Source organism: Lactuca serriola, chromosome 4, assembly GCF_051521515.1.
Source record: "Lactuca serriola cultivar US96UC23 chromosome 4, Lser_US96UC23_V15, whole genome shotgun sequence".
In the NCBI taxonomy this organism is placed as follows: Eukaryota; Viridiplantae; Streptophyta; class Magnoliopsida; order Asterales; family Asteraceae; genus Lactuca; species Lactuca serriola.
In genome coordinates, this window is record NC_136411.1 from 84,844,147 (window position 1) to 84,916,235 (window position 72,089).

The 72,089-nt window shown below is 37.5% G+C and overlaps 4 protein-coding genes across 6 annotated transcripts; 2 read left to right on the forward strand and 2 right to left on the reverse strand.

Annotated features, from left to right (window-relative positions):
* Window positions 1-9,727: 9,727 nt before the first annotated feature.
* Window positions 9,728-11,548, forward strand: LOC145102047 (stem-specific protein TSJT1-like). Its single transcript, XM_079039376.1, has 4 exons — window positions 9,728-10,040; window positions 10,374-10,614; window positions 10,697-10,817; window positions 11,143-11,548. The coding sequence occupies exons 1-4, from the start codon at window positions 9,841-9,843 to the stop codon at window positions 11,331-11,333; spliced, it is 753 nt and encodes a 250-aa protein (XP_078895502.1). The 5' UTR covers window positions 9,728-9,840; the 3' UTR covers window positions 11,334-11,548.
* Window positions 11,549-12,625: 1,077 nt separating this feature from the next.
* Window positions 12,626-20,067, reverse strand: SFR6 (sensitive to freezing 6). Its single transcript, XM_079039377.1, has 16 exons — window positions 19,557-20,067; window positions 18,277-18,345; window positions 17,977-18,065; window positions 17,649-17,761; window positions 17,282-17,383; window positions 16,523-17,201; window positions 15,826-16,444; window positions 15,664-15,743; window positions 15,455-15,537; window positions 15,123-15,359; window positions 14,853-15,033; window positions 14,054-14,604; window positions 13,745-13,921; window positions 13,263-13,655; window positions 13,016-13,201; window positions 12,626-12,823 (listed from the first exon to the last, which is right to left on the reverse strand). The coding sequence occupies exons 1-15, from the start codon at window positions 19,871-19,873 to the stop codon at window positions 13,052-13,054; spliced, it is 3,840 nt and encodes a 1,279-aa protein (XP_078895503.1). The 5' UTR covers window positions 19,874-20,067; the 3' UTR covers window positions 12,626-12,823; window positions 13,016-13,051.
* A 29,454-nt stretch (window positions 20,068-49,521) lies between these two features.
* LOC145102050 (uncharacterized) lies at window positions 49,522-50,867 on the forward strand. 2 transcript variants are annotated; one of them, XM_079039381.1, is made up of 2 exons: window positions 49,522-49,964; window positions 50,573-50,867. In XM_079039381.1, the coding sequence occupies exon 1, from the start codon at window positions 49,552-49,554 to the stop codon at window positions 49,939-49,941; it is 390 nt and encodes a 129-aa protein (XP_078895507.1). In that variant the 5' UTR covers window positions 49,522-49,551; the 3' UTR covers window positions 49,942-49,964; window positions 50,573-50,867. The 2 variants fall into 2 exon arrangements, with proteins under 2 accessions (XP_078895507.1, XP_078895508.1); XM_079039382.1 differs by having other exon boundaries at window positions 50,632-50,867.
* LOC145102049 (Eukaryotic aspartyl protease family protein) lies at window positions 50,688-53,989 on the reverse strand. Of its 2 annotated transcripts, none has more exons than XM_079039378.1 (8): window positions 53,744-53,989; window positions 52,925-53,042; window positions 52,530-52,750; window positions 52,185-52,409; window positions 51,923-52,061; window positions 51,332-51,532; window positions 51,160-51,232; window positions 50,688-51,005 (listed from the first exon to the last, which is right to left on the reverse strand). In XM_079039378.1, exons 1-8 carry the CDS (start codon window positions 53,911-53,913, stop codon window positions 50,896-50,898), a joined length of 1,257 nt encoding a protein of 418 aa, XP_078895504.1. In that variant the 5' UTR covers window positions 53,914-53,989; the 3' UTR covers window positions 50,688-50,895. The 2 variants fall into 2 exon arrangements, with proteins under 2 accessions (XP_078895504.1, XP_078895505.1); XM_079039379.1 differs by having other exon boundaries at window positions 52,912-53,042; window positions 53,744-53,881.
* Window positions 53,990-72,089: the final 18,100 nt, after the last annotated feature.

A 72,089-nucleotide genomic window follows, 5' to 3' on the forward strand; every position in this document is an offset into this window, starting at 1 on the left:
TAAGCATAAATACAACTTACATTTATTTACACTAATGATTTACATCTTTTTTAATCTCTCAGTGAAATATGTCTTCGCATTGATACTTGTGATACAAAGAAAACTGAGTGGGTCAGGCTTGGGAGCCTGGTGAGCATATAGGGTTTTCATCCCACAATGTTATATCATATAAATATATATATATATATATATATATATAGAACATCCAAAATTATATAATTTCACCATATAAAAGCAACTCTTATCCCACCCCATCGATCCTCACAACGCCACAATCTAAACTCTCGTATCTAAACTTTTCCTCTTTATCTGATCCCTACTCACGGATCTAAACTAATCTCTCCACCAGATCCATACTCTCGGACATAAAACTAACCTCTTGGTCTAATCCATACTCCCGGATCTTAACTAATCTCTTGGTCTGATCCATACTCCCGGATCTAAAACTATGCCCAATCCATACTCCCGGACTAGGGTCAATTAACTATGTCTTAATCCATACTCCCGGATTAATAACAAGTTTACCTATTGGTCTGATCCATACTCCCGGATCTAAAATTGTGCCCAATCCATACTCCCGGACTAGGGACAATTTACTATACCTAAATCCTGTTCTGATCCATACTCCCGGATCTCAACTGTGCCCAATCCATACTCCCGGACTAGGGACAATTTACTATGTCTTAATCCATACTCCCGGATTAATAACAAGTTTATCTCTTTTCCTATTCCATATTCTCGGATCTAAATCCAATCTCTTGATCTAATCCATACTCACAGATCTAAAACTAACCTCTTGATCTGATCCATACTCAAGGATCTCATCTACTCATGTCCTACCCAACATATTCATAGATACAAAATATATATACAGTTTAACTCATTAAAACCTATATAGTTCATCCATTCCATACTCATCTCAAATAAAAAAACAATATATAAACTCATAGCACGTATTTCATAACAAATACTTAATATTTATGTGTTAGAAGAAAGTGACCACACACTCACCCAAAACATATACTTAATACATTCAAACAATACTTGTATTATAATCATGTTTATGAAAGGGACTATACTCTCACACATATAAACAACTTTATATTATACACATAGCATGTATTTCGTATAAAATACTTCATAATTATGCGTTAGAAGAAAGTAACCACACACTCACATATAAACAACAATATATATACACATAGCACGTATTTTATAAAATACTTCATATCTATGTGTAAGATGAAAGTGACTATACACTCACACCAAACATATACTTAATACATTCAAACAATACTTGTATTATAATCGTGTTTATGAAAGGGACTATACACTCACACATATAAACAACTTTATATTATACACATAGCATGTATTTTGTATAAAATACTTCATAATTACGCATTAGAAGAAAGTAACCACACACTCACATATAAACAACAATATATATACACATAGCACGTATTTTATAAAATAATTCATATCTATGTGTAAGATGAAAGTGACTATACACTCACACCAAACATATACTTAATACATTCAAACAATACTTGTATTATAATCGTGTTTATGAAAGGGACTATACACTCACTTGATCAAAAGATGATCGGACAGCACTACGACTCTTCAAGTAGATATTCTTCGGTGAAACTGGGATCACTTCACACATCGGGTTTCTCGCGGGCAGAGCTTCGGCTCGGAAACTTTTTTCTTCTCGGGATCTTCGGGTTTCGGAACTTGCTTCGGGTCTCGGGGTTGATACCGGGGCTTCGGGGGGGGGGGGGGGGAGGGTAAAATAGGGCTTAGAGGGTGTATCGGGAGTGGGAGAGAAGGGATGGAGCAACCATAGTTGGCTGGCCCTTCAAATCTATTTATAGGGCAAATTTGGCCCTTGCCACGTCGTGGCACCCTTTTTCCACGTTGTGGGCTTGGTCGTCACTGCATACGTCATCGCAAGTTGCATCTGGAGGTCTCCCGGAGGTGTCAGGAGACTTGCCACATCGTGGTCTCTGACAGTTTTGGGGTTTCGCGCCCCGAACTTCAGAAATTCATAACTTTCGCATACGAACTCCGTTTTCGACGTTCTTTATATCGACGCGAAGGTGAGATTATGCTCTACAACTCTTGTTTAGACTCCATTGGCTAATTCTGACTTTATTTTTAATATATTATAATTATATTACTTATATATTATTATTAGTAGGCCGGGACAGGAACACTCCGTTATAAACTCATAACTCCTTCATCTGAACTCCGTTTTCGTCTGTCTTTTTATTGTTGGACTATTATCGATGAGATCTTCAATTCTCATTTAGATGGTTTTGGATAAATATCGCTCTAACGTAAATTCACTATTTACGTCACGTTGTGTCGTGTCGGTTCTATCGCGAAACTTCGACAGGTCATAACTTCTTCGTTATAACTCGGATTTCGACGTTCTCTATATATTCGGAAACCTCGTAACATATACTATAACTTAGTTAAGATTAATCTTTCTAAATAATATTCCATCAAAAAGTCATTTTTGATGCTTATCGTCTCTAAATTGACTAGCCCTAATCTACGGGCGTTACATTTACATCTACTAGTTGTGTCTCATGTATTCCCACAAAGGAAGCTTTGTTCTGAGTCTTAAGCCTCTTCACCCACCTGACCTTGTGTTCCTCTCCTATTCCTCACACATTGAGACTTATGCAAATAATCAAGGGACTGTGATCTCTCCGCTTTCGCCCATCACTTCGTGTAGAATCGGGTCATTTGGGTTAATTTCGAAACCCAATTCATTTCCAATTGCATTAATTTTTATAATTACCAGCGAGGTGGAGGAGCTTTCACCACTTGCAATATGATTCTAACGTTGTTTAGATAATACTCTATTAACATAGATTGAAACATCATCGTCATCCCCAATCACTATCGTTTGAAGAGGCAGGAAGGTGGGTCTTGTCTCCTTTTCAAAGAGATCTATCATCCGGTTTATGAATTAAGGGGGTTTTCTATACTCATCCCTTTCTAATCTTCTTATTTTTCCAAGTGAATTGCCTGTTTCATAGGATTGGCCCAGGTAAATATCTGATGTGATGGGGGATGGGAAAGGCCCAAAACATTCTCATGGGAGTAGCCCGTTATATATATATATATATATATATATATATATATATATATATATATATATATATATATATATCCCATTAGGGTTTGAGATTGGAGATACATTTGCACACGTGCCAATGTTGGTGTGGGGTCCATCGCCATGTAGTTCTAGAATCGGGGGAATGTTATTACCGTTATCACTTATTGGTTCCAGATTTCTAGGAAACGTTTCGCATTCTGGCATCGGGGGTTCCACCTCATGTGTCTGTTCCCCCGGTGAGCTTTGCACTTGTAACACCCAAACATTTCAAACAAATTTAAACTTTTAAAAACATTTTAATCCGATAAGTCATTACATAGTTGGTTTTCAAAATACAGTTATCAGATTATCCCAGTATCAAATCATAAAAGTCATAACAACGAGAGGAGCGGTACGATCATGCCTTCGCCTTCCCGTGATCACCAGAGGTACCTGAAACAACAACTGAAATTGTAAGCCTGAAAGCTTAGTGATCTATCCCCTAAAATACCAACCACATAACCATGTCATATAAACTTATAACCAAACAACAAGCATAATGAGACTTCCGCCTGACTGGACCGCGTCGCAGGCCTTCAGTCTATCTGGACCGCTCTCCGAGCCTTCAGCACGTCTGGACCGCCTCGCGGGGCCTTCAGCCTATCCAGACCGCTCGTCGGGCCTTCGGTCTGACTATCATACCCTCTTGGGTTTTGTAGTCTATCCGGACCGCCCTGGGTATGTTAGCCTTCAGCACAAAGCAAGACCGCCTCAACCCAACACCCAAATCAAACAACATGTGCATATACATTCATAGGCTATCGTAATAACAGACAAACCGATCTAACATATCAAATAGCATAGCAACGTCCTAAAACAGGACACCAACCTACCCATATCATATCATAGCATAATCCTGTAACTAGGATATCGACCGAACCCGATCACTAAGCATACACATATCACCATCCTAACTAACAAGATGCGAAACAATGCACATATTATGTAATAATCCAAATACAAATCCCTAAGGGTCGGCCTTGGTGCCTTAGACCCTGTTGATATAGTGAGGATAACTCACCTTGCAACTGACGTCTAAAACTAGAAAGCTCAACTCCCGGGTCACCAACACGAACTCCACCACCTATAGTTACCATGAAACCCTTTTCCATAAATCTCCAAATTACCAGAATACCCTTAGAAGTCAACCGGTCAACCCTTGGTCCAAGTCAAAGTCCACAGTCAAATTCAACAGTCCATGTTGACTCGACTCGTCGAGTCCTTCCTGAACTCAAGAAGTCGTGAAATCCTTGATTGGCTCGTCGAGTTCCCCTTTAACTCGCCGAGTTCATACGTTTCCAAGGATAGGGAGAAACCCTAGCCAACTCGCCGAGTTCAAGGCAATCTTCAACGGACTCGCCGAGTTGTTCATCAACTCGTCGAGTTCATGACCATCTTCAACGGGCTCGTCGAGTTGTTCATCAACTCGTCGAGTTCATGACCATCTTCAATGGGTTCGTCGAGTTGTTCATCCAACTCACCGAGTCCTTGCAGACCTTTATCCATGCAGACGCTTTTTAAGCCATGGCAAGGTTCCAGATTACATATCCAAGCTTCTAAGGCATGTTTATCACATAAAGTTGCAAACTTTACGCACATGCAAGGCTCTAAAGGCCCTAAATGACCAATCTAAGCTTCCAATGGAGCTTTACACCTTGGGAGATTCTCATCCTTGCACAAGCTGGAAACTTTATGGACTAAGAAGCCCAAGGGAGCTCAGTTCTGAAGTTACAACTTTAGATCTTAGCTTGCACACAAGAATAGCTTCCAATCATACCATGAAAACCCTAGGATTTGTCCAAAGAGGGGATCTAGAATGAAATGAGGTCAGGGTAACGATTTATACCTTCCAGAAGATGCCCAATAAGGTAGATTTCAGATCCCACAAGCTCCTTGCTTCTGAATACTTGCTCTCCAAGCTCCTTTCTCCACAAAATCTTCTTCCAAGCCCAAAATACCCAAATGGAACACACACTCGATTAGGGTTTGAGAAGGACAAGAAACAGTAAAGGGGAGGTTGGGGGAGGCCAATGATCCTTTAAATAGGGTGCAAAACCCCGAGATTTAGGGTTTCATCTGCCAGCTCCTACTCGTCGAGTCCCTTCTTGGACTCGGCAAGTAGGTCATTAAAATACGTGGACCAACCCGTTACTACTCGACGAGTAGGGAAATCAACTCGTCGAGTAGCCCTTGAAATCAAGAAACTCACACATTAAATCAATACCTGAGAAACAGGGCGTTACAACACTCTTGCCGTCAATGCGTCCTCCTCTCTCCATTAACCGAAAGTTTTTATCGGAGAGCTCTCTCTATCTCCCGTTTCTACCCTCGCCCTATCCCATTGTGATTCTGGCGATATCTCCTTTTCTTCCTTATCATTTGAATCTTCCTCCATTTATGTGTCTGGAATCCCTTCCTCGTCGTCATCTCCATCATCATTTTCATCCTCACTTTCGTCTTAATCATCCCTATCATGTGACTCCTAATAATCTTTCGACGGGTCGAACTGGAACGAAAACCAGTCTTCATCAAATTCAATAACTCCCACCTTAAATACCCTTCCTTCAATGGCAACATGTACGTCATCGTTTATTCTGACTCTCCTTGATGTGAGGACCCCAATCTTAGCACAAGATAGATCCACCCGGTGTGGTATATCATCATATGGTGCTATAGTCCACCCGGTGTGGTTGACATGGTCATGTTGACAGTTAATATGAGTTTCTCATTTTTATTAGTACTTTTTTTTACCAAAACCAGTACCATCAAGTTTAAACCCAGAACTTAATATATCATCCATAGTTAGCATTACAAATAAAAGTTATGCGTGAAAAATAATATATTAGTATATTTTATTAGGTATGTATTTTGGTGGTTGACATGTTGATAGTATAAATAAATTTCTCCTTTTTATTAGTATTTTTTTTACCAAAACCGGTACCATCAGGTTTAAACCCGAAACTTGACATAATATTGTATCTGTAGTTAGCATTGCAAATAAAACTTATGCGTAAAAAATAATATATTAACATGTTTTATTAGGTACTTGTTTTGGTGGTTGACTTGATCATGTTGATAGTATAAATAAATTTCTCATTTTTATTAGTATTTCTTTTACCAAAATCGGTGTCATTAGGTTTAAACTCAAAACTTGACATAATATATTAGAGTAAATTACACGAATGGTCCCTATGGTTTAGGGTAATTTACGTGTTTGGTCCCTAACTTATTTTTTTAACTCGGACGGTCCCTACTGTTTGTTTTTGTTACGCGTTTGGTCCCTGTGTTATTTAAAAAGATTATTTTGTCCTTAATTTTTTAATTTATTTAATAAAACACACCCCAACCCCACCCCGCACAACTTACCTTACCCACCCCACCATTTTTCCCTCTTTAAATAATAGTTTTTTAGGTAATACAGGGACAAAATGTGTAACAAAAAGAAACAATAGGGACCAAACGCGTAACAAAAACAAACAGCAATGACCTTCCGAGTTAAAAAAATACATTAGGGACCAAGCACACAAATTACCCCAAACCATAGGGACCATTCGTGTGATTTACTCAATATATTATCCATAATTAGCATTGCAAATAAAAATTATGCATAAAAAATAACATATTAGTATGTTTATTAGGTGTTTGTTTTGATGGTTGATATGATTATTTTGATAGTAAAGATAAAATTTTCATTTTTATTAGCATTTTCTTTACAAAAAACGACACTAGGTTTAAACCTGAAACTTGACATAATACATTAGTTAGCATTGCAAATAAAAGTTATGCATTAAAAATAACATATTAATATTAAGTAATCGTGTTATGGTAGAAATTTTTTTACCCTTAGAAGATGAAAGCGAGTAGTAGTAAGAGACCCTTCAAGAACCATATCAGCTCCGCCCCTAAAATCATGTTTATTGGAGGAATCCTTAGACCGGTCGTGTGTTTTTTTCTTTGCAAAAATACATGTATAAGCAAAAAAAAATGCAAACAAAGTCATGATTTCAATAGCCAGATGATACAAAGTCACAAGCAAATATATGAAATATGACAATCAATCTTACTCCCGTGTTACAGTAACTATGGATACCCAAATTCTTGTAACTTTTTAATAATAGTACCATAATTTTCAATTCTTTATATATAGAATCCAGTATGTCGAACTTGATACACATTTTGAATTTTTCGTTCCTAATATCTTAACCATCTAGTTTCTTTCTTAGGGAGGAGGGAGTCCTTCCCTCCAAACCCACCGAACCCACTGTCACATCATTTTTTCTCTTTTATTTTTCTTCATCTTTCCCAACCCACAACACACGGAAATTTTATCTTTTTGAACCCACTCAATTAAAAAGATACAAAACAATTAAGATACAAGTTTTTTTTACTTATACAAACCATTTCTAAAATTTTGTTTGACGATTCTCAAACGCCACACAAAAATATTAAAAAGGTACAAAATAAGAAACTAAAAAAGATATTGTACTAATGGTAGCATGTTGTCATGTTAGTCAAGATACAACTTATAAAAACATTTAGAGAAAAAAAAATGTCATAGGAACTTGAACTTTGTTTTGATAGGTTTACTGACCACCTCGTTAGTTTTCAAACTTGATTAAGTTCACTATATTTGGACTAAATTGATTTTTCCGCAAACATAAATTTTGAACTTTTTTTTAGAAAGTTCTATAAATGTTTTCTTTAAGTATTTTTCAACTAGACCCTTAGATCTTTATTAATATTTCATAACATAATTATATTATGCGCAGAGGAATAAGTTATAAGAATAGTCGATATTCTATATCAGAAATTGTAGGTGCAGTCAAGGTTTTTTTTTTTTTTTTTTGTGTGTGTGCGCGCGTCAATCTGATTCCTAAGTTAGTTTTTGTTTCCCCAATAACTAGATTTTGATGTTAAATTAAACCATTGTAAAAAATTGTTTGTCATTTACTTTTATTCCTTCACTGAATTTAGTCATTATATTGGCCACAAACAATCACCTCCTCTTAAGTGTCGGAATATAAAGCGACTGACGGCCAAAGGAATAGTTACAGAGTTGTACATTAGACGCACAGGTATCAGATTATACTAAACAAGTCACTTCTTTTTTTTACTTAATTTGTTTAGGCTAAGTTTTTTTCGAAAAAAAAACTAAAAATACTATTATTCATGATTTTTCGTTCTTTTAAAAAGAAACTCATATTGATATACAAAAAATAAAATTTAAAAATAAAAAAAAAATTAAAAAAAAAAAAAAAAACTACTTCGATTCATCCTTTCTTTTATTTTTTTTAAAGTTAGACTTATTTTTTTATTGATAAATATATCAAAATTCATATTTTTTGGTACTTTTAAATAAAAATTTGTATCAATATATAAATAAACAAAAAAAAATCAAAATTTATGTTTGGATTTTCATGTGAATCTTTTGATTGTATCGATTTTTTTATAAAAAATTCACATGTGCATGATTATTGTACCTGATTTTTCCAATAATTCTTGATCATTTATATGTGAATTTAAATAATTCACTTATAATTATCAATAAGTTTATTTGTGTTTGATCAAAATGTTGAAATCTATAAAATTCACATGGCCATTGTGTACAAAACTAGGTAAAATATATGGATTTCTTAGTCAACATTCAAACTTTGATTATAGATATCAATTAAAGATATCTATGTGAACGCTCGTTAAAATCGACGTATCAAATTTACATATGAATTTGAACAAAAATTTCACATTCACATGTGATTCTAACTAAATTAAATGTAAATATATAAAAGTTGACTTGATTTGTTTTGACGATTTTATCATTTTGATCGTACACAAATAAATTTACTACTAATTATTGGTGAAATTAGTCAAATTTACATCTGAATTTTATAGAAAGATTCGATACATATGTTAATTTTTTAGATAAATAATTATTGACATGTGAATTTTTTAGAAAAAATCGATACAGATTAGTAGATTCACATGAAAATTTGAGCTAAAATTTTGAAGAAAAAAATTATTTTTTTACATCAATATGAATATATATTCAAAATGTACAAAAAATATATATACAAAAATTTTGATATATTTATTAAATTTTTTGATTAAAAATAAACTTTGACATTTAAAACAAAGAAACGAAGTGAATTTTTGTTTAAAAAAAGTTCGTTTTTATATATCAATATTGATCCTAACGAAAGATGGCAAAAAAATATGAACCGTATATTTGTTTTTTTTCAATAAAAAATTTTGCCTAAAAATAATTAAATGAAAAAATGAAGTAGGTTTTTTTGGTATAATTGCGTCCAATGTACAAGTCTACAACTATTTCATTCACCGTTGATCGTTTTGATTTCCGACACTCACGATCGGTTCATTGGTAACTTGTTAATAATGGTTTTATATATATATATATATATATATATATATATATATATATATATATATATATATATATATATATATATATATATATATATATATATATATATATATATATGTCCCTCTCCATCAAATATTGTATCCATAAATAACCAAAAACACAAACAAACATCTTGAGACCGTCCAATGTTCCTATTTTCGTGTGTGGTGTTTGCTTATTAAACTCACATTCTATTGATTTGAATTGGTTGAGAATTGACAATCAAAGAAAGAAAGAAAGAAAGAGAAAGATGCTGGGAGTATTCAAGAATGGATTGGTGAGCCCACCAAAAGAGCTAAAGAGCCCAGCCTCATCACCAACAAAGGCCGATCAACCCCCGCTGAAAGCCTTCCAGTCTTCTCATCCTAACAGTGCTTCCACCATTTCTTTTGGTGAAGATGCTTCCTTGGCCTTTGCTCATTCTTCCCATTCCCTTATGGCCACCCAAAGGTAACATGCATGCATAAATACATACATTTTATATATATATATATATATATATATATATATATATATATATATATATATATATATATATATATATATATATATATATAATATAGAGAGAGAGAGGGTTTTTGAGAGATCCTGTTTAATACATTCTTTTTTTTATGTAAAATTTGGTTTTGCTTAGCTGTAACGGTGAACAAAATCCATGGTTCACATTTTGTTCCAATCAAATACATCTTTACCCTTTTACACAAAACAGAAAAAAAAAATTATTTCTTTCTTTTTCTAACACTTCGTGTATGTTTAAACTATTGTGAGATGTTTGTTTTGTAGGTTGTTTTGTAGCGTGGATGACATCTACTGTGTGTTTTTGGGGAGCTTAAACAATTTGAATGCCCTTAACAAGCAATATGGGCTGAACAAGACTGCAAACGAGGCCATGTTTGTGATCCAGGCCTACAAGACCCTTCGTGACCGTGGGCCATACCCGGCACATTCGGTCCTTAAGGACCTTGAAGGCAGTTTTGGTTTTGTGGTGTTTGACTTCAAGGCTAAAACCGTCTTTATTTCACTTGTAAGTTTCTTTGAAAAGAAGATAAAAAAAATATGTGCAAGTGTGGATGGTCTTTTTCACCTTGTATGTGAATTTTGAACAGGGTAATGATGGAAGAGTGATGCTCTTCTGGGGGTTAGCTTCTGATGGCTCTGTTGTAGTTTCTGATAATTTGGAGGTTATAAAGTCTAGCTGCTCCAAGTCTTTTGCTCCCTTCCCAACAGGTATGTATCATAGGGATAATTCTGTCTTTTCCTTAGGTGCATTCATGGGTTGTATATTGATTAAACCCACAATTAAAATCTTATTACAAAGTGTATATGGTCATCAGTTTTTCTTATTTTTTCAAAAGTAAAGTTTTTAGAATCCGAAAACATACTTTTACAATAATTTGTATGGTAGAAGTATTTGAAAATTTTTCAACACAACCATTTATTTGTAAGTAAGAACGCAACATAGATGTTTTTTACTTTTTAGTGTTCTTTTGAGGGAGGAAAGAAAGGAGAAAATGGTGATTTCTAACTACCGATTAAAATGAATGGAATGTAGGTTGTTTGTATCATACTGGAGGAGAGTTGAAGAGCTTTGAGCATCCAAAGAACAAAATGAAAGCAATCTCAAGGGTTGATAGTGAGGGTGCAATGTGTGGAGCCACCTTCAAAGTTGATATCTATGCAAAGACCAAAAGCATGCCAAGGGTTGGAAGTCATGCAAATTGGGCTTGGAGCCAAGAGGCTTGAATCTGTTTTGACTTTTCTAAAGTCAACGAGTAAAAGTCAAAATCATGCTCATTGAATTCAAGTACATTTGAGATGCCATATTTTTATAATACTTCTAATATTACCAAGATTTTGTCAAGTCTATGTGTTTTTGTTTTCTTGTAATTTTTATTTCCTTTGATGGGTACCTTCCGTTCGAGTTACTTCTTGGAATCTAATTTTGCCTTTGGAGGATCCTTGTACTATTCATTGACTTCAAATTTATGCGATGCACTCAAACACGATAAACTCAAGCGTCTAAATATCAAATGCCATGGTTACCCCAATAGGTTTTTAAGTTTCATACTTTCATTATTGAATGAAGAATGTGTTCTAAAAGGGATCATTTACCAGCCATTATTTTAATTTCTTTAGCACTAAAACCACTACAAATTGGAAAAAAAAATGTAAAATCAAGTACTATGATTTGTTATAACTCATTAATAGATCATTTATGTTTACATGAACTTCTTCAAAAAAAAAAAAAAAAAAAAAAAAAGCAAAGTGAGGTGGATATTATGTTGAGAAAAAAGTTTTATACTTATTAGACCGATTCAATATGAAGATTATCTTACCTTGGGTTTCATTGAGAAGTCAGGACCCAACGGTTGAGAAACATAAAGACTCACAAGTGGTGATGCGAGGAGGTCCAAGCTAAGCTTAAAATCAAACAAAGATATTGGATACAAAAGATAGGGAGAATAGAATAAATAAGGTATATTAAAGAAAGTAGAGAAATAAGGTTATATTAAGGATGACAACGGTTGAGTTGTAGTGTATTTTACCTCCATTTTCATATATTATTTAACGAGGAAAGTCTGATGGTGACATATACATATAGAAAGATGGGAAGGATTTGAAGGTTGTTAGCACTTAGCACGCTTAGAAAGTTGGAATGATAGGCTTCACTTTTAACATGGTCACATGACATGTGATTGCTTGCTTTTGGTTTTGGATGACGTGTACGTATGTCTAGTACTAAAGTTTTAAGAGCTGCTATTTTCCAGATGTTGTGACAGACAGCTTAATTGTGTTTTTCTTATCCCGGGCGTAACTTTTTCAATACGGATGCGTCGTCATGTGACCATTTATATTAAAACTTGTTGCTACGAGTTGAAGGAATGAAATCCATTCATGTTAAATGTTAATATCATATGATTTTGATTTATTCTCATTTATTCCATACATGTTATTAACTGACTTTTTAAAAATACAAATAACCAGATACAAACGTAAATTAAAACCATTACCTAAATACTAGTAAATAGCACAAATCAAAAAAGCGTGTTGGTATTAATATTATATGACTTAACCTCAAAATGATATTCATTTTTACAAGTATTTCAAAATTAAGTTCACATTTTACAGCTATTTTTAGTTTCATATGCTATCTATGGCTTCATACCACGTGGGAAAAAAAAACAATGAATCCTGATTGCGCCACCTTATCAAATTGAATAGATATATTCTATCTGCAACGGTTGAATAAGAGGGAGATCAGCAGCAGTCAGCAGATATATTGTTTGGTTCTCCGTAGGGTTAAATGTAAAGAAAACTTGCAATGATTTGTTTATTACATACAGCATTTCTAGTTTCTACCTATAATCATAACATAAATTAATATTTAATGTCCAATTATTTATGGGTTAAAGCAAGAAGCTAACCTAGAAGAGCATAGATATAATAAGGTGGTGATATGACTATACAACACGAACCCATGTCCCTCCACACATAGGACAGCCATGAACCCATCGGCTAATCCACCATGTCTCCCTCTCACTTTGAGTAGATGTATTGGTGTTGCCAGCTTGCGAGTTAAAAGCTGAAGTTTGCCTCAAACATCGTATACACTGCATAAAATAATGTAATTAAAAACATTAAATTTGTAAAAATAAAGATGATATAGCATACCTTGTACCAAACGCCTTCGAGACCGGTTTTCCAAACAGCAGTTACTACATCTCTTCGAGAGCCCATGATTCCAAGATAGGCACCCAAACCAACGGAAGTGTTTAACCCAAAAGCTGCATCTCTTTCAGACATTCTTCGTTTCCTTGGCCATATACGTTGGGCTTCATGAACATGAACATGAGTGGCAGTGGTTTCATTTGATGAATCCGAGGAGGAAGTGGAAGTGGTGATGCTCATTCGTGAAGAGGAATCATCGACAACACCAAAATCATCAGGATCGGACCATGTCCCACCGTATGTGTTTCGTCTGTGCCACTCTTCAGCTGGAGGATGGAGTTCTAATTCTCTCAGCAATAACCCAGCAGCATCTGCACCTCTAGGCCGAGGCATATTCTGTCAAGTGGGAAAAAGATTTTAAAAAAAATAATAATAAGAGTTAAAGGAATGGAATGAGATGTATGTAAATATAATAGAAAACCTACCTGCATATGTGGGCCGAGTGATGCTTCGACGACCTCTGGCAAGACGGTGTAGTTTCCGTCTATGTAATGGAGGCGGACCTGGATGTTGGCGCTGCCTACCTGGGAAACAGGCAGTGGGTGTGCCAGACCTGATGTTCGTTTACACAGATCCATTAGTATCAAGAACAGCACCTTTACCTGCATGCACCACATCAGATATCAAAACTATAGGTCTAGTGTCCTGCCCAAAGCGGACAAAAATGAAACTACATTGCTACTTGTTGATTTTCGAAAAGGACAAAAAGAAGAGAGATCAAGTAATGGTCTTACCTCATCAAATGTGTAACCTTGACCAGCATTGCCCGAACCATATCTTGACCTATTCGCAGGACCTTCTTCAGGGCCTTTTGCTCCAGACCCAACCTGCTGCCCAGCCCGGGCAATGGCAACGGGCAACTCTTCTGTCCTGCCCAAAGCGGATGTAGCTTTTGTAGGAACAGAACTGACTTCTTCAACCTTTCCAGGCTGAGGTTTATGAACGGCTGCTGATGAATCTGTGTTTCTTTGTGCAGCTGCAGCACCTATAAATCTTGGTAGCTGTATTCGCCGGAAGAAAAAGCAAAATAGCAAAAGTTGGCAGAGTCTATGAAGGAAATGGCAGTCCCCGATAAGCCTGACAGCTGGCGTCCCAGGGAAAGTTCCGGTGTTTATACTTATAGGCATAAAGGAAGGTGGACCGGTTATGGGATTGGGAGTGGTGTTGCTGTTGCTGTTGCTGTTAGGAGCACCATCAGATGTGTTGCTGATCTTAGCAATGGCTCCTTGTACCCATGCTTGGATTGGAGTGCTTGCTGTAGAACTTGCACTGCCATTTTGAGCACCTGGAAAATAAAACAACATAAATGAGAACATAAATAATTCAATGAAAGTACATTGCTATTTCTTAGCCCAAAAATCTGCCTACTTATACCAGTGAAAATAGCTTTGTATATGAAGAGACATAGATAGGGTGCGCCATGCAAGAAGAAAGAAATCAATTGAAGTAGGTTGCCAATTTTTGCAGGTAACCCGTAACTTTAAACCAACAATAAAAGACAAGTGTAGTAAAAAGTAAAAAGTAAAAACTAACCCTGTGTAGCTCCAGGAGCAGGAGTGCCAGTACTTTGGGTGGTGGGACTGATGACCATGCTACGGTTGCCACTTGTCCCTGCAGTTACAGCATGACTTGCCAGTGTACGACAGAAGCTCGCATAACGCCTCAATCGTGTGATGAAATGTGATGCCAGATCAAGAACAGCATCAACATATGCCTACATATTATATTTCATCCTTAAGATTAGCAAACAAGTAACAATATCATCAATAAAATCATCAGTTCAGTTCAGTAATAACAACCAACCTGGATGGTTAATACAAGTGCAGGGTCAACAGCCATTGCTTCATGGTCAATGTTGTTTAATGTCTCACCCGATGCCTGCCATGGCTTATCAACTAGAGCTGAAGGATTAATCAGAGCCGATTCTATTCCTTTCCCTAACATATCAAGTAATAATCTTGCTTGCATATCCAGCACCATTGCTCTCACCTCTTGAGCATTTGTGCCTTCTAATAGCCTGCATTTTATCCTGTCCAATCCCTGCAAATTTTAAAAAAAAAAAAAAAAAAATTAAATCCAACAGAAAAAAAAAAAAAAAACCAAAAAAATGAGAGAGATAGCTTAAAGAAACATACAGGGCCATATTGTTGCCGGTGCTGAGTGGAAGGAAGAGAATGAAAATCCGCATCCAGAACCGCAATCACATTGTTCAGTGAAACTAGGTAACAACATAACAGCCACAATGTCAACACATGTTCTTGAAATGACAAAACTGCCCTTCACTAGCTAATTTAGGCAGGCAAGTTTTTTTGGATCAATATAAACGTTGCTATCATATTATTACCAATTCCATCCTCAGCAGCACTTTGTGTACAGCCAACAGCATCCCACCAATCAACTCCAACCATAAGACTCCACCAAAATCTGCAAGGCCAAGTATTTAGGAAAAAGAAGATGCCATGTCACAATTTCTGTCACAAGTTCTGTAGAAATGAAATTAGAATACCTTTCTGCAATTGCGCGTTCCCATGTTGAGGAGTTTGCTTTCACTTGGCTGCTTGGAACAGCAGGGGGAAGAACACGAATTATCTTCAACATAGTACAATCCTTACTTGTATCATGCCACACAGTAGCAGAACAGCAACTCGTAGAAGAAAATGCAGGAGAAGCAATTGCAGAAAAAACATTGATCTGATAGTTATCAACAGGTGTAAAACTCGAACCAGAAAAAATATGGACCCCACCTCTTAGAAACGCAACAGCAACCTCACCACCATGAGCAGAATAGACAATGCGAGCAAGGGTTCTAACATCACTTGGCAAATCAAAAGGATCAAAAACAACCCTTTTTGCCTTCTCGATATCAGATTCTGACATGCTTATACCCTCGGAAGTCGATCCTGGTGTAGCTGTTGGATTGTTTTTAAAGTAATCAGTAGCTGGAATGCTTTTATTCACTTTTGTGACCCACACTGTCTGCATAGGAGGTTGTCCACCAAAAGTGGATGTAGGATTCCCGAATATCGGATGCAGGACAACAGGCTCTAATGAGGATTCCCATCTTTGAACTCTCCATCCAGTAATTGAAGGACCTTCATCTGGGTCATAAGGAGACATGTATTGACCTACATAAACAATGTCAACAGTTAACAAGTAAATGTAAATGGAGAAGGAGAAGGTTGGAAGATTGAAAGGTTAAGTACCTTCAACAATTACAATAGCAATGACAGAGCCACCACAGGTAGGGTCAAAAGCAACTGCAGTGACTCCAGAACCCCATGTAGTTGTTGCTGCTAATTGAGCTGAAGCTTCAGGACTCACATATGCAGAAAAATTTGAAACGGGAGAACAATGAAGGGCAACCATGTCACTATAATCTTGTTCTGTAAGTTTCTTCCCTTGTTTACTTTCTGAATCAAAGTATTCCTGCCAGCTAAACAAATAAGAAGCTAACGAAGCAAAACCATCCCAAGAAGGTGGATTAAGTGAAGGAGGGATCCCATTGGTGGTGCTAGTCTTTGGAGTAGCTTGAAATCCATTCCCAAATCCAGGAGTCACCTCCCAAACAACAACAGTAGAAGGGTTCACAATTGGGACTCCTGCCACATGTAAAGCTCCTGAGTCTGTCACAATTGCATCAGCTGCCATAATCCCACTAGGCCCAGCTCCCAAGAGGCCTTTGCTTGTGCAAAACCATTTAGATGTGCCACTTTGATTCAGTGGCCATTCAGACCAGTGGAGCTGAATAGATCCAGATGAGAAAACAGAACATACACACAGAAAATTTGGCCATCCAGCTGGAGCTTGAGGTTGTTGTGAGAGAAATTTTTCTTCAAATGGTGACTTTGTAGAGCTACCAGATCTTGAGGAAAGCCACCTATACTAGTTTTCACAAAAAGAAAGAAATGTCAAGGATGATTCATAGTTTGAATATAGATAACCAGAGGGTATAAGTATCATACAGGAGACACCCCAGATAGCCACTTTGTTATGACTGCAATATCCTGTCTCCACTCATGTTCACGTTGCCAACAACTAGCATCTTTAACCAAACTAGTTGATCCCTGTATTATCATTAAACATGTCAATGTCAGTATCAGTATCAGTATCAGTATCAGTGTCAGTGTCAATGCCAGTGTTAGTGTGTCAACCTAAAAAAACCTGGCAAGATAACTTAGCCCAAACAGAAAGAATGGTTAATCTTTTCTACAAATACTTTTTCCAGTAAAGAACAACAAACATTAAAACTAATAGCCTTATTTGCATACAACAATACCCAACTTACAAACAGTGAAAGCAGATACTAGAAGTAAAGCAGGCAAAGCTTACATGGGAAGGCTGAGTCCAGATAGTTATCCTCCCATGAAAGTTAGCAATTAGCAAGGCACGAGGGCAAGATGAAGGTGACCATTCAATAAATTGAACTGAATCACGTGGAGAATCTGGCATAGTTATTCAATCAAAAAAATTCATGGCTTAGAATAAAGATATACCACAAGGAACAGCAAAAAGAACTTATATGCATGTTATTGCCAAGGAAAATCAGTGCAGTTGTTTTTGATGTGTGTGATAGATTGGCTATCCAATGCTATTGAAAAAGCCATAAATAGAACCAACATGAAAATGAAATGACCTAAAAGAATTTCACACACAGTACCTGCTATGACATTGAATACAGTTGACTCGGTAGGTCGTTCAGGGATCACGATATGTATTGGAATCCAAAATGGTGGATTTGCATTAGAACTACAAGGAGAATAAATCTTAGAATGAAATGTATTAAGTATTAACCACAAAGAAATTTTTTTCAAATTGTGGAAGGTTAACATGAAATTGTGTGCATACATCTTAATATGCCTCCTGAAACTGAACTAGATGATAAAGCTTGAAACTTTACCAATACACAAAGTATGTCTGCCAATGTCACATGGTTGGAATACAGATAATATTTCATTACCTTGGTATACGTGCACAGGTCTCTGATGCACATGCTATGGCATTCAGCTTTCCACACCAAGCAACAGCACTGTTAAAGCACTAAACCCAATTAGATATTACTAATAGTCAAGTGAAGTAAAGGAAATCCAGACACAGTAGTCATTTATGCCACAAAAGCTAAGATGTAGATGTTTCCATACAAAGATAAATGGTTCTATCAAATCTGAGATGAGCCACACATCTAGAATGGATGATCTGGTTGGTAGATAAAGGTATATATGATCCAGATCAAGCAGCCTCCCATTTGATATGGATGCCAAGTGATCAAACACTTGGAAACAACAATAACCAGTAAGAAATTGTTTGCACAAATGAATGGTCAAGAACTACAGTGGATACATTTGATTACATCAAGATTGGGGGGTCTTTAGGATTGCTAATAATTATAAGGTGATTTAGTGCTTATTAGCTTATTGCGGTTTGCTACATCCAATAAGCTAGTAACAGCTTCTGTTTATTGACTTAAAGAAGCACTTTTGGAGAAGTTGTTTCATCAATTTATCATCTCTTTGTGGTTAGGTGCCGCTAATAAGCTAATTTGAGTGTTTGGATAAGTGGTTTTATTTTAACTTATCAGCTTATTGTGTATTGGCATCACAAAAGCTAATCCAAACAGTTTTTTCTTAAACTGTGTTTGGTACCTCATAAGCTAATAAACACTTTTTATATTTAAAAAAAAAAAAAAAAAAAAAAAAAACATAAGTTGTTTTGAATAAGCGATCCCAAAACACCCCTAGATAGAGAATATCAAGATAGGCCTCCCTACCAACCAAATCAGTTGGAAGATACAACTCACTTTACTAAACCTTCTATTCTAAAAAGGTAATAAAACAAATCCACCTAAATGGCCGCACAAATTGTACTTCCTGTCATCCAATCAAAAGAAATAGCACCTAATGTGTTTGTTTAAAGTCGACCAGTTAATTTTCAAATCCAAATAAGCATTTTCATCTTCATCACAGTGGTGATTTCACTTAGTTTCAGATATAAATGCTTGACAACAGGAAATGTTGCAGAACAGAAATGTGGCGTCTAAACTATATGTCTTTCGTAATGTTAATGTTTATTGCTAATTCATCCGCATACAAAGTGGGTTAAGAATGGGGATATGTTACGAATGCTAGTTTTTTAGGCTACAGAATCAAACTACCAAGAAAATAACGCAGATTACGCACCAATTAAGAAAAATTAAACTTCAGATGTAGAAATCTGAGTTCAATAAATACCAAGGGGAAATACCTAAAATTGCGACAAAGTTCAGGGACACTCATTTTATACTGCAAATTAGACCTTGGCTGCTTAAGCCTGATACAAAAGACGGTTGCGGGATTCACAGAATCCTCATCCATAGGATCCCCGGCAGTTCCACCTCCTTTATCCATATCACTATCGTCTCCACCACCGGCACCGGAATCAGCAACAACAGCGTCTTCCGGAGGCTCGTGAACAGCAGAAGTATCAGCTGTAGCAGTGGCGGCAATACTTGTACCACCAGATGAGGATTCTTCTTCGGAGTCTTTATTATTGTAAGCAACAGGGCCAGACGAGGCACTCATCTGAAAGAACCAATTAAAGGGCCAAAAACCCTAATTTATATATCGATGTAGAGATAGAGAGAGAAAGAGGAGAGAGGAAAAGATGAAGTGGTGAGAAAGTCGCAATTGAGGGCGACAGGAATGACTGGAGATAGAGAATTGCTTTGTTTTCTGTCGAGAGATCGAGAGGGAGAGAGTGAAAGTGGGGTTAGGGTTCGTATAAAAGAAATGGGTGACAAATAGAAAAGGGGGCAGATTTTTTGGGTGGGTCTGTCCAAAACAAATGTTTTCGGTTAAAACAAATCTCCTACTTTGTTGTTTTCATATATATTATTACATCACTCACTGTTTATTACTATTTTATTTTTAAAGATATAAACAAATGAATACTTTATTTAAGTATAAGGTAAATGTAACTATATGATATGGTAAAAATACAACGTTCTAAACAATTTGTTGTAGTTTCATTGTAAATACGTCTTAAGTCATGTATAAAAAATAAATAATAGGAGAACACATATATATATATATATATATATATATATATATATATATATATATATATATATAATTATTAATTATATATAAAATTGTCGCCTTACGTTATACCATACAAACGATGTGGATCGTCACTACTCGTAAAAACTTGAAGTTTGACATTATCTTCAAAGTCACGCCTAACGTTATTTAGAAACTTGAAAAATACCATTAAACTAAAAACTAACGTAAAAATGTAATAAATTTTATCTTTCATTTTTAAAATATCATTGTGACTGAAAATAGTTTATTTTCGGTCAAATTGAAAATTGATATTAAAACAAAGTTAAAGTTTGTTATCTTTTCAGAACATTTTTAGTTCAATGATATTTATAAACGAGAATCTCCTATTCGTCGAAGAGTCGGTGGAGATAATGGACAAGGAAGTGAAGCGTACAAAACAAAGTCGTATTCCGATTGTGAAGGTTCGATGGAATGTTAAGCGCGGACCGGAATTCACATGGGAACGCAAAGACCAAATGATGTAAAAGTACCCTCACCTTTTCTCTAGCTCTTAGGATCGACTTTCAAAAGAATTTCGGGACGAAATTCCCTCTAACGGGGGGATGATGTCACAACTAGCATTTTTGGTTAGGAAATTATATCTATGCATGATTAACTCTTGATGTGTCTTGTAACTTTAAGATTGATGTTATACATGTTATTCATTTTAAAAACTACTATTCAAATAAAAACTCACTCGTGAAGCCCTAAACCTAGTTCAATGCACTATGATCACTCAACTTTGGATTGTAACCCTAATTTTCCCGGTTCAGCCTCTTATTGGACCAGGATCCTTTTATTGGGCCTAATGGGCCAATAAACCCACAACTTGATTATTTTGGGTTAAGAATTCACATGTGGGGCCCTAGTTGGACCCATATTCATTAAACTATAGGATTTTGAGGCCATAAGACTCTTCATGGGTCTTATTGGGCCTAAAATTTCCTTCTTTGATAATAATAGGCCGAAAACCCATTTCCTTTTATCATATTGGGTCGTGAACGCAAGTGTGGGCCCAATGAGTCGAAAACTTCCTTATTGGACCTTATATTTTCGGATATATAAGGAGGTAATCCAAGCTAATACCTCCCATATTTCTAAGACCAAATCCTTCATGTATTAACCGGTCTAATCTTTATCTCTCTTCCTTCTTAAAAACTCGGCCAAGGGAACATCACCATCACTCTCATTTTCCACTTCAGTTACACTAGAAATCCTCTTAAGAACCCAAAGAATTTCCTTCCACTTGCTCTAAAAATCGTGTGGTGTTTGAGAAAATCCAAGACTTCTACTTCAAGAATCATTAAGTTTGGTAAGTTATCATCATTCTCGATTGGTTTGATTTCATTTGTTAAGATTCACACTCTTAAACACTCTATTTCGTGATTCTTGCCTCTTAGAACACCCTAAGTTCGAAAACTCCTCTCAAGAAGCAAGCTAGGCCGAAAACTCCTTCAACCTTCTTCAAAAAACAAACCCATCAACCAAGGTGAGTTCATACCCCTTATTTTCGGCTTTTACTATGTTTTGGGGGAGGATACAAGTTGCTTTGTGTTAGATCTATGTGTTTTTGCATGTTTATGTGTGTTTTCCATGTTATATGTGGTGATGTTTATAAATCATAACACTTTATGTGACTTATTATGAAGATGAAAGGATTAAACATGCTATGGATGTTTGAAACTAAGTAAAATCACTTAAGGGACCATTTTTTACAAACAAACAAAAGGTGAAGCCTTTAGGGATTTCACGATTTTATAAGGACCAAAAGAGTCATTTTTATATAAAAATGGGTCTTAAAGATATTTATGGTTTTAAAAGGGCCAAAAGTGTTAATTTTCACAAAATGGGCTTAAAGTTGGGCCTTTACGGTTTCATGGGCTTAATTTGTAAACTTTTGACTTTTGTGGACTAAATCGTCATTTTAAACAAATTTGAGCCAAAGATGTAAATTTTCGGTTAAATGGACTGAAGATGTCAATTTTGTTAAACTTGGGTCGAAAAAGTAAATTTCTATACATTTGGGATGAAAATGTCAATTTTTCCTAAAAATTGGACCGAAATGTTATTTCTAACAAGAGTGGGCTAAAAATGTTATTTTACTTGAAATAAAAACTTTTGGTCTTAAGGGACCTAAAGTGTCATTTTTACCAAAAATATGCCTCAATCGTAAATTTTCGGTTTTATGGACCAAAAATGTCATTTTTATAAAAAGTGGGTATTTTATGTCATTTTGGTAAACAATTTAGCTAAAACAAACAATGTAATACAAACGGACTATATACGTCATTTCCACTCTTATTGGGCCTGGAATATACCTTACATGTTTATTGGGCCTTAGTGGTCCATTTACATGCTTATTGGGCCTGAAATATACCTTACATGTTTATTGGGCCTTGGTGGTCTATTTACATGTTTATTGGGTCTGGAATATACTTTACATGTTTATTGGGCCTTAGTGGTTCATTTACATGCTTATTGGGCATGGAATATACCCTACATGTTTATTGGGCCTTAGTGGTCCATTTACATGCTTATTGGGCCTGGAATATACCTTGCATGTTTATTGGGCCTTAGTGGTCCATTTACATGCTTATTGGGCCTTAGTGGTCCATTTACATGCTTATTGGGCCTGGAATATACATTACATATTTATTGGGCCTTATTGGTCCATTTACATGTTTATTGGGCCTTATATACACATTTCATGTTTAATGGGCTCCTTACATTCATGTACATACTCGTTGGGCCTTGTAATCTTAAAACATACACGAAAACATTATTTACTGCGTTAAATAGTGTGATACCATATTCGCGTAAATATAGTTAAGGTTCTTGTGAGACACGTATTCATCCATACCTACCTAGTGTACAACTTTAAGTCCTGTAGTTATAACTAGAGTTTCCTAGAGGGAGAGCGAGAGTTTGTGTATAGATCTATACGGGGTTGACAGTCTCACACCTGAGTTGTTCACTATAGCTAGACTAGGCCAGTCTAGGGTGAAAAACGTCTTATCTTAAACAAGTTGACGCCTGAAAAATGTCATGACAGGCAGATCAGTCATATCAAGTATGGTTATAACGACTCACATAGAAATTAACTCCACTGTAAAATTTACAGAATACATAAACATTTTTGCAGTTACGATACTATGCAAACACCATTTTACGGTCTTTGGGTTTAAGACCACAACACTTTTACAGGCAGAAAATATCAGATTTTTTGGGAAACATACATTATACACTACCTTCTACTTACAACAGAAAACATAGGAAATGTTGGAATACACTCTTTATACATTTTTCAAAACAAAAAACACACATGTTTTAATACAAGATTTGATACAAAGCGTTCAAACAATTTATTTCTTTTACAGAAAATATTGGATTTTCTAGTGTTTACAAAGTGATACCAACCTTTCATGCAAATATGCTTATGAACTCACCAACATTATACATGTTGACAATTTTCAAAATAACTTGTATTCTCGGGAATTCATTAAGCATGTTGGCCTTCAAGAACTCATGGATTTTGATATATTTTTGCTATCATAGTACACTTATATTTTGGGAATGTAATTTGTAATCCAACAAACTGATGTAAATAATGACGGTTGTATTATCGTATGTGTGATGATGATGTTGTCTTGATTCAATTATTTACACTGTGATGATATTACAAGATGAAGTCACCTAAACCCTCAGACGTTTCCGTCGTTCCGGTTCATGTCACACCCCCAAACCAAGGATGGCGGAAACGTCCGGGGGTGGAGGACTTCATGTATAGTATCACAACAATGAGTATAATAGTGCTCAAAGTAATTACAACCATCATAAATATAATTGAAAAGGTTACACCAAAGTATATGTTTACATGTTTCAAATCAATTACATTATCATGACAAAATGAACTGTTTGACGATTTAACGTCCCATCCTCAAAATGTTGTTGGTTTTCCTGTTTCACTAATTTCCTGAGAATACAAGTAGTTTTGAAAAAAAAATGTCAACAATTAAGTTGGTGAGTTCATAAGAGTTTTGTATGAGAAAGAAAATGTTTTCCTTGTAAAAGCGACAAAGTATGCTTCCAAAAAATCCAATATTTTCTTTATTAAGTGAGATGAATACTTCTATGCTACGTAATAATGAACCCTAGAAAGACCCATAGATTCCTTCTATAATCGCCCAGTGTATATAAGTTATATAAAATTTAAATTAAATAAACCGTCGAATATAATGGGTCTGCCATAGGTCCACAACAAAACAAGGAACAGGAAGTAAGGCGGGCCCACCAATTCCAAATTGATTATGACTAGATTCTTATATAACTCTAGCATATACACTTAGCAATTATAGCTGAAGTCTAACATTTCTAGATGAAATATAGTTTTAATAGAGATATGATTCCAAAGAAAATCCTATATTTTCCCTATAAAAGTTATGTGGTCCTAAATCCCAGGACTGAAAATAAACAAGTATTTGCCATACTTAAAGATATAAAAGTGGTTTTAAATCGGCATAAAACCCTTTTTGATTTGGAAGTGAACCCCTTTTTAAAGTAAAATTTTCCATGTAAACTTGAAAGATAGTTAACTATCTATGTGAGTCGCTATAACCATACTATGACGAGAAATAACCTGCACAACGTTTTTCAGACGTTAAGATACTATGACTCTTGTCACCCGTAGACCTGCAGGTCCCACTGTAGCTAGCAGCAAGGTGTGGGGTGTCAAACCCAATATAGATCTATACACAATTATCACTCTCTCCCTACAAGAGACTTTGGTTATAACTTATAGGAATTGGGATCCCGTACTCGAACGTACGGGGAGAGAATTGCCTCACAACCTAACTTAACTAGTTTACACATGGTTTGATATTAAAACCTCTTCCGTGGAGGAAGTAAAATCACCTTTTCTGAATAAATTAGTGATATGAAATCCTTAAACTATTACTATTATAATTTATCACGTAGGATATGAAAACCCATTTGTTTTGAGAGTAAAACCTTGTTCATGTAGTAAAATCCATAAACTATGCTTATTGAAGTTTATTATATGTGTTCGAAATGAATGAGTAAACCTTATCATGAATGACTAAATTTCAGTTTATGATGATAAACTAACAAGATAATACATTCAATATTTAGAACTTATGGTTATACACTTTGCTCAACATATTACAAAGTGTTATGCAAGTTGTAAGTTGTAAACTAGTTTTAACCTTTCAGCACTGTTTTAGAAAAATCATAAAAAAATCATACGAAGTCGAAAACTGAATCCGTAAATTATGAGAGTTCATAAAATGTGTCTACTTTGTTCATAATTTTTATTATGATTTTTGGAAGTCTTTAACTTGTGTTAAAATGTTCATATTTACAGACTGGTCCGAATTCGTTTTTGAAATGATAGGCAGTTTTGTAAAAATCACCATAAATCGTAGAAAAAATGTATGGTGATGTACAAGTAGTCATTTTAAAGGTATGAACCTGAACTATCTGCACCTAATACGGTTTTGAAAACTAAAATGTTTAAGTTGACCAAAACAGTCCGTGAATGGAGTTAAACTTTTCTGATGTAAGCTGTTGAATGAGTTTAATTGTGTTCTTGGTGTTTAACTTGTATCCCCCCCCCCATTAAAACTTAAGAAAAACATAAAAATATAAGGGTATGAACTCGCCTTGAATGATTTTAGTAGATGGATGATGGAGAAAGGTAGTCTTCAACTCAAGAACACTTAGATGATGCTTGAAGATTCGAAGATCTAACAACAAATATGGTGATATTTGTGTAAGGAACTCATGATTTGAGTGAAGAAGTGTAAGGAAATCAAGTGTGGGAAGGGATTTACTTACCAAGGTAGATGAAGAACTTGAAAATCAGCCTTGAAATCTCGAAATTTAGAGAGAAAAGTGAGAGAGAATGAGTTTTTGCTTCTTGGTGAAGTATGAGTGAATGGGAAGAGAGATAAGGTTTTTTCTACCCTTGAGTCAAAGTGCTTGGCTGGAAAGATGGGGGAAAAGGACAATGAAATGACCAGGTATGGTGGAAGAACAAGGGTTGGTCATTGAGTGTGCATGGGTGGTTGCTTGTGTCATACCCTAAAGCAAAGTCAACACTCCACCCAAAATATCCTACCCACTAATCTTGGATAAGATTTACACTAAAAATGTGATTAATTATGAATTTAGGGGTCTTATATGTTAAAATATAATTTTGGGTGAAAATCCCGCGTTAAAATGATGAAAAACGGGCTTAAAATGAAGTCGTAGTCGAAAACCGGGAAATTGAGGCGAAGCTGCGAGGCTTCTCGCATGAAGGAGTGAAGGCGTGAGGGTTCGGTCCCTCCTGGTGCTGGACCCAAGGCGAAATGGGCTAGGAAGTGAAATGTGTAACAACGTAGTTTTCAAAACAAAATTTTCATTTTTCAACAACCAAATTACATTTAAAAACATTCTCAAAAGAGTATTTCACCATTGTTATTACTCAAAACATATTCCCAAGATCATAAACAAATATCCACATTATGTGTATGGTTCACGCCAATGCCTTTCCACGGTCCTCGCTAGTACCTGAAACACATAACACAACAACTGTAAGCATAAATGCTTAGTGAGTTCCCCAAAATACCGCATACAACACATACGCCACTCGAGGCTATAGCATGACCCTCCAGTCGTTGTGTCTCAGCGGGACCCTCCAGTCCTGTAGCTCGTTGGACCCTCTGGTCCGGTCATAGCTCGTTGGGCCCCCCCGGTCCGGTCAGCAACTTTATGGAATAAGAGGTCTTACTTGGCTCAGATCTACAGTTGGAATGCTTGTCTTAATGGTTTAAGACCAAGAGAAGTGAGAAGTGAGAGTCTGAGGAGTACGTCGTGCGTACCCCCAGTTATGTGCATCGTAGAGTCGAAAACCCCCATCGCATGCTTAGCCAACAATATGCCTAACATGAGGAGTTGTACGCCAAGCGTACTCGCTGGGGGATGACTCTCGTTGACTTTTGAGTTTTAGGTAAATTTGTGGACTTTTGGCTAAAGAGAGGCAAAATGGTATTTTTACCTTTCTGAGATTTAGTTGAGAGGCTCAGTCTAGCATTACGAGGTTATTAATATTAATTAGAGTTATATTGTGGCATATTTTAGGTGGAGTCTAGACCGGAAGTTTGGGTGCGAGACTTATTTGTTTTGTTGTGTGACTTATCATGTGGTAATTTATGTGTGACCGGAGGGTCTTATTTGTGTTTTTGACCTGAGGGTCTTAATTGCTATAAATGTGCATTCTCTCTTTGTGACTTATGTTGTTATATAATTTTGTGTATGTATATTGAGTTATGACCGCAGGGTCCATACCGAGACGTGAGACCGGAGGGTCTTCACTGAGACACATGACCAAAGGGTCCTTATTGAGACATAGCCACGAGAGGCTAATTTATTTGTGTATGTTGTATTTTGGAGAACTCACTAAGCTTCGTGCTTACAGTGTTGATGTAAATGTATTTCAGGTACATCTCATGATCGCGAGAAAGCGCTGACATGATTCTACACACTCATCTGATAATGGGGATATTTGTGGATTCCAAGATATTCTGACTTTGTTTTATGATGCTATGTATTTGATAATTATATTTTGTCACACCCCCGAACCAGGACGGCGGAAAAGTCCGGGGGCGGATGACGTCGTTGTATAGTACCATAACAATTGAATATGAATGAAACATAGCAACCAACAGCATACATTAAGAAATATCAACATACATTGTTTACGTATTGTGGTTGTTCATGAAATTACACAAAAGTGACATAAAGTATGAAATCCAAAATGCAACAAATCCGGTTCTTAGGTACCTGCTTACTGGTTCCCTGAGAATATAAGTCATTTTGAAAATCGTCAACATTGAATATTGGTGAGTTCATAAGCTTATTTGTATGAAAAGATATGTAACATCCTTGTTTGTAATAGTTTGTACGACTTCAGAAAATCCGATATGTTCTATGAAAATGGTTTGTAAGTCTCGTTCCAATACTATGAATATGTGTATGCATGTCCTTTGTTTTCTTTTGTTTCTAACGGTAAAGAGTAAGTTCCTAGAAAATCTAATATTTTCTATTGTATAAAAAAATGGTGGTCTTAAACCCAAGACCAATAGTCGAAACAATAGTATACCGAGAGTAAAATTGTAGTTTTATATTTTATAAAATCAGTGAAGTATAGGCTTCCCGTAAATCAAGATAGTATTGTTAATCCCTAAGTGATTTCTTATAACCATGCTTGATATGACTGTTATGCCTGAACGACGTTCTTCAGGCGTTAGAGTTGGTCAAATTTTGTCACCCTAGACTTGCCGATCTAACTGTAGCGAACAACTGAGGTGTGGGGTTGTCAATCTTGTATAGATCTATACACAACGGTGTCGCTCTCCCTCCTGGAGACTCTAGTTATAATGCAAGACTTAAGGTGTATGCTAGGTAGGTACGGTAAAGACAGTGTCTCACTAGAGCCTTAACGGATTTACGCGAACTTTGACTCCCATTATTAAATGGTGAAAAGGACATTACTAGTGTAAATTTATGACCGAAGTTTTATGACACGCGTTTTACAGCTATTATGACATACAGTTCCTTTCTTATGCTTTAAAAGCTTTATGACAGGCAGATTATGACACACGAATTTTTTTGTCAAAAATTATGTTTTGTTTACCATTTTGGTTAAATTATTTATAATACCTTTTTATAATTAATCCTTTATGAACATATATAATAGTAACATATGTTGTAAAAATAGTATAATACCTTAGGTTTTAAGCCATCAACGTAGTGACACATAGTTACGACTATTTAAAAAAAGACTTATTTTTAGTAAAATAGCAAGCTTTGTGGTTTGTTTAACACCTCATAACCAGTTTGTAAGTTTGTAACACAAAATATTCTACTTTGTTTGACTCTAATATGTCACGATTTTTGCAAACACATATAATACCGTTGAGATTTATTATCTTCAAGGATTTGTGTAAAGTATGAGAGTTAAAAATGCATATGTCCAAAAGTTAAACATATTTGGGCACAACACCCATATGTTTTCCATTTTGAGAGTACAAACATGACCACAAACTTTTAGAACACAAGGATGTCATCAACATTTACTTTATGATTTTAACACACGTTAAGAACCTTTTTATTCAAGTACTTGTTCCATTTTCAACCCATAACTATGATGCATGCAAAAAACCAAAGGGTAAACGAGACTTGACTTGTATTCTCCCCCCCCCCCCCCAAAGTACGAAAAACATGAAAATATGGGGGTATGAAGCTCACCTTGATTTCGTGTGGTAGGAAGAGAAGAAAGAAGTTGTTGAGCCTAGCTTTGTGTAGCTTGAAGACCACTCGAAATGGATGATGTTCTAAGAAGCATACACACAAAAATGGGTGTGTAAATGGAATGATCTTAACACTACAAGTATATAAGCTCTAGAGTTTTACAAGGAACTTACCAAGTTTATGAGTTTTTGAAGAAGAATCCTCGAATATGTCAGACACACACGAATTTTTGAGAGAGGAATAGGAGGAATTTCTTGAGAGGAAAGTGGGTGGAAATGAAATTGTGAGGTGTGTGTGTGTGTGTGTTCAGCCGCAAACATAAGGGGAGGGGGGTTGAATTTTTGATGTTTGATGTGAATCTTGCTTAGAAGTGTGATAGTCCAATGCTTTGTTGTTTGTGGGGTAAAAATGAGGCGGTAAGTCATTTTGCCTTTTTTTTTTGTCTATTCCAACCGAAAATCCATAGGGTTTTTGGCCATGATGGCTTCCCAAGGGGGTTTTCGGTTTTAGGGTGGCCGAAAACACCCTATTTCATTCAAGAGTTTGCAGTTTTTGAGAGTATGAATGGCTTTTGGGCTTAATTTGGGTCCCATAAAGGGTTTTCGGTCCAATAAGGCCCAAAGGAATGGGTTTCCAGCCTATAGTGTTTGGGCCGAGAATTCTTGGGCCAAGTCCCAAAATTTATTGGGCTTAGCTATTAGATCAAGTTTTGGGCTTCCCTGAGGCTATTTCAGCTTGATTCACAATGTATGCACGTATGTATTCAAATAACATTGTAGTTTGAATTTCACTAATTTGATGTTATAAAGTTACATAGTGGAAATTTTTGTACATGAAACACCATCTAAACCCTAATTTGCTAGATTTGACATCATCCCCCCGTTAGAGGAAATTTCATCCCAAAATTTGTTTTAAAATATCCTTCAAGAACTAGGGAAAAGATGGGGGTACTTCTGCATCATTTGGTCTTCGTGTTCCCAGGTGAACTTGGGTCGTCGCTTGACATTCCGTCGGACCTTCACAATGGGAATGCGACTTTGTTTTGTTCGTTTCACTTCTCTGTCCATAATTTCTATTTGTTCTTCAACGAAATGGAGATTTTCATTCACCTCGATTTTGTCAAGCGGGACAACGAGAGTCTCGTCAGATAAGCATTTCTTTAGGTTTGACACATGAAAGACAGGGTGTACATTGTTGAGTTCTGATGGCAATTGTAGCTTGTAAGCCACCAGACCAATCCTGGTAAGGATTTTGAATGGTCTGATGTATCTTGGATTCAACTTTCCCCGCTTCCCAAAGCATATCATCCCTTTCCAAGGAGATACTTTTAGCAGTACGCGATCACCCACTTGAAATTCCAAAGGCTTTAGTCTTTTATTCGCGTAGCTCTTTTGTCTGTTCCTGGACGCTTTTAGTCGTTCCCTAATCTGTATGATCTTCTCAGTCGTTTCTCTGATGATTTCGGGACTGGTTAGAGTGTTGTTTGATACCCCTCCCTTTGACAATTGTGTGTCTCCTACCTCCGCTCAACAGAGAGGTGGTCTGCATTGTCATCCATATAGAGCCTCGAAGGAGCGACCTTGATGCTCGTGTGATAGATATTGTTGTACAAGAATTCAATCAGTGGCAAATAGACATCCCATGTCTTGCCAAAGTCTATCACACAGGCCCTTAGCATATCTTCTATGGTTTGGATGGTCCTCTCACTCTGTCCATCTATCTGGGGATGGTAGGCGGTGCTCATATCGAGTTGGGTTCCCAACGATCTCTGGAGTGATTGCCAAAATCACGATGTAAACCTGCTATATCTGTCAGATATAATAAATTTTGGCACGCCATGCAGTCTCACAACCTCCTTTATGTAGACCCGGGTCAGTTTTTCCATTTTATACACTTCATTTATTGGTAGGAAATATGCGGATTTGGTCAACCGATCGACAATCACCCAGATGGCATCCAGCCAGTCTGTCATTTTGGGCAACTTGGTTATAAAATCCATTGTTATTCGCTACCATTTCCACTCGAGTATCTCCGGTTGTTGTAGGAGTCCCGAGGGCTTTTGATATTCTACCTTCACCTTGACGCAAGTCAGGCACTTGCCCACGTAGGTAGCAATTTCGGCTTTCTTATTCGGCCACCAATATTGTTGTTTGAGATCCAAATACAATTTTTCGGAACACGGATGGATGGAGTACTTTGTCTTGTGCACTTCATTCATGACCACGTCCCTGAACCTACCAAAATTTGGGGTCCATATCCGGTCCATGAGGTAGTAAGCTCCGTCCTCTTTGATCGTAAGGTTCTTGTCCATCCCACACAAGGCTTCAGTTGCGATGTTTTCCTTCAAGGATTCTAGTTGGGATTCCTTGATTTTCGAAGACAAGTGGGAATGGATGGTCATTGTTAGCATTCTTACTCAGCGACCCGAGTATTCTTTCCTGCTTAGGGTGTCAACCACCACGTTGGCTTTCCCCGAATGGTAACGGATCTCACATTCATAATCATTCATCAGCTTAACCCATCATCATTGCCTCATGTTTAGCTCTTTCTGGTTCAAGATATGTTGGAGACTTCTGTGATCCGTGTAGATGGTGCAATTTGTACCGAAGATGTAATGCCTCCAAATCTTTAGCACAAACACAACTGCTCCTAACTCCAAGTCGTGTGTGGTATAACTCACCTCATGGGTCTTTAGTTGCCTTGACGCATAGGTTATAACCTTTCTGCGCTACATAAGTACACAACCTAATCCTTGATTGGATGTGTCGCAATAAACCACAAAGTCTTCTGTCCCTTCTGGGAGAGACAAGACAGGGGCGCTGCATAAAGCTTGTTTCAAAGTTTGGAAGGCAACTTCTTGTTTCCTCTCCCAGATAAAGGGTACACCCTTTTGGGTTAAAGCGGTGAGTGCTTTGGCAATCTTGGAGAAATTATGTATGAACCTCCGGTAGTAACTTGTGAGGCCTAAGAATTGCCTGATCTCCGTTGGGGTTCTTGGGGTTGCCCAACCTTCAATTGCTTTGATCTTGGAAGGGTCCACATGTATCCCCTCTTCATTGACCACGTATCCCAGAAAATCCACTCTGCGAATCCAAAACTCGCACTTGGAGAATTCCGCGTACAGCTTCTCCGCTCTGAGCGTTTCCAAAACTTGTCGTAGATGTTGGTTGTGCTCTTCCTTGCTTCGAGAATAAACCAGTATGTCGTAGATAAATACTATCACAAAGTTGTCAAGTAAGGGTCAGCAGAATCGGTTCATCAGGTCCATAAATGTCGCTGGTGCATTTGTCAGACCAAAGGGAATTACCATGAATTAATAATGCCCATAACGAGTTCGGAAGGCGTTATTAGGAGTATCTTCTTCTTGGACCTGTAGTTGGTGATATCCGGACCTTAGATCTATCTTGGAAAAATAACTTGCTCCTTGCAGCTGGTCAAACAGATCATCAATCCGGGGAAGAGGGTATCAATTCTTGACAGTGAGCTTGTTGAGCTCATGGTAATCGATACACATGCGAAACGAACCATCCTTCTTTTTAACAAACAAGAATGGAGCTCCCCAAGGAGAGAAGCTTGGTCATATAAACCCCTTGTCTAGATATTCATTCAATTAACTGGAAAGCTACTACATCTCTGTAGGAGCTAGTTTATACAACGGTTTGGCGATTGGTGTGGCTTCGGGTATCAAGTCGATCCGAAATTCGACTTGTCGATCGGGAGGTATTCCCAAAAGGTCTTCAGGAAACACGTCGGGAAAATCACGCACTTTCGGGATGTACTTGATGTCCCTTTCTTCTTTCTTTTAATCCACCGTATGGGCTAAGAAGGCATGGTTCTTTTTGTGCAAGCACTTTTTTGTGCCCTGATGCACGAGATGAGATGGAGGTTTGCACCGGGTTTGTCACCGTAGATAATCAGGGTTTCGTTGTTAGGTAGGTGAAGATGAATGGCCTTCTCGTAACACATAATATCGGTACGGTAGGGGCTTAACCAATCCATGTTGATGATCACATCAAGCTTCTAATAGTAATCGACATTAAGTTGATTGGAAATGAGTGATGATTTAATGTTAATGTTCACCCTATAAATATGTGGTTGGTTGTTTTGGTTTCCCCATTATCCATTTCCACCGTGAAAGTTTCATTCAATTTTTGGGGATTTTGATTAAGTAAGTGTTTAAATTTATGACTCACAAAACTTCTTTCTGCCCCGCTATCAAATAAAATGCATGCATATATGTTGTTGAGGAGGAACGTACCCGTGACTACCGTCGGATCTCTTGTATCATCCTCATGTCCTATTGATAGGACTCTGCTTGTTCCCCCTGCATTCAGATTGTTGGCCTTGGGACAGTTTCTTTTGAAGTGGCCAGTCTCTCCGCACCCATAACACGCTTGACTTGCCCCAGTGTTGTTGGGTTGGTTGTTCTGTTGTGTCGGTGCCTTGCAGTATCGGGCAGTGTGTCCTTTCTTGTTGCAGGTCGTGCATTGCATCTCCGTGCAGGCTCCATGGTGGTGGAAGGGGCATTTGTCGCATTTTGGCATATTTCCGGCATATTGCTTCGTGGGATCTGATGTGGCAGGAGTAGTAGCGGCGTGAACCGTCACTATTTGTTGCTTTTTGGAGGGTTCGTGGGTTGGTTGTCCTTTCTTCTTGTTCCCAAACTTCCTCTTGTTCTCGTTTCCCTTCTTTGGTTCCGTTGCAGGAGTCATCGTGCCCTTCTATACCTCATAATCAATAAGTTTTTTTCGGCAAGGCGCTTGGCACTGTCAAATGTTGTGGGGTTGACAGCAATCACGTTCCCTTGGATCAAGGGAGACAGGCCTCAAATGAGTCGTTCTATCTTTTTGCCCTCCGATGTGATCATTATGGGGCACAAGATCGTCAGTTTGCTAAATCTGGTTGTATACGCTTCGATGTCTGAACCATGGTTTTGAAAACCGGACCGGATTGGCCGGTTGAACTTGTTTAACCGGGAACCGATGTGGAGACCGGTTTTTTAAGGCCCAAAAATCGCCATGTAACCAAACCGGAAAAAACCGGCGGTTTGATCAAAACCGGACTAAAACCAGACTGGTCCAACCGGACAAAAAATCGGTTTACTCAAAGAACCGATTATAAATTTTTAACTGCAAGTAGAGGGGCCCACACTTTAATGGGTGAGATGCATTTTTGCATTGACTGACTCTTGAGGTGCCTTGTCCTTTTATACAACTCTCAGACCCTCCCAATTTATTTTTTTAACGATGTGGGATGTAATCAGTAAACAATCACTATTGAATTTGCATACTCGTCTTCCAACCTTCAATACTAACTAATATTTGTATTATTGTTTTTTTTACTTTTTTGTTACCTTTATAATAGAATTTTAAGAGTAGATATAAATTAATAGAAATAAGATATTGTTATTTCATTTTAAGATTTCAAAATCCTTATTTATATATATATATATATATATATATATATATATATATATATATATTAGGCGTTAATGAAACTTTTTACAGGAACCTTTCACAAAATTCCCAACTAATAGTAAAATTATCAACTAATCAGAATAAAACAGTACCCAAGGGTTCACAAGCGGCCGAGTATTTATTCCAGAAAGGCTTATTCGATCTAATCGTACCACGTAATATATATATATATATATATATATATATATATCCAGTTTAACCGGTTTTTTTATGCCGGTTGAATCGGTCGAACCACTTGAACCATCAGACCAGTAAGACGACCAGTTCGATGTCCGGTCCGGTTTTCAAAACATTGGTCTGAACCTTCCATGGTAAGATTCCAAAGTTATTGTTCTAACTTCTGGACTTCACCTTGGGGGCAGTACTCGAAGAGCATCAGAATCTTGAGGTCCTCCCAACTCATGGAATTTGCTACCGGGAGGGTCAGGGCCTTGACATGGTCGTTCCACCATGTAAGGGCCCAATCCGCAAATGTACAAGCTGCAAATTTCACCTTTCTCAGTTCGAGGCAAGCGCATATCTCGAACATTGATTCAATTTTCTCAAACCACCGTGTTAGGGCGATGACACTTCTGCTTCCGTTGAAAGGCTTAGGCTTGCCGTTGACAAAATATTTGTGGGTGCATTCTTTTGGTTGACCTCGGTTGTCTTCCTGATTGGAGCTACCTGTACCATTCCCGCTTCTGCCTCCATTGGCACCATTGTTGTTAATATGAGCTAGAGTCGCAATGACCGCTGCCTAGAATGCGGCCGAATCCATTGGTGGTGGAGGCGACGGCGGCAGTGGTGCTGTCTCGTTGTTCCTTCGTCGAATATATCTCTGTGGCGGAATTCTACTGCCACATGTGGAATTTGATAAGTTTTTTGATAAGGTTACGCGGAGGATAATGGAACATCGCATTCAAAAATGTCAGGTATAGTGATTATCGATCGTTATTTTGTACATACAATTGAAATCTTGTTTTGCTAAATAAAAATGAATATATAAGACATAGCAGATAACAACATCCATAAATAAAACACATGCTTGTTTCATTAACAATGAATTTTTGATACATATCTTTTTGGAATTTTTGACCTTTATAAGGTCTACAATACATCATGACAATAATCTGACAGCATAAGGACCCTACGAATAGTATAATCACTTAGACATAGGGTCGGTCCTACATGCATAAAAGAAAAGAAAAGGGGTAGCACTAACGCATACTCAAACATCTAGTCTATTAATTGGTGAGTAGGATAGATCCTACTCACATCGAGTCGTCCCCTGTGGTGCCTAGGATGATGTAGAGGTGCCTTGCAGCTCGGCCAAATTGCGTTCGACTACCCGCACCCTCTCCTCCAGGCAACATGCCTCTCCTGATATTCCCTCACTTCCGCTCGTGCAGTAGTAAGGTCCTCGACGAGCTGATCCATGGGGTAGTAATCCCTCTGGAGATCTCGAGTGTGTGCGGTAGTGACCTCCAGAGCAGACCTCATCTCCATGACTCGATGGGCTATCGTCTGAGTCTGGTCCCCGATGTCTGTAATCCACCGGACCATAACGGGAAGTGCTCGGTCCGCTGGCCCTCCATGGCGAAGGTCGTAAAACCCTCGCTCCATCCTGAATGGTGGACGTTGTCCCTAGTGTCGGCTCCATCACTCCAGATCGTATGCCTAGGGGGCGTAGGGTCATTGTAGCCCAATCGGTGCACTTTTTCCCTCACCATATAAGGAGGGTCGATAACTTCAGACTCGACATTCGAATCATCATCCTCCTCCTCATCGTCGACCTCCTCATCGATCTCTTCATCGATCTCCTCTTCTTCAAACTCCTTCATGACCTCTTCCGGATCCTCCTCTATCCATCCCCTGTTCCTTTGGTTGGGGAAGTAGGGATCTCTTGGGTGATGGAAGCCTGCCATGGCGTCTGCACGAGAATATATAAGCACAAGAGGACATATTAAAGATTCACAAAATGTTAAATACTCCTATAATATTTTATGTCTTTATGTTTTTTTCATAGACCCTTTTGGTCATATATCAGAAAAATATAGTTGATCATGCTATATTTACCCTAGATATGATTACATAACCGTCTAGGTTTAGTCGCGATGTCCAACTCTTCTTATTATTTTCTAATATGCATGTATGTATGTACATTTTTATAAAATACTTATATTTTTAAAGTATACTTTTAGTCATAGTGTTTTAGTCCCATTGTATTTATAGTTGTATATCTTGTATGGTTAGATATACTAGTTCACTATAACTAATGCTCTGATACCAATCTGTCACACCCCCGAACTAGGACAGCGAAAATGTATGGGGGCGGATGACGTCATTGTATAGCATCATAACAATTGAATATGAATTAAACATAGCAACCAATAGCATACTTTAAGAAATATCAACATACATTGTTTACATATTGTGGTTGTTCATGAAATTACACAAAAGTGACATAAAGTATGAAATTCCAAAATACAGCAAATCTGGTTCTTAGGTACCTGCTTACTGGTTCCTTGAGAATACAAGTCATTTTGAAAATCGTCAACATTGAACGTTGGTGAGTTCATAAGCATATTTGTATGAAAAGATTTATAACATCCTTGTTTGTAATAGTTTGTACGACTTTAGAAAATCCGATATTTTCTATGAAAATGGTTTGTAAGTCTCGTTCCAATACTATGAATATGTGCATGCATGTCCTTTGTTTTCTTTTGTTTCTAACGGTAAAGAGTAAGTTCCTAAAAAATCCAATATTTTCTATTGTATAAAAAAATAGTGGTCTTAAACCCAAGACCAGTAGTGGAAACAATAGTATACCGAGAGTAAAATTGTAGTTTTATATTTTATAAAATCAGTGAAGTATAGGCTTCCCGTAAATCAAGATAGTATTGTTAATCCCTAAGTGATTTCTTATAACCATGCTTGATATGACTGTTATGCCTGAACGACGTTCTTCAGGCGCCGGAGTTGGTAAACTTTTGTCACCCTAGACTTGCCGGTCTAACTGTAGTGAACATCTGAGGTGTGAGGTTTTCAATCTCGTATAGATCTATACACAACGCTCTCCCTTCAGGAGACTGTATTTATAATGCAAGACTTAAGGTGTACGCTAGGTAGGTACGGTGAAGACAGTGTCTCACTAGAGCCTTAACGGATTTATGTGAACTTTGACTCCTATTATTAAATGGTGAAAAAGGACATTACTAGTGTAAATTTATGACACATGTTTTAGAGCTTTTATGACATACAGTTCCTTTCTCATGCTTTAAAAACTTTATGACATGCAGATGATGACACGCAAATTTTTCTGTCATAAATAATGTTTTGTTTACCATTTTGGTTAAATTATTTATAATACCTTTTTATAAATAATCCTTAACGAACATATATAATAGTAACATATGTTGTAAAACTAGTATAATACTTTAGGTTTTAAGCCATCAACATAGTGACACATAGTTACGACTATTTTAATAAAAAGACTTATTTTTAGTAAAACAGCAAGCTTTGTGGTTTGTTTAACACCTCATAACCAGTTTGTAAGTTTGTAACACAAAATATTCTACTTTGTTTGACTCTAATATGTCACGATTTTTTCAAACACATATAATACCGTTGAGATTTATTATCTTCAAGGATTTGTGTAAAGTATGAGAGTTAAAAATGCATATGTCCAAAAGTTAAACATATTTGGGCACAACACCCATATGTTTGCCATTTTGAGAGTACAAACATGACCACAAACTTTTAGAACACAAGGATGTCATCAACATTTACTTTATGATTTTAACACACGTTAAGAACCTTTTTATTCAAGTACTTGTTCCATTTTCAACCCATAACTATGATGCATGCAAAAAACCAAAGGATAAACGAGACTTGACTTGTATTCTCCCCACGAAAAGTATGAAAAACACAAAAAGATGTGGGTATGAAGCTCACATTGATTTCGTGTGGTAGGAAGAAGAAGAAAGAAATTGTTGAGCCTAGCTTTGTGTAGCTTGAAGACCACTCGAAATGGATGATGTTCTAAGAAGCATACACACAAAAATGGGTGTGTAAATGGAATGATCTTCACACTACAAGTATATAAGCTCTAGAGTTTTACAAGAAACGTACCAAGTTTATGAAGAAGAATCCTTGAATATGGCACACACACGAATTTTTGAGAGAGGAATGGGAGGAATTTTTTGAGAGGAAAGTGGGTGGAAATGAAATTGTGAGGTGTGCGTGTGTGTGTGTGTTCGGCCGCAAACAGAAGAGGACGGGGGTTGACTTTTTAATGTTTGATGTGAAGCTTTCTTGGGAGTGTGATGGTCCAATGTTTTTTTGTTTGTGGGGTAAAAATGAGGTGGCAAGTCATTTTGCCTTTTTTTGTCTCTTCCAACCGAAATTTCATAGGGTTTTTGGCCATGGTGGCTACTCAAGGGGGTTTTCGGTTTTAGGGTGGCCGAAAACACCCTATTTCCTTCAAGAGTTTGCGGTTTTGGAGAGTATGGATGGCTTTTGGGCTTAATTGGGTCCCATATAGGGTTTTCTATCCAATAAGGCCCAAAGGAATGGGTTTTCGGCCTATAGTGTTTGGGCCGAGAATTCTTGGGCCAAGGCCCAAAATTGATTGAGCTTAGCTATTAGATCAAGTTTTGGGCTTGCCTGAGGCTATTTTAACTTGATTCACAATGTGTGCACGCATGTATTCAAATAACACTGTAGTTTGAATTTCACTAATTTTATGTTATAAAGTTACATAGAGGAAATTTTTGTACATGAGACACCATCTCAACCCTATGTTTGTTTGTTGTGACATATCTGACACGAGATGGTGTTAAAAAACTATGTTTTTTGGAATTTTAAAAATGAAAATTTTGTTTGAAAATTTTGAGTGTTACATCAAGCCCATGATCTTTTAGGGTTTCCTTCGTATTTAAGCATCTTTAACCTCATTTTAGGGTTTCTTATCAGCCCCAAACCCTCTTTCACCTCAGAAAAACCCTAGTGCCCATCCTTGCTTGATCTTTGGTGGTTTTGGAGTTTCTATTGGATTGGAAGGGGAGGGGGGAGAAGAATAAGAAGGTGGTATTGTGTTGTGGCTTGTAAGGAATCATCAACAACATCACCTTACATTATTTCTGGACCATTGTAAGTGATAAAGCTCCTACCTTTATGGTTATATAAGGCTATATCTAAGTTTTTTTACCACTTTTCTTCTTGATTGAGCATGTTGAGTGAATAGAAACCATAATATTGGCAACTTTATGGGTTAAAAGGGCCTTAGGAGAGTCTCGGAGTTCAAATCTAGGAAATGGTTGAGTTTTGGAGCATTGCATGAAAGTTGGATGTTTTTTGTTCAACTTTGGATCTAAATGAGTTCTAGACATGTATTGGAAACATATGTGTTAAAAGCATCGATTTTCTAGTGTATTAAGAGGTTATAAGACCTTTTGGAAAGTTAGAGTTCAAGGCTTATTGGATTAAGGACTTAAAAGTTGGATTTTTGGCCTCAAACTATTCTCACGACGTGAGAAACAAGGTCTCACGACATGAGATGTGGTTTTCGGATTTTGGGCCTTGTTGGTCCCTAGTTTTATGTCTTTGGTCCTTCTTGTGTTTGGGCCCATTTGGATATTTGGGTGTCTTTTAGGAAATGGGGCCTTCTTGGATTAGGCACATGATGGGTTTTGGGCCCAATTAGGAAGTTGGACCATATTGGGCTTTTTGGTGTTATTGGTTTAGGCCTCGGATTTTAGGCCAAGTAAGGAAAGGGGTAAAATGGAAATTTACCCTGAGTGTTAGACAATCGGACTGGGATTCCAACTATGGGTTGTGGACCAATTATTAATTGGGTTTTATTTGATGTTGTTAGCGCGAGGATTTTCGGGATAGTCAGTGCTTTTATCTGATATATTCAGCAACGTGAGGCGGGTTTCCTCCACTGTATCCTAGGTCGAAGGCACCGATTCTGACTCACTAGTTTATGATATAGTATGATGATTGTCTTCGTGGGTTTCCTCCACTGTATCATGGGTCGAAGGTCAAAATACCCAAAATACCCCTAGGTCAAACTTTGGTCAAAATCCAGGTCAAAGACAACCGAGTGAACCGGGTCAACTCGGTGAGTACGTTGGGCGTACTCAACACGTACGCGGGGAATACTACGTGTTTGATCAAAGTCGAGGGGTTGACCACGTACGTGCATCGTACCCTTTGGTACGCCCAACATACACAATTGTCACCTATTCTTCCCATTAAGAGCTTAATCCTTAAGATATTTGTCCAAAATCCATATCTAGCCCTCAAAATATGTTCTTAACCATAAATTTTCCAACTTTATGGTTTTGCATGGCCATTAAGACCTCAACATCAAAACCCCTAGCTTTTTGACCCATTAAGTAGATCATGCACGGAAAGAAACTAATACCCAAGATCACATTTTTATGACTTATAACACCCTAAAACCTATTAAAGGACAACTCAAAAGTCCAGGAGTATTCCATACTCACAAGGATCAAGATTTAGGACAAAAAGGTGCCAACTTTAAGCTAGAACTAGATCTTAATGAAATATTCATCAAAATTTGAGCTTTATACCTCCAAAAGATGCAAAAAGGTGAGTAGTTGCTGGATCCAAAGTCTTGAGTGAAGCACCACAACTTCAAGGTTCCTCTTTCACCGCCAAGAGCACCAAAATGACTCTTCAAGCTTCAAAATACACTCACACGTTTAGGGTTTCGAAATGAGGGCAAAAGAGGGATGGAGGCTGGATTTAACGAAGGGGTATGGGGTTATAATGATGCTTAAATATGGTCTAAACCCTAAAATTTAGGGTTTGAACCCTAGCCACGTACACCCAACATACGCAACATACACCCAACGTACACAAGCTTGGCACAAAATTACGAAAATGCCCCTTGGGACTAAATTTGCAAACCATACTCAAATCAAAGGTCAAAATGGAATACGTGGGAATAAATATGTTACAAAACATCAAAGTGAAATCATAAACATTCAATGTAGATTAAATCTATAGGGGATGCATTGCGATCAGACTGGGCCTTTTTTTTAAACCGAAAGCACCTAAAAACATTTAAACACAAAACCATCAGCACAAAGCTTAATGAGTTCCCCAAAATACCACATACCATACATATATCGGGCCCTACCCCGGTGTTCATAATGGGCCCCGACCAACATACATACAAACACATGCAAGAGTCACAAAGGCAACTAGCATCCTACCAACATAATTTAACGGGCGGCATTGGTGCCTTCGACCCACAAATACAGTGAAGAGAATCACCTGAACTACTCAATAGAAGCTCAACGGTTACCTCAACAATAGCACAACCAACCCAAGTTTCCTAAAATCCAAACCGAGACCAATCCTTAGTCAAATACTCAATTTTACCCAAGTTTGATCAAAACTCAAACCAATCAAAAAGTTAACGGTCAAAACTAAGGTTAAAATTCCCAAAAACAATCCTCCACGTTATGACCTTCCTTGGCCACGTCATGGGCACAAAATGCCAAAACAGTCGATGTTTCCCTAGTCGCCACGCTGTGACAGCCTAAGGTCACACCGTGGGGACTGGTCTGAATAGCACAACGAGCTTAATCCATTTTATTCCGATTTCAAGAGCTCCAAAGCTCAGATCTGATCCTTTCCAAGGCCTTAATGGATAATGTGACATCCCCAAATTCATGGTCATTTTAAAATTTTTATTTATGCTTATTTTAAAATCAGAGTATCGTTTTTAAAGAATAATATTGCGGTATTTGTTCTCAGAAAAAAATGATAAATATATTATCGAAACATTTTCGAGGAAATGTATTTTGTTTATATTAAAACTTTGGGATGTCATCTTCAATACAAAAACATAAGCATAAACAGACTGTTACACCCATAAAATTCATGCCAATTTAAAACTTTCCAAAACATTTAAAACCAACAATTATTACATATTTGTTTTCAAAATAGTCTATATCAGATTTTTTCCCATAAACATAAACAAAATATGAGGAGTTGTACGATCATGCCTTGGCCTTGCCACAATCCCCTGATATACCTGAAACCATAAACTAAAACTGTAAGCCCGAAAGCTTAGTGAGATACCCCCAAAATACCAACTCATGTAACCATAATCATATCATATCAACAAATACAGATTAACATGCATAATGAGCCTTTAGCCTGACTAGACCGACTCGTAGGGCCTACAACCTATCTAGACCGCTCCTGAGCCTTCGGCATGATTGGACCGCCTCGCAGGGCCTACAGCCTATCCGGACCGCTCACCGGGTATGTTAGCTTGCAGCAAAAAGCAGGACCGCCTCAACCAACCCCCAAACAGACAAGCATGTGCACATAAATATCATACACTAACTCATATCATAACAGGCAAATCGATCTAACAGATCATTAATCATAGTAACATCCCAATAACCGGGATACAGACCTAACCGGTCACTAACATACATCATCCTATAACCAGAACTCTGACCTAACCAGGCCACTAAACATACCACCATGCCAACTACCAGGATGTACTCAATAAACATATCATGCCATAATTAGATATAAATATATAAAGGGCCAGCCTTGGTGCCTTAGACCCATTGATATAGTGAGAATAACTCACCTCGCAACTGTCGACTCGAAAGATAAGCTCAACTCTCGGATCACCACCTCAAACTCCAATACGTATATTCGCCACACAACCATGCTCATAAGTTCCCAAATTTCCCAGAAGTCTAATTGTCGAACCTTGGTCAACGTCAAATTCAAAGGTCAAGGTCAACAATCCATGTTGGCCTAAACTTGTCGAGTACCCTCAGCTACTCGCCGAGTTCCTTACATAACTTGCCAACTCGCCGAGTCACAATAGTGACTCATCGAGTTCCTACGGTTTGTGGCCATAAACTCCTTGGCCAACTCATCGAGTTCCTCTTGCAACTCGCCAAGCCTATACGTGTCTGAAGGTTGGGAAAACCTTAGCTGACTTGCCGAGTCACTCAACTGATCAGCCAAGCCCACAACAATCTTCATCGGACTCGCCGAGTTGACCATGCAACTCGCCGAGTCCCTTCATTCCTTCATCCATACAGATGCTTTTTAAGCCATGTTAAGGTTCCAAATTGTAGATCCAACTTCCCAAGGCACGTTTATCATGTAAAGTTGCAAACTTTACGTGCATGCAAAGCTCTAAAGTCTTAAAATGACAAAACCAATCTTGTAAAGAAGTCTCACACTTGAGGGAAGGCTCATACTTGTCAAAGCTGATAACTTTATGGACCTAGAGACTAAAAAGAGATCAGATCTGAAGTTGCAACTTCAGATCTTAGCTCAAACACAAGAAAGGCTTCCTAAAAACCCACCCAAAAGAGATCTAGGAAGAAATGAGCCAAGGTAACAACTTAATAAATTCAAAAGGGTGCCAACTAAAGTAGATATTTTATTTCCGCGAGTTCCTTGCTTCTAATCACTTGTTTTCCCCAAGCTTTTCTCACCAAAATCCTTCCTCAAAGCTTAAATACACCAATGAAGCATACACACACGAATTAGGGTTTTAAAATGTCAAGGGGTTGTGAAGGGGAGGCTGGGGAGGCCAATGATCCTTTAAATAGGATGAAAACCCCCATAAATTAGGGTTTCATCATCTAGCTCCTACTCGTCGAGTCCCTAATTAGACTCGACGAGTAGGTCACTTAAGCACGTGGACCATCCCGCTGCTACTCGACGAGTCGGGCAACCAACTCGTCGAGTAGACCTTGAAATCAAGAAAAAAACTTATATAAAAATCAATACCTGAGAATCGGGGCGCTACACAGACCTTACATTCATCTACACTAGTGATCTACGTCTCCTTTAATCTCTAAGTGTAATGTAGCTTCGTATCGACACCTAGGATACAAATAATCTGAGTCGGTCAGGTTGGGAAACCTGGTGAGTACATAGGGTTTTCAACCCATAATAATAAAGTTATTATGTTTCATCATCAAACAATTAATCCAACTTCCTATCCCTATCATCTTCTTTATTCTTAAGGATCTACCCTAAGAATCGTCATTCATTCATTCATTCATAAGGATTGTCCTAAGGAATAGACATGAAGTCCATCGCTATCGGGGCTTATCTAATAAACATGAAGTCCATAGATGCCGATGTTAGCTATTAGACAGTAAGTCCATAGCTACCAATATTCATCTATAGGGCACCAAATCTATAACTGCTAATGTTCATTTGTAAGACACTAAGTTCATAGCTGCCAATGTTCATTTTTAAGGCACTAAGTCCATAGCTGCTAAGGTTTATCTATCTAACACTAAGTCCATAGCTGCCAATGTTCATCTATATCATCTTTCATCTCTCATCATTTATCTACCCATCTTTACCCAATATTTTTATAGGTATAAAATACATATACAATTTAAATGAAATAAAACATGTATATTTTGTTCATCCAACATAGAAATCAAGAACACAAATAATATGCACACATAGCACGTAATTTATATTAAATACTTCATATGTATGTGTAAGATGAAAATAACTATGCACTCACTTGCTAAAGTGATGATTCCAACTTGGACAACGCTTCGATTCTAACAATATAATTTCCTTCGGCGAAACCGGGAGGTTTGGCTAAGAACCGGGCTCTACAGGGGCAGAACTTCCGAGCCAAAAGCTCTTCTTCTCGGAGCCTTTTGGCACTCCGGGTGCTTTCATCTAGCACTTACAAGTTACTAGAGGTTGGCGGAGGTTTAGAGAGAGAGAGAGAGAGAGTGAGAGAGAGAGAGCTTGCGGTGTGAGGAAAATGAGTGAGCCTCGCATGGTATTTATAGGCTGAAAATGGTTCAACTCGGCGAGTTCTGAGCCTCCAACTCATCGAGTTGGGTGCCAGGTGTCACCATTTGGTGGCAAGGCGTGGGGAGGAAGCAATGGCTTAGATCGCGCCACGTCACCCACTTTGTATCATCCCATCCTGACTTCTAAATTTCGTACCTTTCGCATATGAGCTCCGTTTTTGACGTTTTTTATATTCACGCATAAGTATTGACAAGATCTACAACCCTCCTTTTGACTCCATCGGCTAATTCTCGACAGATTTTAAATTTAACAGTATAAGAAGATTACACTGTTTACCAACTGGTCTGAACAACTTAAGGAGCTTAATCCTTTTTCTTCCAATTTTAGGAGCTCCAAAACTCATATATGATCATTTCCAATGTCTTAATGGATAAATTTTCTAGTTTTATCCATAAGGAAGGTCCAAACTATCAAGATGTAGACTTTAAGTCTCAAAGGAACCAAAAAATGCATATTTCTTAACTCAATCTATTAAGTCCAAGTCTTCAACTTTTAGATATGAATCAACAATATGTCTAGATGGATAAAGTTTCCAAATTATCCATAATAATGCCAAAATCTTTCAAGATCTAAACTTTAATACATCAAAATAGCCTAGATGATCGAGATAACTTGCATGGCTAAAAGGGAAGGCAAAAGATCACAACTTTCCTAGTTCATAAGGTGCAAGAAACATTCCAAATTGATCAAAAGATGTTGAAGTCCACTCAACTCCAAGATCACCTATAAAATGGACCAAAAGTGCCAAAACCCCCCAAATGACAAGATCTAAAGAACTAGATAGCAAGATTGGAACTTTATAGTTACAATAGTCCAGAATTGTAGTGTCTTTGATGGATCCAAGCCCATACCCAATTATAAAGTCATATACCAAATTTGGCCTCATCTCGTTAGATACCTGGTTAATAAATACCCAACGGTTTTGCGGACATACTCGCAAGTATTAGGCATTTAATATATTAACAAGTTAAAATCTACAAAATGAATCTTTCATTACTTAACACCCAGTGACAATCACATCCAATTTTTTTTAATGGTTTTAATTTCTAACAACGTTAACTAACTTACTATATAACAAATGTTGCAAAAGTATAATCACGATAAACAATTTAAAATATTCAAATTTCATGATAAACAATATTCAAATTTCATGATAAACAAAACAGATCATAATACAAAAATTAAAAACAATATCAATAATTTCCACTTTCAAAATTAAATAGTAATTACATAAGAAACTTTTTAATTATAATATCCCAAATAATATTTTACTATACATGTATTAATAATAAAACCCTAATACCACAACCATCATTGACCTGTATAATTTTTTAGAAAATATTTCATACTCGGTCTAATGACCATTTATTTGGCCCAAAACATGTCCCAAAGTTTTGGGTTTAGTTTTTCTTTCTTGGGTTGAGTATTTTTGTATCTCTTTATCTATTACTAGTCACTATCATGAGAGCATAATGGTTGGGGAGTAATATTGCATACATGAGAGGTCAAAGGTTTAAACCCTAAAACATCTAAAATATCGACCTTTTACATAGGTTTTACAGCGGGGTGGGTTGATATGAGCCACTCGGATGATACGATCTATCATTTTTTTATTTATCAATTTATTACTATCATCTGACAATTGACAACATGTTAACAATAACACTCTGCTGATTTTTTTGTGTGTCATACTTAAAACAAGAATGCAATGTTTTCAAAATTTTAATTTGAGCTGAAGGGAAGGGAAGAGGGATAAAAGGAATATTTTTTTCCCTTTGCTTAGATTAGACACAAGCAAAGTTCAAATATTTACCAATTCAATAAAGATTACGACATGCAAATAAAAAAATATATCGTTTTGATCTTTAACCAACAATTAACATTATATATTGAAAAATTATATATGTGACAACTTAAAAGGAATAATTTATCCCTTGCTTATATGTGAGTGTGTGTAAAAAAAAGAGAGACAGGTTCACCAACCCCTCGATGCGATTAATCATTCCAACCTGTCGGAACCATCGATGAAGGAGTCGTTACACGACGATACAACTTGTACTGCCCCAACCCACAACGGAATCCGCAGTCGATTACCCCCTCCCTTAGATTGTATGCGGTACTTTAGTTACTATATATATATATATATATATATATATATATATATATATATATTAAAGTTTTGAAAATTTTTAACAGTAAAGTGACACATTTTTTGTCACATTTGGTCCTCCACTATTTATAATATTGACCATTCATCTTTATGCTTTTGTTCACAAACAACTCTTTAACTTTTGTTTGAATTTTTCTTAACCCTCGCCTTTTATTACATATTGTTAGTATTTCTACTTACAACATTGACCATTTACCTTTATGCTTTGTTCACAAACAACCCTTTCACCCTGGTTTGAAAAATGGTCTCTCAACTATATTTTGGTCATTTTAACGTTACTTCATTTTTGTCTTTTTTGGTCCTTGTGGTTTACCAGATTTAACACATTGAGGACAACGATGGAAACCGAAATTACTTTTTTACTCCTAATCCGATTTTTTTTTATTAATTTATATTTGTCTTTTTCGCTTTAAATTAATATTTTGTTTATTAAAAAATACCCGTCCAATACCATAAAGCCGCCCACCATCTGCCATCACCACCACCACCACCACCACCGCCGCCAAAAGTACATAAATGGTCCATATGTTTACCCGTGGTCACAAATTCTATCCCTACCCTACTACCTGAAAATACCAAATTACCTTTATATTAACGGACAAAAAACAACAGTCTATATTTTCCGGATTGGTTTTCCGGCCGCTGCCATACATGACAATAAAGTTCAATTTGCGACACCATTTCTTTATTTTCCTCATTTATTGTAAGAAATAATTATTTAGATTTCTTTACTTATGTAATTAGATGACATTGTTTATCTTCCTTTACTGAATTATCTCAATTCAATTCAACATGCTACTTTACTAAAACAAAACAATACCTTCCGACCCCGGCAACGCCGGAGAATCCTTTTTAGTTATTATAATTTTTTTAGCCTTAAATCTATTTTCAAATTTTTTAAAGTATTATAATTTAATTAATCCTATATATTATTACATGCCCTATTCTATATACACCACAGGAAAAAATAACAAAAAATAAAACAAAAACTAGTAGGGTAAATTTTCGTTGGCATTCAATATTCTTTTTATATTCGGGTTTACTTTTTGTATTTAGCTTAAACTCTTTTATTTTTATTTGAGTTTTTTGTTTTATGGTAGGTAATGACTAATGATATCGTTAGCCATTAAAAAAAAACTTAATGTTTATTTTCCATTAAAAAAAAACCGATGCAAATTTTAAAAAATTAAAAATTTAAAACCATAAAAATCATCCATGTTAAATTTTCTCCATAAATAGTTATGGTGGTACTTTTACGGTTTTACCAACTACAAGGATCATTTATGTAATTTCGTCTACACGTAAAGGAGAGAGATAACGCCTGTTTTATTTTCATTGCGTCGATGTCGGAGGCATACGAGAGAGTGAAAGGGGGCAGGCTGACCTTCAAAGGAGGAACCCTAGCTTCAAGAAGCAAATCCATTGATAAAAAGAAGAAGAAAAAGCACAAGAAATCATCTGACGAAAACGCTAACGTCACCGAAGAAATTCTCACCGGGGACGCCGCTACTGCGACTGCAGAAGATGGTGGTGGTTCCGCGGCTGCGGAAGGTGGATCAGGAGGAGGCGATGACGGTATTTACACGATTGATGCGGCGAAACGCAGGAAGTACGATGATCTGTTCCCTGTGGAGGCTAAGAAGTTCGGGTATGATCCGAAAGCGAAGGTGAAGTCGGTTGAGGATGCCCTTGACGATAGAGTGAAGAAGAAGGCTGATCGTTATTGCAAATAGATGAGCTCATTTCTAAATCGAAGGTACTCATAATCATTGAGTGATGTTGAATGAGATAGATCGAATGTTGATTTGCTGTGAATTGATGTTATACTCTACGTAGGCTTTTGTTTTCTGTTTCGTAAGTCACTGTTCTTGGTCTAATTGCAAGTTCGTTTACTTTCACGTAGACACTGTTGCCTAATTGAACATTAAGCTATCGATTAAAATTGCTTGAAAGCTTAAAGGCCATGAGAATCAACATTGTCTACAGCTATTGAATTCCCAGGACCTCTTAGTTATTGTTAGTGAAACTGCTTAAGATTGGGAAAACAGTTGATTTATGACTGTGTTACATGTTTCTTTTATGCACTTTTAATGCAATTAGATAATATGCTTTGTGGTAGATAACATTGGCAAACATTCTTTTGATCAGAAATTGCACCTTTAATTCTCGACTCTTATGAGTCTTATCCCTCTCAACCAAAATAAACAAAACAAAATTGCTGCTCAATCTTGTGTGAAGGGTTTGAAGTTTCATAAAAGGGCCAAATGCAAGAAATAGCTAACATACTTTCATTTATCTGTATTACAACATCTTACTTTCGTTTCTTTCAGTCACATCGTTTCTTTTATCTTTTTTTCTTATCAGGACATTATATTTTGAAAAAAACTATCAAATTATAGCATGGAAATTTGCTTTGTATTCAGATGACATTCCTATAATTGGGGTTGCATACAAAAATGGGCGTGTTGTACTTGAGATATTACTTGAAATACAAATCAGCTTGAAGTTTGTATAATTTAGATAGTTTACATTTATAAACCTTACCATGAAGTATGAAGTATGAAAGTGGGATCCTTTTAATCAATCTTGTAGACCTATACAGACTATGTATAATGCTTTACATTTTTATATAATCTGGTAAACTCAACCACTTAATTTACAGCCTGTTTCTGTAGCTGGAGACACAATCAAAAGATGATTGTGTTGGACCTTGGTGGGTTGTCACAGTTTGCAGGAATCCATCCAATTGTTTGTTTTTCATTGTCGTATATCACCATCTTATCTTGCATCGATATATCTACAAAATACACACAAAAATCTTCACTATTTTTGTCCTTTTTAACTACTTTACCACCTTTTAAGTTGGGACATAAGATTTCAATTTTTGTGTTATTGTTATTAGTCTCAGTCCAATGCATGTCAAATACAGAATAAATGTTTTCTAATCGTACCTCCAATTATGTTGAAGTTTTGAAGTCCGACTTCAGTGCCATTGAGAACTCCTAAACAGACACTCCCTCTTGACTGTGAAAGTAAGAAAAAGAAAATCCAAATTCCATGAGTCAGAAAAACTTGATTTTGTTTGGTGGATTTTAAATAATTGGAATGAAAAAGGAGACTTACTGAGATAAGAAGGTATCCTTCAAGTGGGATTTCGAATTGAGTTTTGGATCTCCAACCATTGGAAAAGCTTAAAGCCACAGGCTTAAAGTACTTCTTTACATCCCTAATGCTTCTGAATGGTTTTCTTCCTTTCCAGCAAAAGGGTAGAGTTTCATCATCTACTGCTTCTCGTATAGGCTTCCCACTCAATTCTTTTGTTATCTATCAATATGAAATAACATCCAAAAATGAGTAATGAATTATGACATTTAGTTTCTAGATTTGTTCAAAATAACCATTTTAACCTTGAATTATGGCCGACTATTGCGCTTGTTACGTTAAAAAAAAAATAATAATAATAAGCCAAACACTCTGTTGGCATAAACCAACAATAAAAAGGGATTAGTTGTAAGAAAGTTTCCTTTTTTATTTATTTTGATTAATTTCCAAAAGCCTGAAGACGTTAATAACTTACAAGCTTCATAAACGCTAATTATAAACGATAGACTTGATTTTCACGTTTTTATGGCTAACAGCCTTATGAAACGGATTAATTGATAAAATCCTAGTCAGAGTGTAAAGTTCTATAATAGCTAAAGTTGAAAAACTTACCAAATAAAGCAAACCCTCGTACGCTTGGGAACTTAGATACGTGTATGAGCTTCCACTATCAAAAATCACAAGTAGATTCTTTAGCCCGGTTGCTTTTCCACCATAAATCACCTCTCCATACCCAGGTGAATAGTGCTTCCTGAAACACATTTCATAAATCATAAAAAAAAAAAAAAAAAAAAAACATTAAGTTTCTATCAATGTTTAGTGATAAAAAAAACTTCATCATTTATCTATGTAAGATTTTTTTTACACTTATTACCTATAATCGCGTGACATTGGGGTCGATATTACACGTGAAGAATCATACACATCATCTCCAAAGAACAAAAACCCGCCTCCACGACTACTGAAACAGTGCCCAACAACATTCCGAATTAGACCTTGACTATGAAGTTGCGATACAATTCCCGTTTTACCCTTCCCTAACCCAAGAACTCCATCAAGCGGTTGATAAGATGGACCGGGGATCTGATCATATCCACACCTATCCACAACACAACACAAACAAAAAATATTTAATTCTTATCCCACTTACATCACTTCCAGTCCCAGTCAAATACACGTCAGACACAATTACACAGTCTGTATAAAAAATGTTACAAACCCAATGGCGAGACGAGGAGTGATTCGAACGCCAGTTGTAAGATTAAGAAGGGAGACATCGTTGACAAGGACACCGAGAGATGAACCACCATCAGCATACTCGACTTCATAATCACATTGATTAGGGTCATCACATCTGTGATCCCCTGAGTGGAGTGATGCACAAAGAGGATCTTTACATGGAACTAGATCGTTATTTGGTCTGTAGTAAGGATGTGGGGCCTACAACACATTACGCACAAAGATAAAGCATAAACAAAGGAAATGCTTAATGTATCCACTAGGAAGTATGAACAACCATATATGGTATAGTTTACCAAAGTTAAGTCCATTAAGAAATATAGTATGAATGGAAAGGAATTTAAATGTTGAACTGATTATACCATGGACAACAACCTGAGTGCAATGTACACAAGGAGCATCACACTGAAGCCATGTTAGATCGCTACCCGTGTCGGGATCAACAAAATAAGGCCTCGGAGGATGTCCGATGTTTATCTGAGCATAATAATACCTGTTTTTTTAACCATATATTAGATTTATCAATACAACATATTCATAAACTATGATATATTAGATTCATCAATAATCATCAGAATAGATATGCATATAACTACTACAAATCTTGTCAAATTCAGACTTATAATTTCAAAAAAGAAACAAGTGCGTAAAATTACGATGCCAGAAATCATGAAGAACGAATTATGATATGATTTCCACCTAAAAACAAGCAACAAGAATCTCCAAAGCATCTACACATGACAAATTGACACCATTATATATACAAGTTAATTGGAATTTTTTATTAGTTCATAATCATAATTTTATGGATTTCTAGTATTCACGATCAAGTCTAATGTGGTTATCATCGATTATTCGAATTTGATTTTGGTCTACATCAAAAATTTTAAGTCAAAATGTTGTTTGAAAAAGGAGCCAGAAGCTTATCTAATCTAAGTTTACTGATCGATCGGATCAACTGATACGTTTCGTACAAAATCTAATTTATTCTGTTGATTTAAATGAAGTTAACTCGAAAATATCAATTTAACTATTTCCTTCACTTTGACAGATTCTCCAATGATAACTTCAATACAACGACCAATTCAAATGTCGAATCCAAAATTCTAAAGAATTTATCCGTTGATTCAAGCTGAATCGATGAGAAACTATAAAGTTAGAGATGAAGTTATTCGAGTAATTAGTACTTCTCACCCTTGAGGATAAACATTGCCGTATAGAGGAAGTACAACGGATGAACAGATTGATTTTCCGGTAGACGGCCATTTCCACCATTTTTGCCGGCGATCATCGGAAGCCGATGACGTTGGTACGATCAGCGCTAAGGACAGAAAACACAATACCACTATTATACCTGTTTTCATCGGATGTTTATGGTTTGAATTTTTTGATAGAGAAAATATAGGAGTAAAAATAATAATTGAATAATTCTTTTTTTTTATAAGTTATCTATTAAATGCTTTTTTGTGTTTATATTGACTATATATATAGAGAGAGGATGGAAGAGATACTTTGGTTGATAACGAGGGAAACAAATAAAATTATTAATTTATTTTTATGATTAAAATTTTAGACCTTTTAGTTTATATATATATATATATATATATATATATATATATATATATATATATATATATATATATATATATATTACTTTTGTTTTAATCATATTGTTTGATACAAAATATTAATAGAGATTAGACATCAATTACCAATGGTCGTTTTGTCGACGTGTTTTTCATTTATCATTTTAGCATTAATGCACTATTTAAAAATAAATTATTTTGATTAAAATTAACCAAGAATAATTTAATTTGATATTATTATAAAGCGGCCCTGTCATAAAAGTGTTCATAAGTGGTTGGATATTGTTTCGATTTTCGAATATGAAACTAAAAGTAGGGAATTATATGAATATATTAATTAGTTCAGTCATTTATATAAGTAATTATGAATAAGTTTGAAAAAGTAATAGTTTAATAGTTTTATTGGAATGATTATATTGATATAAATATCATTGATAAACATTATAACTTTAGATATATACTAAAAAATCTTTAAAAAATACGTAATTTATTCATACTAATAGTATTCATAAGTTGCCAGATTTTCATATTCGCATTAATACAATATGATTCTATGTATAATAATCGAATAAAAAATTAATACAAAAGAAATACAAAGAATATTTATATGTTGATGGTGATGTACTGATGCCTTTGGGTAATTTCTTGGGAATAAAGGCATGACCATGGGATTGCTTCATGCATTTGACTTCTTTTTCTTTTCTTTGTAGATGGGTTTTATACTGATTCGTTTTATTTAATATTTTTTTTAATTAAACTAAATGTTTGTTAAGATATAGAATGTGTCGTGTTTGGGTTTGTGTGAAACATTATAAACTGTTAACATTGCTCATTAATTTTCGTATTATGACGTGTCAGGAATGCTACAATATGCGACTGTGTACATATATAGTAGTATGAGCTATATTTCATATTATCAGCAAGTGAGATAATTTCTAGATTGAATTCAAGTTAACTATATATGTATAATAAATAATAGAGGGTTTAAGTTTAGAATAATATATTGTGTGGGTGCTTAAATTTGTAGATTGCAATTTCTCTTCAATTTGTTAGTTAAATTGGAAATATAGGAACAACAACATGCAACATACAAATTTTTTCAATACGTCTCTAATTTTTCCTTTCATAATCATGTTTAATCAAATTTGATTACTTTTACGAGATCAATAAAATATCACGTTTAATATATCACTGCAATGGTTATAAAAATACCTATTATTATTTATTGGTTTAAAATAATTTTTAATAGTGATAACAAAAGAAATTGTAAACTAAAATCATATGGGAAAAGAAACAAATAAACGACTGAGGATTATTAAATTCTAGAGAAAAAAAAGTATTACTAATTTTTTATTAGCTACAAGATGTATAAATTATTAGTAATATTTACCTTCTTATATTTGATATCAAACCCGTTGACAAATCTACATATAAAAAGTTTCTCACCCAAGTCCTTATAGTCAATGCTAATCCATCAAGTTGATATTTAAAATCACGTAATTCATAAGAAAATAGTTTTTCAGGCAAAAGTGATGCTTGGTCTAAAAATATACTATTGCTATGCTCACACAAAAAAAGAGAGAGAGAGAGATGCTACGACCTTTCCAACTTCTCATTGTGTTGGAAATAATAATTTGATAGGCAAACAACAATATTCCGTATATGTATTTGATTTTTTGATTTTTTGATTTTTTTTACATAATTTATCATTAAAGTGATATCGGCTTTTTAAAAAAATATATAATTTTGTATATATGATTTATCATTAAAATCAGCTTAACAAGAATATTCAACTAATCCAATCACTTATATAATTCAAATTAATCCAATGACTTAGATAAATTGTGTACACAAAGATAAGTAAATGTATATGCTAAACATGTTTGCTTACCTTATCAAATCATTAATCCTAATTTTTGACTATGATTCGACTCTTTTTTTTTTTTATTCATCGGCAATAATGAAATGATGTTTTAAAAGAATCAAATTAATGGAAAGTACACAATTATATTTCATTTTAACATTGTATCTAATAATATGGCTTCTACAAAATTATGTTATCATGTTTCAGTTTGTTAATAAAAATTTAATAATTTATTCATCCCTAATAAAAGATCAACTTTATCTTTTTTTAGCAAGAAGCTAGAAAAAAATTGCAAAAAGTTCAACCCATATTAGGAGAAATCAACCAACAATCTCAAAAGAAATTTACTTTCCTACATTTATTAGAAATCAAGAAATAAAAATAATAATATATATCATCAAAGATCTCATGTTTTCTAGGTTTCACTGTTCAAAATAAGAGTTAATTGCGAAAACTCCATAACACCCAAAACATAGTGGTAATTACCGCATCAAATCTCGTCTTGTTCTTCTTGTCAATAAATAAAGAATCATCCCAATTGAGGATGAAATAAACAGAAAAATCAAGAGGAATTTTCACATTCCACCAAAGTGCAATCTTTCTCCAAATTGGCATCAAAAGACAACATAAAGCAAACAAGTGCCAGTGGATTCATTGGATTCACCTACTTGAGAACAAATAGGACAAAACAAAGAATCAAGATCAATTCCTTTATCTCTGATGTTTAACTGTGTAGGGATTCTATCCATGTCAATTCTCCAAATAAGAACATTAACCTTAATGTGGATTAAATTATTCAATCTGGTGGCGATATTAGAACCACTTAACATGAAAGATGTAACACCCAATATCAGAAAGGCCAAGAAAAGGAAAGAAACCCTAAGTCAAGGAGTGGACTCGTCGAGCCCAGGGAGGAACTCGACGATTCGGAGCGGGATCCGGGGGATCGAGTAAGTGACCAACTCGGCGAGTCGGCTCATGAACTCGGCGAGTTGGGTCTGAACGAGGAAAACCCTAAATCCGGGACTTGGAGCCTATTTAAACGTCTCATTCTCCTCCCTAGGGTTCCTTTACTGCCTCTCTACCCTAGAACACCAAACCCTAGCCACCATATCCGTTTTTGAGCTAGATCTTGCCTTGAAGAGTGCATTAAAGCTTGGAGAAGGAAGAAAGACCTTGGAGGTGCAAGAAGGGACTGTAGATCCGGGATTGGGAAGACATTTCAGACCAATTGGAGGTAATAAGCTGTTGCTTGGACTCCCTTTTGCACCTAGATCTATCCTTATGTGTGAGTTTTGGACATTTTTGGCATGATAAGTAACCATTTCGAGCTAGAGGTCCAGATATGAGGTTGCTACCTCAGATCCATGCTTGTTTTGGTCTAGAATCCCCTAAAGTATCAGCCCTTGGTATGTTGGAGAAGTATGTTTGCCATAAACCCTAGTTTGAAGTGTTTTGAGCCTAGATCTCTTTAGCTACACGTAAAGTTTGCCACTTTACGTAAAGAATAGGCCTTAGAAGTATGGATCTATGAGTTGGAACCCCTGTTTGGCTCGAAAAGCCACTGCATGGATTAAGAGTTGTAGCGACTCGGCGAGTCACATGGGTGAACTCGGTGAGTTGGATGAAGATGGGCATGAACTCGACGAGTTGGAAGAACAACTCGATGAGTTGGTTGAAGATTGCCTTGGACTCGGCGAGTCTATTCGTGGACTCGGCGAGTCAGGTCGCGAAACCCCAAACCCTTCGAGTTGAGACTCGAATCAGTGAGTCGGGTGGAGACTCAGCGAGTTGGACAGGTCAGGACTCGGAAATAGTTGGACTCGGCGAGTCATGGACTGACTTGGCGAGTCGAGTCGCGAATTGAAGGACCCTGAGCATAAGAACTCGGCGAGTCATTAGGTGGACTCGGCGAGTAGGGTTGACCTGGAAGGTTGACTTTGACCAGAGTTGACTTAGTTGACTTTTAGAGGACTGTCAGACTAAGTGTCATATTGATATTGGTAGCTCGGAGAGCTGGAGGAGCAGCGGCTCAGGGGATTGTCGATCAGCAGCCAGAGGATTATCGGTGGAGCTCAGCAGTTCAGGTGAGTTTCCTTCCAGTAGGAACGGGTCTAAGGCCACAATGCCAGCCCGTTTAGCTAGCAGTTGTTTCCGGATTTTGATCCGATGCAGTAGTTGGTATGTTTGATGCCTTCGTGGCTCAGACAGGATTTATGTGTTATGTATTCCGGGCTACGACCCGATGCAATATGCAGTATATGTGTGTTCATGCTAGTTGATATGTTTATGTTATGTTATGTTCAGTTAGTTCCGGACTTCGATCCGATGCAGGGGGCAAGGCCCCAGTTAGTCCGGACTTCGGTCCGATGTAGGGGACAAGGTCCCAGTTAGTTTCTGGACTTCGGTCCGATGCAGGGGGCAAGGCCCCAGTTAGTCCGGACTTTGGTCCGATGCTGGGGACAAGGTCCCAATCAGTTTCCGGACTTCGGTTCGATGCAGGGGGCAAGGCCCCAGTTAGTCCAGACTTCGGTCCGATGCAGGGGACAAGGTCCCAGTCAGTTTCCGGACTTCGGTCCGATGCAGGGGGAAAGGCCCCAGTTAGTCCGGACCTCGGTCCGATGCAGTGGGCAAGGCCCAGTATGTGCTTTATATATAATTGCATGGTATGTGGTAGATTGGGGGAGATCACTAAGCTTCGTGCTTACGGTTTTCAGTTTTGGTTTCAGGTACTCAGTTTTCAAAAGAGGAGCTCGGGAAGATTGCAGTGCACACACCATAGTCAGTTAGCCTGGGAATGTTTGACTCTGATAATGAGATTATGTTTTGAATTTAATACTCGAAAGTTATGTTATGACTTATGATACGTTTTTATAAATCTGATTTTAGTAATGTTTTAAAAAGAAATTTTTAGTCATGATTTTTGGGTCGTTACAAGTTGGTATCAGAGCCTTGGTTTGAGGGATTCGGACATACCCTCGGACGTGTCTGAACTCAAACTAAGGGATTGGTATAAAGGTTTTCAAAAGGAAAAGACAGTTTTGTAAAAAGAGTTTTGAGAAAGAAAACAGTTTTAGTAAAGCAAAAGAATTCAGAAAGAAAGGAGTTTTGGTAAGAGAAAAGGGTGTGGTGCATGCAATCAGCCGAGCTCAAGTAACTACTCCCAAATTACCCATACAAGTTACATTATGATTATCAGTATCAGTTTCAGTTTCAGTTTCAGTTTTAGTTTCAGCTACAGTCTTAGTAGGACAACATGCTAGTATAGGACTAAGGATCTAGGAGGATGCCTTATGTGCCTGCTTTATGTGTTTCAGCTTGATAAGAATTTCATGCTAGTATTGAGTAGACAGTAGTAGGATAGCCTGTGTAGGTTATGCCTGATAGTATGAGCTTAGCATTGTATGCTAGTACAGTTTCTTGTTATGAGAATAGTTTTGCCTGAGTATGTTTCCTTTATCCGAATGCTGCTTGCTTTGTGCTTTGTGGGACTCTGAGTGATGGGAGTTAGCCATTAGCTGAATACGTCACATCACATGTGATCAGGGTTGAATAATCTCAGAGTGTTGGATTTGGCCCTACTGCGCAGCTCTCGTTTGAGTCTAACCGTTGTAGGGACGAGACTTTTACTCGAAGGATTATCCGAGCCTCATTGCATGTGATGGTATTCAGGTGGTGGCTAATTGGCATTACAAGGAGGCCTTCAGCAGCTGAGGACTGGTTTAGGTGGAGTCAGAAGTTCCCTAGGGCAAGCCTAGGCTGAGAGTAGCAGAGATCAGTAGTAGTAGTAGAAGTGACTTGGTGGAGTCAAGGCAGTTTTTGAGGAAAGTACGGATAGATGTGGAAGGTAGTATGGGCCCGTACTACTGAAAGCAGAGGATCCGTACTCGAATCAAGAGGGGCTGAGACAAGACCAGGGAACTTTTAGAGTGTATGAGAAATCCCTCACCAGCGGTGTGTATATTGATAAGGAAGTGTTATATTTTCAGCATGGTGACGTTGCGCGAGATATCAGTTGGCAGTTCAGGTGCCGGGGAGGGATCTGGCTCAGGCTCTAGAGCTGGGAAGCTTGATGATCAGATGAGGGATTTCATTTCCGCAGAGATCATGCGCAACATCATTGATCAGACTCCAGTGATTTTCGGTTCAGTTAGAGAGGCCATTGTGGAGCTCATGGATAGTCATCTTGAGGCCTTTAAGGCCGGGATAGTTTCAGGACAGATTGGGGCTTGTATAGAGCTCGATGCTTATGGAGTTCAGGGATCCATCAAGGAGGGAGTTCCCATTTTTAGCTCTTATTATCAGGGGACAGGAGTGAGTGGGGCACCGTGTCTCCAAGAGAGACCTTTGCATGATTGGATAGTTGAGGAGGTTTCGCGATCCATTCGCGAGGATCTGCCCTACATTGTCATGAGGGTCACTGATAGGTTGACCGCGAAGCTCCAGGATCAGACAGCTGTTGTTCAGACGATGGATGGGGTCGAAGAGGTAACACATGAGCGAGAGACGGGCAGGGAGTCAGAAAGGAAGAGGAAAACGGATGAGACTCAGGTAGCCGCAGGTTCGGGCAAGAGGCCCAAGGGTTCGGATTTGAGGACGAGGGGCTATCAGAGCCGCAGTCGATGCGGGAAGTGTGGTAGGACACACATGGGTGCATGCAGGCGTAGAAGTGGTGGCGATGCTGGATGTTTCAAGTGCCGCCAGATTGGCCATTTTGGCAGAGATTGTACTGTTACCATCGCCCATGGACTTGATCCGATATGTTTCCATTGCAGTCAGAGGGGCCACAAGAAGGCCCACTGTCCGAGTTTGTATACAGCAGGGCAGGTGCCAGCTCCTGCCCTTGGGACTTCAAGTACCGCCAGTGGTTGCCGAGGCCGGGCAAGGGCGCCCACGGCTCGAAGCTGAGTTTTCCGGTTTATTTCAGCAAGGATTCGAGCAGCGCTGAGTGATGGAGGTATGTATCTTTTACCTCCCTGTCAATTATTATTCATGTTATTATTGTTATGTTGTTGCATTGATATCAATAAGTATATGTGTTGGGGGTATTATATTACCTACTTGTGACGGAGTTTTATGCCATCTGCATACCTTGGAATTGAATGGTGAATTGGAGGCCGTCCCCTCTAGATCAGGTTACTTCAGATGCGGTGACTGTAACATGTATGTGTAAGATTCAGTAGTGCCTTACTACTTGCGGAAGGGGTTAGTCGGGTAATGATCAGTTATATTCTCAGTAGTGATAATCCAGAGTTTTTTTTTTGTTTTGTGGAGTAGCTAGCGGTCAGTAAGGAAGTGGGTTGGGGATGTGCACCCCAAACACAGGTTCTCGGGATGTAGTCCCTAAATCAAATACAGTTAAGGATCGAAGGGTGCTCAGTTAGATAGCAAGAAGGGTGCGGATCTGGTAAGAGTTAGTGGGAGCGCTGGCAGGGGTAAACGTTGGCGGACAGCATATCGCCCTTTTAATGGAAGGAAGGTTGTGAATCATTTCGACCAGTGAACAGTAAGGAGTTAGCCGAATCCAAGTGGGGGAGAACCCTCCGAGTATACAAGGATAAGAGCCACGTAGACCCATAATGAGTGCGCGACCTCTGAGAAGAAAAGATAGTAGTGCAGTGATTGATGGATTGAGGAGTTCAGAATTGGGAGTTTGAGGACCTTCCCAGTAGTTAGTTCATGTAATCGAGATGGTTAGAAGCTGGTTGGGAATCCAGGATTGGAGGACCACCTGTAGGGCTCAAGTGAGTTGGAATGAGGATCCTGAGAACGGTTAGCAAGAGATGTTTTCGTATTAGTAGCCAGTGACAGAGTCAGCATGCAGAATTGTGTAGATTCAGGAGTTGGGAGTTTGGAAACTTCCCAACAATAGCTTCTGGTATCCGGATTAGTAGACGGTTGGTTTGGGAACCAAGCCGAAGAATTCCTCGACGAAGCACTAAGTATATCAAGGATATAAGATGTCGAGGTTGATGCAGTATTCAAAGACTGAGGGCTGGTTTTGAGAAATCAGGATGAGGAATCACTAGCAGGACTAGGGATAATCAGGATGTCCTCAGATAATAGTAGTAGTGTTGTAAGTCTGCGGGAGTATCCGTAGCATTCACTAGCAGTCAGATAGTAGTAGTAGTAGTGTTGTAAGTCTGCGGGGGTAGCCGTAGCATTCACTAGCAGTCAGATAGTAGTAGTGGTGTTGTAAGTCTGTGGGAGTAGCCGTAGCATTCACTAGCAGTCAGATAGTAGTAGTAGTGTTGTAAGTCTGCGGGAGTAGCCGTAGCATTCACTAGCAGTCAGATAGTAGTAGTAGTGTTGTAAGTCTGTGGGAGTAGCTGTAGCATTCACTAGCAGTCAGATAGTAGTAGTAGTGTTGTAAGTCGGCGGGAGTAGCCGTAGCATTCACTAGCAGTCAGATAGTAGTAGTGGTGTTGTAAGTCGGCGGGAGTAGCCGTAACATTCACTAGTAGTCAGATAGTAGTACTGGTGTTGTAAGTCTGCGGGAGTAGTCGTAGCATTCACTAGCAGTCAGATAGTAGTAGTAGTGTTGTAAGTCTGCGGGGGTAGCCGTAGCATTCACTAGCAGTTAGATAGTAGTAGAGTGTTGTAAGTCTGCGGGGGTAGCCGTAGCATTCACTGGCAGTTAGATAGTAGTAGAGTGTTGTAAGTCTGCGGGGGTAGCCGTAGAATTCACTAGCAGCCAGATAGTATTAGAGAGTTGTAAGTCCGCGGGCGTAGCCGTGGCCTTTATCAGATTGGTAGGCAGCATGAGCGCGTTGTTGGACGCGGAAAAGCAGTAGTACCCACCAGTTCGGGTGCAGCAGTGAGGATATGGGAATCCACGGGTTAGATTTCGGATTTACCAAATGGTTCAGTTATGGTTAAGACGGCGATTTGGCAATAGATCGTCACATCAGTTATGAGATCAGAGTGGCAGTGGGCCGTTGGGATTCGGGTATGTTAAGGGCTACCGTCAGCCTGGGAGCCATCATGTTGTTAGTCGTGGAATTGATGATGTCAGGATGTGACGTTTAGACCTGATCGGTGGATCGGAAGGTTGTTAGAGCCACAGTGACAGGATAACTAGTAGAAACTAGTTCCAGAGAAAAATTTCATTCAGAAGTCATGGGAGCGACTAAGTGAGGAGTCCTTGGACTCCACAATTGAGTTGGAGCTCAGTGTTGCGAATAACCGACGAATGATTGGTAACCAGGAAGGTCTTGAGATAATTGGGAAGCAGTGTTTCATGCAGTTCAATGTTTCAGGCGTATTCAGAGTTTCAGGCATGTTCAGTGTTTCATGCAGTTCAGTGTTTCGGTCAGTTCAGTGTTTCAGGCAGTTCAGTGTTTTAGGCAGTTCGGTGTTGCAGGCAGTTCCGTGTTTCGGATAGTTGCAGTGTGAGGGTCAGTATTAGTATAGTTGGTTGATTTGGAAATGGCAAGTCCCTCTCAGCAGGATCAGTTGAGCCTTCTGCCAAGTATAAGTGATCTGTAAGGATAGCTAGGCAGGTAGCTTTTCTTTCAGGATGGAAGGCTCGAGTTAGTAGGAGTTGAGTAATCAGATGGGAGATAAGCAAGCTGGTTCCAGCAGCATCGTTTCAGTATGAGCGGCAGAGTGGATAGAACAATTATATATAATCGAAGTATCTTCAGAAGCCGCAGGGAGCGACTAGAAGATTGCGATGGAGTGTAGTGACCGGTGGGAGTCCGGTAACTCAGATATCGGCAGATTAATTGGACCAGGGTGGTCTCAGTGCATCCGGTAGGCGGATGAGGGGTAACAGAATTTTCAGTCGGAGGAAGTAACGTCAAGGAAATTATGGAAAAGAGAAGAATTCAGTATGTACCAACAGTAGTGACCAGCACTGTGAGTTGCTGGAGTGATGGACAAAAGGGTTAAAGTCACCAGGCAGGGTGTTGAGGCGGATTGCAGGTCAGTTGGCCATAGCAAACTTCGAGGACGAAGTTTAGTTTAAGTGGGGGAGAGTTGTAACACCTAAGATCAGAAAGCCAAGAAAAGGAAAGAAACCCTAAGTCAAGGAGTGGACTCGTCGAGCCCAGGGAGGAACTCGACGAGTCGGAGCGGGATCCAGGGGATCGAGTAAGTGACCAACTCGGCGAGTCGGCTCGTGAACTCGGCGAGTTGGGTCTGAACGAGGAAAACTCTAAATCCGGGACTTGGAGCCTATTTAAACGTCTCATTCTCCTCCCTAGGGTTCCTTTACTGCCTCTCTACCCCAGAACACCAAACCCTAGCCACCATATCCGTTTTTGAGCTAGATTTTGCCTTGAAGAGTGCATTAAAGCTTGGAGAAGGAAGAAAGACCTTGGAGGTGCAAGAAGGGACTGTAGATCCGGGATTGGGAAGACATTTCAGACCAATTGGAGGTAATAAGCTGTTGCTTGGACTCCCTTTTGCACCTAGATCTATCCTTATATGTGAGTTTTGGACATTTTTGGCATGATAAGTAACCATTTCGAGCTAGAGGTCCAGATATGAGGTTGCTACCTCAGATCCATGCTTGTTTTGGTCTAGAATCCCCTAAAGTATCAGCCCTTGGTATGTTGGAGAAGTATGTTTGCCATAAACCCTAGTTTGAAGTGTTTTGAGCCTAGATCTCTTTAGCTACACGTAAAGTTTTCCACTTTACGTAAGGAATAGGCCTTAGAAGTATGGATTTATGAGTTGGAACCCCTGTTTGGCTCGAAAAGCCACTGCATGGATTAAGAGCTGTAGAGACTCGGCGAGTCACATGGGTGAACTCGGCGAGTTGGATGAAGATGGGCATGAACTCGACGAGTTGGAAGAACAACTCGATGAGTTGGTTGAAGATTGCCTTGGACTCGGCGAGTCAGGTCGCGAAACCCCAAACCCTTCGAGTTGAGACTCGAATCAGTGAGTCGGGTGGAGACTCAGCGAGTTGGACAGGTCAGGACTCAGAAATAGTTGGACTCGGCGAGTCATGGACTGACTCGGCGAGTCGAGTCGCGAATTGAAGGACCATGAGCATATGAACTCGACGAGTCATTAGGAGGACTCGGCGAGTAGGGTTGACCTGGAAGGTTGACTTTGACCAGGATTTTGACTTTGACCAGAGTTGACTTAGTTGAATTTTAGAGGACTGTCAGACTAAGTGTCATATTGATATTGGTAGCTCGGAGAGCTGGAGGAGCAGCGGCTCAGGGGATTGTCGATCAGCAGCCAGAGGATTATCGGCGGAGCTCAGCAGTTCAGGTGAGTTTCCTTCCAGTAGGAACGAGTCTAAGGCCACAATGCCGACCCGTTTAGCTAGCAGTAGTTTCCGGATATTGATCCGATGCAGTAGTTGGTATGTTTGATGCCTTCGTGGCTCAGACAGGATTTATATGTTATATGTTCCGGGCTACGGCCCGATGCAGTATGCAGTATATGTGTGTTCATGCTAGTTGATATGTTTATGTTATGTTATCTTCAGTTAGTTCCGGACTTCGGTCCGATGCAGGGGGCAAGGCCCCAGTTAGTCCGGACTTCGGTCTGATGCAGGGGACAAGGTCCCAGTCAGTTTCCGGACTTCGGTCCGATGCAGGGGGCAAGGCCCCAGTTAGTCCGAACTTCGGTCCGATGCAGGGGACAAGGTCCCAGTCAGTTTTCAGACTTCGGTCCGATGCAGGGGGCAAGGCCCCAGTTAGTCCGGACCTCGGTCCGATGCAGTGGGCAAGGCCCAGTATGTGCTTTATATGTTATTGCATGGTATGTGGTAGATTGGGGGAGCTCACTAAGCTTCGTGCTTACGGTTTTTAGTTTTGGTTTCAGGTACTCAGTTTTCAAAAGAGGAGCTCGGGAAGATTACAGTGCACACACCATAGTCAGTTAGCCTGGGAATGTTTGACTCTGATAATGAGATTATGTTTTGAATTTAATACTCGAAAGTTATGCTATGAATTATGATACATTTTTATAAATATGGTTTTAGTAATGTTTTAAAAAGAAATTTTTAGTCATGATTTTTGGGTCGTTACAAAAGAATCAATAAGTATTTTGGTAGAAGACACCGAGAACACTCCATGCACGTCTAAGTCCCACACAAATCCATCAGGGGCCTTTGAAAACATAATTTTGAATCCCAGAACACAACTCGACTCATTGAGAATTTGGGACTCCCGTTCTAGGCAATCTACCAAAAGCATCCAAAAACTTTTCTGAGGAGTTCCGATCCACAATCAACGCTCCTGGAAAAGGATCAAGCACAAATATGCGAGGAAATTGATCCTTTAGAGGACTTGTACCAATCCAAGATTCAAGCCAAAATCGAGTACTTAACCCGTTACCCACATGTTTAATACAATAGCCTTCTAAATTAAGACATTTGTCTTTTAGGCGAGCAAAATATCTAACCATGTTCAAACAAGGATTCGATCCACCAACGTGAAAGGAACCACCATAACCCTTTTGGCCGAACCATCCAAAATAAACACCACCCTAGCCTATAACAAGTTTAGGTATTGTAAATATCTCCACCTCCAACGAAAAATTAAAGCCCGTTTAAAAGAAAGCAAACTACTAATTCTAAGACCATATGATTCCTTAGAATTAAGAACACAATTTGAAGTTACCCAATGTATACTTTCACCTGTAATGTCCCAAAAATTACAAAGAGATTTTTTATTTAGAAACAGATTAACAGATTAAAACCTTCAACTCAAAAACATAAATGACATTCATTAATTTGAAACCATAGTATTATGACAACTGATTTATAGGAAAGCGGAAATCATTATCTTCGATGCGTGTGTACAATCCCACCGAGCTCTTCTCAAGAACTACCTACAAAACATTTAATCAACAACTGTAAGCATAAAGCTTAGTGAGTTCCCTAGTATACCACATATTCCATAATATATACAATCTATCCACATAAAATCCTTGACTCTAACATTGAGCAACCAAAAACCCTATCCACATAAATATACCATATGCTACGGGCCTAACCTAAGAGTATACGGGTCCAACCCAACTCACATAACGGGCCCAACCTAACCATACATAATGAGCCCAACCCAAAATCTATTTCAATGAGCTACATCTCAGTCCTTTGTACAATTGCCAAGGGGTAGATCCTGGTCTTTCATGTAATTCATAAAGTCATATATAGTCATGGTTCAGATAGATAGTCGAATAGATGATCCACCTAAGAGTAAACAATCAGATAAGAACATCACAATAAGGCATTAGACCACGAGTTCTTAGACTATCCAACTTAAACTACATAGAACCTACGCTATCATTACCACATAATTATGTAACATAAAAACATAACACAAACTAGTATATTACATACCCTTGACACTAGCCTTGCTTGGTTACCTTTCCATTAAACACTTATCAATTAAGTCCTTTGCTGGTCAAACATACATAATCCTGATAACCGACCTTCCCCAGTTACCCTAACCAAACATAACTCCTGATAGTATCATACGATCAACAGGAAAGACCCTACAAGTCTAGCATACCAAGACACCAAGTGTTCTAAATGACTAAATGACATGTAATCCTTGAGGTATTTAATTCCTTAAATTTTTAGTTTATGGAGGGGTCATGACATGAGATATGAGGGTTAGTCGTGAGTGTTAGTTGCCAAGTTGATTACACTTTTGGAGTCTCACGATGTGAGGCATAAGTTCTCATGGTGTGAGGACGACTTGATGACTCAAAAACCTAATATTTCTGGTATTTAAAGGAATGAAAGGCTAGGGTTGCACATCTTCAGCCTCTCTCACCCTCTAAGCCTCTTGGAAACCCTGATTTCGACCTTTTTTGAAATCCTTGATCATTCTTGGTGTTTTTCTTGCTTGAAGAAGAGGAAAAGAAGAGAAAGAAGTATCATTGTGGAGGGAGTTGCAAGGAAGCATCATTATCATCAACTTTTTTCTTATTAGACCCTTTGTAAGTGCCAAGACTCAAAATTTATGTCATTTCATGGCTAGATCTAGGCTTTTGGTCCTATTTCTTTAAGTTGTAGCTAGTTGAAGTGAAGGAGATCCATAAAGCTAGCAACTTTATGGATTCAAATGGTATTTTGAGTCTTATATCTTTTTAGATTCATTGAACTTTTCAATGGCATGTTTAATCTCGATTATGCCCTTCAAGTTTGTGACTGGGATACCGATGATTACAAACAAGGTGTGAGTAACCATGCAAATTAGCTTGCTACTCTCAAAGTCATTTATCACCTAATCAATGTGCCGGTTAACTACACACGCTCCATTGATCTATGACAAACTACGAGCTACCCTTTGCCACCCTGACTAGTCCAAGTTAGTGTGTCGGTTAACCACACACACTCCACTAACGTCTTGGCAAGGTGCAAAGTGCAATTTCATGGGTTAGCATCAAATTCACATTTTTCCTAAAGTAACTAAGATTAGGAATTTATAAAATATTTAGTTACTTTATAATTCATTATAATTTTAATGAGGATTTAGTGTCCTATCCAACCCGTTCGACTAACGACCCTCCACTAGTCAAGGAAGCGGTGGGTGATAGTGGACACCCATTAAACCACCATTTTATAGGCAGTAACCTTATACCACCCTTATAGACCGGCTTCATGAATGAGGCCTACTAACGGTAAGACTGACATTTTACTTATACATATATAATATATTAAACTTTTAATTTTATATAGTATAAGGGTGTATTTTAAACTTGTAAAATACTTGGTGGTTTAATCTATTAATAAATTGTACTCTTAATTTAATTAACCTCAAACCATGTTATTATTATGGATTTATTAATCTCTTTTAATTAAACACTTTAATTAATTTAATAAAGTCCATAAGGTGCAATTGAACTATTCAAACAAACATCAAGGTTCTAAATATAAAAATTCAATATTAAAAAACTGTTTAATTAATTTTTAGGTTATGAACCTAAGAGTTGCACCTTTTAATTACAAGAGTTTTAGAAATCAATGTTTCATAATTTGAGACTTTTCAAATACCAAAACTTGAGGGCAAGTTTTGTAACTCTTGAAAACTTTTCATTTCCATTACTTATGAGTTTAATGTCATTTTAATGGATGAGACTTTTCATGTTCCATAACTTGAGGACAAGTTATGGAAGTCATTAAAAACATTTAGATCAATTTAACAAATAAAATTTTCATATAATATATGATTGATCTAACCAAACTCATAAAACAAGATAATATCAAATCAACAATTTACAAGTAATTTTGTTCATCATAAAAACCAATAATTATCTTAAAATTTTGACAATTATCTTTTGATTGGATGAGTATAAGCACTACCATATCAGAAAAAACAAATTTTATGAGGCAAAACAGTTTGTGGTAGTGATTCTAATCCAAAACTTGGCCAAAAAACTGAAAAAATCGTCCACTAAATAGTCACCACGTCGTGGTAACTTTGACCATGTCGTGGTGATCATGGAGATTCCAAAAACGATTTTTCTTGATTTGAACAATTAACCAAGCATCAATATAACATAAAACTACCCATGGGTCTGATACCACTGTTGGGATTTATGTACTACAGCATCCTATGGTGCACATACAACCCTAAATGCTTTGGATCTAAGTTTTCTCTAGTTATACATGCAATAAAATTTTCCAAAGCATGAAGCCTACAACTAGCATACAACCGAGTGTTTCGTGGTTCAAAAATGCAGAATCTCGTCTCAATCATCATTTATCAGGACTCTTCGGCGTAAGTTCCTTGGCTTGGACAGGGCATTTAGTCCATGTCGCTATTCCTGCATCCAGAGGGGAGTACGTTCGATGGAGCGGGATCCGCCCAAGAACGACCTTTCGGTGGTACGGAAGGCACGGACTCCGCGAACGTACCTTCAAGATAATAACCATTTTCAAGAGACAAACTCGTTGAACCTTGGGGATAACCATTAGCATTGAGGTCGGTCTTGAGAAATCCTACTTCACCTACCTTTGGATCAGACGAATGGTGTCAAAGACGAGAAAGAAGAAAGAGGAAAATGAGACATTCAATCATGATTTAGCGGGGGCAGTTATATGAATCATAAAGTAAGTTAGAAGATTACCTCTTGTTGTAGGTTGTTGAATTTTGGCCTTTATGAACTTAGAACCTCAAGTGTGATGCCTCTAATAAGTCACAAACACAACCAACAACTGGAGGATAATGAGAAAGAGCTTCTAGGCACTAAAATTCGGCTATAGTATCTCCAAGATTACTAGTGTCCCCAATTTTAGGCTAAGGGGTGTCATATATATAGTGTAGGAATCCAAGAGTCATGGGTAAAGCCTAATCCATTCACTATCGTGAATAGAAGTGTTAAGAAGAAGAAAAACCAATTACACATGGGTTAAAGGTGATTAGTGTTGGTATACCTAATCTTGGCCCACATGCCAAGGACAAAGGAAAGCTTACTATGAGACATGTTCTGATAGTTATTCGTTTCCATAACAAGAAAGGACTAAGAAAGCATACATGCCCAATATATATATATATATATATATATATATACATACACACACATATGCACACACACACACACACATATATATATATATATATATATATATATATATGAGGTGAAAGGAACGAAATATGAAGAAGTTAAATTTGATCATGGATCACGAGCTCTTGGTACTTCCATAGGATCAAAAGATAACTAGTTCTCCCATGTTTGATGTTCAATCAAATATATGGATTCATAATGCCATCGGAATATTACTTCAAAACCTTGAGTATTTTACTAAGGATTAAGTACTGACATTTACAAGAATGTGCAGTGACTAAAATGAAGTAAGAAGACTGAAACATGGAGAAGATAATTTGATCATGAATGTCAAGCCTTTGCTACTATTCATGGGATGAAAAGACAACTCTTTTCCCAAATGTTTAGTCTGTGGTATTATAATTGAAATTGTTTATACTATGATTCATGAAATACTTCTGACTTATTTAAATGTAGACCATTCTAACATGTTAAAAGAAAGTCATGAAATCTATGAAGCTAGTATAGCAACAATAGCTCAAATTTGATTCGAATATTTGAATAAGGTGTATTATTGTGGTGCAAACATCTGTTGAAATTAGTTTACCTAATATATCATTCAGATTGACCACGATACGTACTAATTTAAATACTTCCAAATGGTTTGAGTGAAATGTATTTGTGTAATCATAGTCTTGGACACATAAATGAGAAATGCATTACCAAGTATCTAGCTAGATTGGATTTGTGATATCGTTTGACCTCGAGTCTTATGATAAATGCAAATCTTGTTTATCAAGTAGATGATGAATACATCACTAGGTGATGTGAATATCTGTTGGAATTAGTTTGCGCTAATGGACCGTTCAGATTAACCACATACATGGTAAGACCAACTTCATATGAACATGAATCTAGAACCTTTCAGGTGTTCAAAGCTCTCATAAAGTGAAGTTAAGAATCAACTGGGCAATAAGATGAGACACTCATGGTGATAATCTCAGTCCAATTTTCATCGATCATCTGAGGAATTATGAAAGAGTTTCACGATATATCTCCACCCAGAACACTACCAAGTTACCAATAGGAAGTGTTAGTTGGATAGAGAAACAAATCATTCATTGATTTTGTACTAGATGAGTCGCACTATGTTTACTAATAATTCATAAACTATACCATGAATAGTGTTATGAGAAGTCCTTTGGTCTTGTATCACCTAGTAAGGTTCATAAAACAATTTATGATAAGTGTTGTGAGATTCAGTCCTCGCTACCACATACGGAAGTCTACGATTATGAGGCTTACGCTCGTCGTGAAGTGCTCGACAATCTAGAACTTTGAATAGAGATGTGTTATCTCGTTGGAGAACCCATCAAGCATTTTGGATAATTGTTTAACAATCCTTTTGATAACAAAATGTATGTTGATCGAAGGGAAGTCTTCCAAGAGAGGGAGTTGATTTCCAAAAGGGATTGATGTGTGTAAAACCAACTAGTTTTAATCTTACTAACTTAAACACAAAGACGAACACACGAAAGGCAGTGTACCTATCGATTAGCAGTTTAGTTAAGGTAAGTAGGGTATCGAACACAGGGAACGACAAACAATTAAAAGAAATGCTAAT

Bases quoted from the DNA above. Each gene is read 5' to 3' on its own strand.
- LOC145102049 (XM_079039378.1), bottom strand. From the start codon at position 53,913: ATGAAAACAGGTATAATAGTGGTATTGTGTTTTCTGTCCTTAGCGCTG. The intron at 53,043-53,743 runs GTGAGAAGTACT...TTAAAAAAACAG, and splicing joins GGCAATGTTTATCCTCAAGG to GTATTATTATGCTCAGATAA. The intron at 51,533-51,922 runs GTAAGTTTTTCA...TCATATTGATAG, and splicing joins ACGAGGGTTTGCTTTATTTG to ATAACAAAAGAATTGAGTGG.
- LOC145102047 (XM_079039376.1), top strand. From the start codon at position 9,841: ATGCTGGGAGTATTCAAGAATGGATTGGTGAGCCCACCAAAAGAGCTA. The intron at 10,041-10,373 runs GTAACATGCATG...TTTGTTTTGTAG, and splicing joins TCCCTTATGGCCACCCAAAG to GTTGTTTTGTAGCGTGGATG. The intron at 10,818-11,142 runs GTATGTATCATA...AATGGAATGTAG, and splicing joins TTTTGCTCCCTTCCCAACAG to GTTGTTTGTATCATACTGGA.
- LOC145102050 (XM_079039381.1), top strand. From the start codon at position 49,552: ATGTCGGAGGCATACGAGAGAGTGAAAGGGGGCAGGCTGACCTTCAAA.
- SFR6 (XM_079039377.1), bottom strand. From the start codon at position 19,873: ATGAGTGCCTCGTCTGGCCCTGTTGCTTACAATAATAAAGACTCCGAA. The intron at 17,762-17,976 runs GTACTGTGTGTG...TAACTATGCCAG, and splicing joins TGTATTCAATGTCATAGCAG to ATTCTCCACGTGATTCAGTT. The intron at 14,605-14,852 runs GTTAGTTTTTAC...TTTATTTTCCAG, and splicing joins TGCTCCTGGAGCTACACAGG to GTGCTCAAAATGGCAGTGCA.